This window comes from Arachis hypogaea, chromosome 3 (genome assembly GCF_003086295.3).
Source record: "Arachis hypogaea cultivar Tifrunner chromosome 3, arahy.Tifrunner.gnm2.J5K5, whole genome shotgun sequence".
NCBI lineage: Eukaryota > Viridiplantae > Streptophyta > Magnoliopsida > Fabales > Fabaceae > Arachis > Arachis hypogaea.
The window spans coordinates 38,896,462-38,968,550 of NC_092038.1; the positions used below are offsets into that span (position 1 = coordinate 38,896,462).

At 35.5% G+C, this 72,089-nt stretch overlaps 2 protein-coding genes across 3 annotated transcripts; one reads left to right on the top strand and one right to left on the bottom strand.

Annotated features, from left to right (window-relative positions):
• Positions 1-2,797: 2,797 nt before the first annotated feature.
• Positions 2,798-7,888, top strand: LOC112790326 (nucleotide-sugar uncharacterized transporter 1). Its single transcript, XM_025832660.3, has 7 exons — positions 2,798-3,183; positions 4,243-4,394; positions 4,518-4,726; positions 4,815-4,908; positions 5,484-5,650; positions 5,767-5,937; positions 7,293-7,888. Exons 1-7 carry the CDS (start codon positions 3,111-3,113, stop codon positions 7,564-7,566), a joined length of 1,140 nt encoding a protein of 379 aa, XP_025688445.1. The 5' UTR covers positions 2,798-3,110; the 3' UTR covers positions 7,567-7,888.
• A 14,164-nt stretch (positions 7,889-22,052) lies between these two features.
• Positions 22,053-46,684, bottom strand: LOC112790327 (DNA-directed RNA polymerase III subunit 2). 2 transcript variants are annotated; one of them, XR_011879829.1, is made up of 39 exons: positions 46,170-46,681; positions 43,148-43,339; positions 42,843-42,969; positions 42,553-42,674; positions 42,245-42,337; positions 41,975-42,044; positions 41,813-41,903; positions 41,638-41,690; positions 41,196-41,260; positions 40,499-40,604; positions 40,290-40,400; positions 40,074-40,133; positions 39,833-39,871; positions 39,644-39,694; positions 39,375-39,473; positions 38,299-38,358; positions 38,115-38,207; positions 37,329-37,433; positions 37,066-37,176; positions 36,821-36,937; positions 34,106-34,222; positions 33,923-34,003; positions 33,145-33,249; positions 32,984-33,064; positions 32,757-32,888; positions 32,568-32,612; positions 31,511-31,588; positions 31,303-31,442; positions 31,114-31,201; positions 29,909-30,036; positions 29,683-29,812; positions 29,467-29,597; positions 27,347-27,472; positions 27,210-27,265; positions 25,862-26,638; positions 25,589-25,673; positions 24,911-25,014; positions 23,305-23,433; positions 22,053-22,487 (listed from the first exon to the last, which is right to left on the bottom strand). XR_011879829.1 is itself a non-coding variant. In XM_025832663.3 (39 exons), exons 2-39 carry the CDS (start codon positions 43,198-43,200, stop codon positions 22,437-22,439), a joined length of 3,504 nt encoding a protein of 1,167 aa, XP_025688448.1. In that variant the 5' UTR covers positions 43,201-43,339; positions 46,170-46,684; the 3' UTR covers positions 22,053-22,436. The 2 variants fall into 2 exon arrangements, 1 of the variants encoding a protein (XP_025688448.1); XM_025832663.3 differs by having other exon boundaries at positions 26,568-26,638; positions 46,170-46,684.
• Between the last annotated feature and the right edge of the window lie 25,405 nt (positions 46,685-72,089).

Consider the following 72,089-nt stretch of genomic DNA (forward strand, 5'->3'; position numbering starts at 1 on the left):
GTTGAAAAAAGTTGGAGAAGGAGTGAAGAAAATAAATTACATCCAAATGAAAATAAATCACCCTTAACTTCTGACTTAGCTAAACTTTCTTTGATTTGGACGATTAGACGTTAGCTTTTGGTGATTTACCTTTCTCTCTCTTTCTTTTCTGGTGATTAAAGCAAGCGGAACAAAGCTCTCTCTCACTGTCTGATTTTGACCGAAGCTAACTTGAACATTTGCTTTGGAATGCTTCAGTTAGGTGGAATCAACTTGGACTTGGGTTGTATAGAGTTTCCATCCAGCCCATTTGATTTCTTTTGATTTCTTTGCTTTATTATTTTGGGCTTGTTGGTTAGAGAATTCACCAATAATCTTGTTTTTGTTTCATTCCAATTGGGCTGCTGCTTCTTTGATTTTGGCCTGCATCACTTAATTCAAATATAATCAGAACTAATTGGATGATTAACCCAATAAAATAATGTTTGTCATCATCAATTAAAATTAGTTAATTTCTTAACTCACAAGGTTTAATTATTCATCAGATCCCTATAGTTTTACCGAATTTTTAATTAGGTCTTTATAATTTTTTTCTTTTCAATTGGTCTTTATACCATATTTTTTTTTTCAATTTAGTCTCTATTGTCACAAAAACGTTTGAGATAATAGAATATTCTGTAAAAAAAACAAATATTCTCGCTGTTATGGTTAAAAATCTAATTAAGGACACCTCTATATTTTTAAAATTTCAAAATAATCCTTGGGGAGAAATAAAACGAAGATTGTGAAATCTGGTGTAGTTGCCAAACAAATCAAACTCTGTCAATAAACCAATCGAGAAAAACCTAACAGAGCTTATATTCAAGCTCTTGGCTCAACTGTGTTCATGTGCAGAAGGGAGAGAACAGTTCGTGAACCACCCGACCGGAATCACAATTTTTTCAAAGAGGATTCTGAGGGTATCGACTGCAACTGATTATCGAGTCCTTCATGTGTTGTGGCTAATTTCAAAATTTTCAGCTACGAATGAGGTGGCTCAAGAGATGTTGAAGGAGGTAATGCGGTCGGAGGGAAAGGTGGTGATGACGAGGGACTGGCTGGGGAGCATGGTAGGGATCCTGGTGCTGGCTAGGGGGAGGCGGAGGCTCTGCGATAATAAGGGAAAAGGAGCAAGGTGGAAGCAGAGGAGGTCGAGAGAGGGCTAACCGGACTTCTTAAAGATAGAATCGGTGGGGGCGAGGATGGTGACAGAAGAGGACTGTTCCAAAAGGGATTATGCCACAACTTGAAGGGTAAAAGCCATGGAGACGAAGTTTGAGTCGGCGATGATGACAAATGTTACTTCAAAGACCACAAGGCGTCGCCCTTGTTGGAGTTAGAGATCCCGGACACGAGGAACCTTGTGAGTCGTGCATCGGATAGGATAGCGGATTCAAGAAGGGAAGTGGGGAGTGGTAGTGTAATAGGGTGGCTGCCGGAGCAGTTGGACATGGCGAAGAAATCTCTGAGGATGACCCCTAAGATATGGCGGCAGAATGCTATGCGTGGTGACCATAATTTCTCTCATTCCAAGATTCTTAGACAGTTTTGTTGGAAAGATTTTTGAATCCCTGTGTAATACCTAATCAATCAAAGTAATTTCTTTAATGATAAAAAACTAAGAGGGATTTCGTTGCCATAAGAGTCATGGAGATGAAGTTTGAACTGGCGAAAATGTTGGCAACGTCAGAGATAGCTTCATTTAAAAAGATGGTGGAGGGAGAGAAGATGAAAAGACTGAAAATTGGAAAAAAGAAAAATGAGAAAGCCACTCATGAATTTAAGAATTTTTAAAAATAAAAATATGAATATATAAGTAAATTTGTAATGTACTAATATTTTTTAGATATATAATATTAATAAGAATTAAATTAAAAAATAAATATAATAATTTAATTAAAAATTTCATAAAATTATAAAACATAAAATAATTAACCTCTTATTAATTTACCTTTCGCGAAACATGCAGGTTTCACTTTAGTTAAAAATAAATAACGTACCGGCCCTAAATTTGTTTGGCTCCATTCAATTAATCCAACAGTATCTGTCGGTGACACCGTGACTTTGATTTTCTTTTTTTTTTTTTTTTTTGGGTAGCTTCCGTGATTTTGATTAATCATTAATTCATTATTTCTATAGATATTAATTTTCTTTTTTGTTTAGATTCTCATAGCGTATTCCAGTTAGGTAAATCAAAGATTAATACATCGGTGACTAAGGTTTTATTTAAAAATTTATTATTAATTAATAAACTATTATATCCACAAAATAAGATTTAAATATTTATTTAAATATATTAATAAACTAACTATTGGATGAATTTAAATTGATTTTATTATAGATATTAATGTTAGTTTATATTTATATATAGTATATTTTTTCTTCAATAAACTACTGAATCTGCATTTTGGTGATCAATGTTTTTTGTCTGTGTTCTCGCCAGCTGCCATTTTCCGCTATCATCGGTGTCTAAATGCCACGTGTTCATTTCTTTTTCTCTTTCTATTTTTGTTCTTATTTTTATTATTAAGATTTATTTAAAAAATTATAAAATTTAAATGTTTAGTATATTTATTAAAATAAAATATTTAAAATTTTTACTAGTACTAATTTAAATATATTCACATAAAACATGTATTAATAAAATTTTTATTATTACCTTAATATTATTTATTAATTCATGTTAAGTATATATTAAAATTAATTATTAATATAAAATATATATTAAAATATAAAAATAAATTAAATTATATATATAAAGACTAATTCTGTAACATTTTTGTTCTCATTTCCTCTGTGTTTCTCATCACTTGTTTTGTTTTTGTGTGAGTGACACTGCAATTTTTGAACTGAAGCAAAGAAGTGACAGAAGAGCAAGTGGTTCTGTTTTTGTCTTTTCAATAACAGTTTTACTTTACCAGTACTTGCTTTGCTTGAAACACACCACACCCCTCACTCACTCACTCACTCACTCACTCCAAGGAACCTGTTTTCTTCTCTCATTCTACCTTCAAATTCTCTCTCTTTCTCTCTCTAGGGTTTGCTTGCAACTTTCAAGTACCGCACTCAGCTTCCCTCTCTGCTAAAGGACAATGTTTAACTTTTTAACAAGGAAAGATGTGAGAAAGATTCTCAAGCGTAAAGACAGTGATGCTGGTGAAAAAGGTACTCCTTCCCTCCTTAAGAAATTTGGGAGTTGAGTTTCAAGTGGTTCACGTTTGTTCTCTTTTTCAGCTGGGATTGCTTTTCAAGTTGTTTTTATTTTCTTGCATGCAATTTGAATCATTTTGTCATTTGGGGTTAAATGGTGTCTTGTGGTCTTTGATTAGTGATTGATGAAGGTTGCATTACACAACAGAGCTTCTGGTTGTTCCTGCTCATTGATTCTTGGTTGTTTAGGCATGTCATTGTACTTCTGTGCCGGTTTTGTTTTCAAATAATTGATTTGGTGGGTTGCAATTTTTTTTTTCTGTGCAGATAGTTTGAGATTTAATGCATGCTTTGGTTTTTGAGACTTAATGCATGCTTTTGTTTTAATTAATTCTGGAAGAGAAATTAGGAACCCGATTAGTTTGTAATCTCTTTTTTCAATGTTTATTTCCTTATGATTTTATGAAAATGTGAAAGAAAAATAAGAAAAGGTTTTCTTAAACCAATTCGACCCTAGTGTTCTTGCTCTGTGAAAAGCTCTTAGTCAAATTTTGCTTAGAGTCTGTTTTCAATTAATCCAAAGTTCCAAAGACATATTTTCAAATTCTCTCTCTTTGTGCATATACTTTTTTAAAGATCTAGTATATGTTTGGTCGAGAGGTTACAATGTGATAGAATTTTGTTGGATGAGTTTGATGAGTAAAATTGTACATAGAGCTGATCCAAGAAAAAATTTCCACCTAATTTTACAGTTTTATCCTCCAACCAAACATATCCTTAGTCTTTATGTGTCGTTTTATTCTAATATCACAGCAAGGATTACCAGTGGGGATTGTGGCATTTCAATTCGTAGGGACTTAGTCTCAAAGCAATGCCTATAGAACTTCATTGGTTAAAAGTCACAAAAATGCTTCTATAGAAGTTTTCACATCCCAAGATAGAATTTGAAGCCTGTACTGGCCAGTGGATGTGTTTTATACTTCTATCATGTTATTGCTTGTACGAAACAAAAATGTCCAAGTGATGAATGGAACCTCATTGATGAACCCCGTTACCTTTCTCTGGTTGTTGCAGGAAGAGCTCTGGAAGAATTGAGAGCCTCTCTATTTAACGAATTTCGTTCCTCCGAAGGTGCAAAACGTCAGCAGCAACGTATTTGTGGTCCAATTAGTGCACTTTCCTTCAACTTTCTGGTTGCAGTTGGTATTATTTTCATGAACAAAATGGTTTGTTTACCCCTCATTTCTTTTGATCTGCTTAAGCTGTGTTCCACGTTGGAAGTTTCGTTGTACCATGATTTTTATTTGCTCATTTTCTTTGGTTCTTTTTCTATGTCCTTTTTGTTTCAGGTACTTCAAACTGTTAAATTCAAATTCCCCATACTTCTTACACTAATCCATTATTTAGTAAGCTGGTTCTTGATGGCTGTTCTTAAAGCATTTTCTATCCTTCCTTCATCTCCTTCATCAAAATCAACTCGGATGTCTACTTTATTTACTCTTGGATTTGTTATGTCACTCTCAACTGGCTTTGCTAATGTCAGCTTGAAGTATAACAGGTAACCAATTACTCCCAATTTCTTGTTCTCTTTCTTTTAAATTTAAATTATTTGTTTAACACTCCAAATTTAATTTCTTTATCTTCAGCATTGGTTTCTATCAGATGGCAAAGATTGCAGTGACACCGTCAATAGTTTTGGCAGAATTTGTATTGTACAGAAAAAAAGTTTCTTTGCCCAAGGTCTGCCCTCTCTCTTTGGTCTGTTGATTGTGCATTTGTATCCGGTAACAATAAATAGAAATGTTTCGTTCTTGTAGGAATGAAAGCTTTTATAGTTAATGCAATAACACAGCAATTTTATGAACAACTGGACTGTGCACTCCTCTATGCATCTGAGTTTTTAACTGAAAACAATATGGATCAAAGTGCTGATGCTATCCTTCATTATAATGCATAGTGCAGAAGCGCATCTATATTTTTGAAGATGCCTGAATATATATAAAGTGGATCGCGTGGCATGAAATTACATGCCCTTCTGGGTCCTTGGAATGTAGCTTAAAATTGTATTTGGAGAAGTGTACTATCCATCGGGACCATAATTAATTGCATTTGTGATTTACCACTTATAATATTTTTTTCAGAGGTAATTATGTGCCAAAGCTAAATCAACTCTTTTGAAACCAGTAATCAAATAAATGAAATATTCAGATTTTAAGAGTATTATGGTTCTTTCTAATTGTCTTTGAACTTTTCAAGTCACTGTGCTTATCTCATTTTAGATTGAAATGCCTAGTATATTATTTGTCATTTTACAGGCTATAGCATTAACGGTGGTATCTATTGGTGTTGCTGTGGCTACGGTGACTGATCTGCAGTTCCATTTTTTTGGTGCATGTGTGGCATTGGCATGGATTGTACCGAGTGCTGTAAATAAAATCCTCTGGTCTCGGCTGCAGCAACAAGAGAACTGGACAGCTTTGTCGTGAGTAATTTTTATCATTGTTACTTTTAATGCCAATTTCTCTGTGCTTCCTATCTATTTCTTTGCATTAAATGATTTCTTTCTTTGTTTTGTCTAATTTATGCATTCATTAACAGTCTGATGTGGAAAACAACACCTATAACATTGATTTTCCTGGCTGCTATGATGCCTTGCTTAGACCCTCCTGGTGTCCTTTCCTTTGATTGGAACTTCGGAAACACACTCGTGATTTTTGGCTCGGCAATTCTTGGATTCTTGCTTCAGTGGTCTGGTGCTTTAGCATTAGGGTAAGTGAATGTTCTAATTACTAAATTTTTTTTCGAAATAGAATTGGGATTTCAATTTTTTGTTTCCATACACCTTTGCTTCCCTTTTAATGGTACTTAGGTATTGTTTGTTTCGAGAGACTAGAACTGAGAATGGGGACTGGAACTTAGTATTGTGTTTGGTGGTTAGTGACTGGAACTAAAATTTCTATCGCTTCAGTACCTCTAGAAAGTGTAGACAGATGGGATTGAAATTTTTGGGACTGGAAACTGAAACTTAACATTTCTTTCCAAAAATACTTTCATTCAACTTTATAAATTCTAAATCTACCCTGCAATTTTCATATTTATCTTATACCAAACATGATATTTAAACATAATTCAGTATAATACATTTTACACCAAACACAATACAGACTAAATTTAGTTCTCTCCTAAGTCTCAATCTTCTTTCTAAACACAGCCTTAGTGTTCGGTGAGAAGCATACAATTCCCACGATTATTTCACAAACATCTAGTAATTAGAAAAAAGGCGGGCCAGGCTGGATGGGACCGCCAAATAGTAAAAGTACGCTTAACCCGCACCGCTTAAACCGCGGGTTTTGGCGGGGCGGGGCGGACTTTCCGGTCGGACTTAGTATTTTTTTTGTAAGGGTGTATTTTTGCAATTTTTGGGCCAAAACCCAACTTCTCCCAACCTAACTTACAAGAGAATGAAAATGAAAATTGAATGTTTTGAATTATGTTTATTTTGCTTTGGAGACAATATTTATAATTATGTTTTGGATTATGTTTATTTTGCTTTATAGACAATATTTATAATTATGTTTATTAGATATTTATAATTACAAAGACTTTAATGTTTATGAATATAAAAATTATAATTTTTTATGCTTTTAGAAATTATAAATTTATTAAAATGATTGTAAAATTATATATATTATTTAATAGTTAATAATAAAAAAAAGAGGAGATTTGGCAGGCTTAACCCGCCAGCCCAAGCCCGCCAGCCCGCAGTTAGGCGGGGCGGGGTGGGATTTTAAGACCGCCTAACTAGGCGGAGCGGGGCTGGCCAGCCCGCCAAAAGGTGGGCTTTCGGTGCGGCGGGGCGGGGGGCATCCCGGCTTGCCACCGCTAATTTCATTCATACCTTATTTTTAATGTTGAAAAATTTAAGTTAAGAGGCCTTAGCATGCATTCAATATTCTATTTGTTGCCTGGTGAATTTGGTGGCAAACTTACTCATATTTTGCTTGGTACTTCTGTATTCTATCCAGAACATGAGCACAAATCATTCTTATTTGGTTGAACACTCCGATTCAATTATACTTCCTGGGTTAGTTTCTTCATACGTTTTCTTTTACCGTCTTTTTCAGTGCTACATCTGCCATCTCCCATGTTGTACTTGGGCAGTTCAAGACATGTGTAATCCTTCTAGGAAACTATTATCTTTTTGGATCGAATCCCGGCGCAATCAGCATCTTCGGTGCATTCACAGCTATTGCCGGCATGTCTGTCTACACTTACCTTAATATGAGACCACAACCAAACAAGGTAACCCCTTGGCAGGCTTCCACTTTTCCGAAATCCAAACTCGGCAAAGAAAATGGCGGCACTCACGATGAACATTACGGGGCGGAGTCCGTCTAACTAGATGCCTAAGTAAGATATGATACACATTAACCAAAACATTCTGGTCATTCTTTTCTTTCTTGTTCCTTGATTTTGATCTAACCATTTTGTCGACTATGATATATGATCAGAGAGATAGGTAGTGTAACACCATATGTATATTAGGGTTTTGGTGTAATCCTAGCTAGAACAACAATGTTATTACTTATTAGGCGGTTAATGTTATAATATGAGCTATAGTTGCATTTTTTTTTGTAACTGACAAACAAAAATTGCTGCAATTCATCATGACTCATAGAAGGAGGGATATAAAAATCTCTTCCTCTCGGTTTTTCACCTAGTTCGGACGGTATAATTATGTTGAGTTATATTTCTCTTCCTCTTATAACAAGACCTATCCCACTTTCTCCTACGTTTGCAGGTTGCAATATTCTTCTTTGAATAAAGTGACCTGCAACATTCTTCTTTGAATAAAGTGACAATTAGGTTCTTGAAGCTTTCGATTTCGGACTAATTAGTTCCTGAATAAAAAAAAATATTAATTTAGTCTTCTATGATAATTAGGTTCTTGAATCTTTCGATTGAATAAAAAAAAAAGTATTAATTTAGTCTTTTATGATAACATATGTTCTTTTATTAATTTATCATGTAAAATTTAATAGTGATTTTTATATGTATTGTTAATTATTGTGATGTGTCTATTTATGAAAGATTATTAAGTAGATAATAATTTTTGAAATAAAATTTTACTTGTTTTGATAAGATTTATAGTACATAAAAAACAGTTGATAAATGGTATATGAAGACTCAAAACTAAATATTTTACTGTGTAAAATTACATCATGGATGATACACATGCTACTGTTGATAACGATATATATTAACAAATATAAATTTTTAAATGCACGTATGTTATAAAGTGGGCCGTTAAAATGGGCTGTTGGACCTGTTTTTGAAGATTTTTTATTTTTATTATCAGTTAGTTGCTAAATGTTTTTTATTACTAGAAATATAATATTGCAATGAAAAAAAAGAGAATTGATGTTAGGCAAATAAATTAAAGATTGGTTTTTTTGCAAAAAATGTACTAAAAAATGAACAATAAATAAAAAATTACAATAATCTATTACTTCCAATATGTATACTTTTAATTCACATTGAGAACATCATTTTATAGTTGATTTGCAATTAATTTCTTAAAATTTTCTATGAATTTATTTCTGTTATTTTGCAATTGATTTTCTAAAAATTTGCCATTAATTTTGTCATTTAATTTATTTTTCAAATTTTAAATATATATAACTAATTTTTATTTATTATGTAATATATAACTAATAATATATGTCTAGTTATATATGTTAAGTCATATATTATTGTTGATTTGAAAATTTATTTAAAAATAATTATACAAATAGTAAATTTATAAATTAAAGGTGTTATTTTTACAACAATAAACACTAGGGTCCGTTTGGGAAGCTTAAAAAGTAACTTTTTTGAGTTTTTAACTTATGAAAAGTAATAGTATTAATGTGGCTAAAATTTTTATATATGATTAATTTTAATGTGAAATACAAAAGTATTTGATTATTTTAATGTTTTACACAATTGTGATAATAGTACAAAACGTCATTGACGTTTTGTAATAAAAAATATTATTTTAATTATTAAAACACAAAACGTCATCAACGATTTGATAAAAAATATTATTTTAGTTGTAAAAAAACAAAACATCATTGATGTTTTGTAAATAACCATAGCAATGTTTAACACATAATTTAGTCCATCATGGAGGATTTCACACTTAGTAATACAATATAAAAAAGAAAAAGTTCTATTAATATCTGGTGCAATTTTCAAAATCAAATTGCACCTTTCTAAGAAGCTATTTAGGAGCTTATAGAGAAATTAAAAAAAATGACTTCTCTCATAATACTACTATTTTTATCACATTTTTATAAAATAAACACTTTTAGAGCTAAAAATCCAAACATAAAATAACTTATTTATAAGCTACTTTTAATATAGCCATTTATTATTTAAGCTATTTTGTCAAAACGAGATTAATTAAGCTGTTTATCCAAACTGGGCCTTAAGTCTTTTTATGAACCAAGTCCAATCAAGTTAAATAATAAGATTTGGAATAATGTTAGTCATAATTAATTTTTGTTAAGTTACACGAATTTGATTGGATTTGAATAACAAAAAAATTTGGATATATAACTGTTCATACCCTGACCCAATAAATAAAAGCCAAGCCCAATAAGACAAAAAGGCCCATTAATGGTGTAGGCCTTTCACGATAAGCCTGACCTCTCAAGGAAGTCGGACATCAACAAAGAGATACAGCTCTACTTGATCTAAATGAGTAACTGCCTTCGGATATTTCTCCCCTACATCTAAAAAGGAGATCTTAACAGACTCCCAAGATAAAAGGAATAGTTATCTATCAGAAAAGATAGAACTACTCTAAAAAATGTTGTTAGTAGCTCTACTATAAACACACTGGAACTCCCAAGTATAATTCACGTTCTATCTACTAAAAACCTGCTTAAAACCCTTGCTAACTTAAGTATCGGAGTCTCTTGTAGGTACCACCCCCAACCTCCTCACGAGGAACTTGGACAAGCGGCACCTCTGCACAGAAGAGGCAGGACGCTACCACATTAAGGGATCTGGACCTAACGTTCAGGCCCAAATCACTTTTCAGGTAACTCCCGGAACATTGGTGCCGTTGTCGGGGACGTGAAATTCCCTCTTTGACAAATGGGGGACTACGAGCTTAAAGACAACCACACGGTATCTGAATCTGAACAAGAAGCTCAGCCAGAAGGCCGGGCCCTTGTGCTTCCTCCTCCACCACCACACCAAGGCCCTCACGGGGAAGGGACATCAGGAAATCCACATACAAGGAGAATCCATTCCGAGGTCAACCATCCCGAGGATGAGGACCGTCCTCATACAACCAAGATCCTGGACTGGTTCATGGCCAGGGGGATCGACTGCAATAGTTCGAACACGAGGCTGAACGACAACGGAAAGTAGAACGGGAATTATGAAGAGAGGTGAGCTGACGAAAGGAGCTAGAAGACAAACTTCGGAAGCTGGAAGCTGACTTACAAAGGAGGAATAATTGGGTGGAGCGTGATGAGAGTCCCCTAGGAGGAGAAGATCCTTCACGGAAGAGATCATGAAGGCTAAAGTTCTTAGGAATTTCAAATCACCCGACATGGATCTCTTTGACAGAACGTCTGACCTGAGTCAACACCTCAGTAACTTTAGAAGCAGAATGTACCTGGTCAACGCCTCTGGCGTCACCCGATGCAAAGCCTTCCCAACTACTTTAACAAAAGCGGCCATGAAGTGATTTGATAACTTGCCATCTAGGTCAATTACCAGCTTCAACGACCTTGCTAGAAAGTTTTTAACTAGATTTTCCATCCAAAAGGATAAAACCAAACATGCCTCGAGTTTGTTGGGAGTTAAGCAAGAAGCCGGTGAGACTCTTCGCGACTTTATGGAAAGGTTTAACAAGGCCTGCTTAGAAATTCAAAATCTGCCCACTGAAGCCGTGATTAAGGGCTTAGTTAATGGTCTCAAAGAGGGACCGTTCTCTCAGTCGATATCCAAACGACACCCGACTTCTCTAAACGAAGTTCAAGAAAGGGCAGAGAAATACATCAACATGGAGGAAAATTTTTGACTTAGGGAACCTTTCCCATGAAAGAAACCTGCCCTATCATCCTCGAGAAAAAGAAAGGGATCCTAAGAAGAAGGAAGAACATAGTATAGAAAAACCCCAAAAATACCACAGCTTTACTCCTCTAAGGGTTTTCCTGGTGGATGTTTACCGCGAAATATGCCACACGGAGAAACTTCCACCTCCTCGTCCGATTAAGCACAAAAAATATGGAATTCGGCCTGAGTGTTGCGAGTATCATAAGCTGTATGGATATTCCACTAATGATTGTTACGACTTAAAGAATGTCATAGAAAAGTTGGTCAAAGAATGTTGACTTGACAGATACCTAGTCGACAGGTCGGACGACCGAGAAAAAGAAGACGAGACAAAGAAGGAGGATGTCCAGAACACTCTCCTCACCCCCAGAGCGACACATACACATGATCAATGGTGGATTTGCAGGAGGAAGAATATCAAAATCCTCACGGAAAAAACACCTCAAGGAGGAATATCAAGTCGAGGAAGGCAGTCAATTAACCCATCTACCCACCATCTCATTCACTAAAGAGGATGCTCAAGGGATATTACTAGGACATGACGACCCAATGGTAATAACTATGATCCTGAAAAATGCTAAAATCCACATAACTCTGATAGACCAAGGTAACTCGGCTGATATTCTGTTTAAACCCGCTTTTGACAAGCTCTGGTTAGAAGAAAAGGATATAAAGGCATACCCCGACAGCCTCTTCGGACTGGGAGATACCCCAATCTGACCCCTTGGTTATATCTCATTGTACACCACTTTTGGAAAAGGTATACGATCAAAGGCACTAAGCATCGACTACATAGTAGTAGATGTAACCTCGACCTATAATGCCCTAATAGGTCAGATTACCTTAAACTGACTTGTAGCTGTCGTCTCTACTCCTCACCTCTGTATGAAATTCCCAATTGCAGAAGGGATTGCTATTGTAAAGGGGACCAAAAATTGGCATGAAAATGTTACAATGAGAGCCTCAATTTGAAAGGCAATCCAACGGAAAAAGAGGTCAATACCATTGAGTTAGGAGGGGTTCGAAGTCGTGAAGAATTGCGCCTTCAACCTGAGGGTAAAATAGAAGAAGTGAGAATCGAGAACCATCCTGACAAGACAACGAACATAGAGGCAAACCTAGAAGGAAGCCTAAAGAAACAACTCATTCAACTGTTAAGCTAAAATTCCAATCTCTTCACTTGGAAAGCTTCTGACATGCCTAGCATAAATCCCGACCTGATGTCCCATAAGCTTGCAGTATATCCGGGCTCCCGACCTGTTCAACAGAAACCCATGAAGCTCGAACCAGAACGGACACAGGTCGTAGAAGAACAAGTACAAGCCTTGCTGGAGGCAAGGTTTATAAGGGAGGTAAAATATCCATTATGGTTAGCTAACGTAGAGTTAGTGAAAAAATAAAACGGAAAGTGGAGAATGTGTGTTGATTATACCAACCTTAATAAAGCCTGCCCTAAAGACCCTTATCCACTCCCCAGTATTGATGCTCTGGTCGACTCAACATCAGGCTACAGATACTTGTCCTTTATGGATGCCTACTCGAGGTATAATCAAATTCCGATGTATAAGTCAGATCAAGAGAATACCTCATTTATAACTCCAAAGGCTAACTATTGCTATGTAGTAATGACTTTTAGATTAAAGAACGCGGTGCTACGTACCAGCGATTGATGAATAAGGTATTTCCCGCTCACATAGGAAAACTCATGGAGGTATATGTGGACGACATGCTCGTCAAGACCTAAGAGGACGCGACACTATTGTCCGACCTCTCTGAGGTATTTTTCACTATAAGGAAGCATGAAATAAGGTTAAATCCCTCAAAATGCACCTTTGTAGTAGAAGCTGGGAAGTTCATAGGATTCATGTTAACCCAAAGAGGAATAGAAGCAAATCCAGAAAAATGGCAGGCTATACTTAACATGAAGAGCCCGACTTGTGTCAAAGAGGTCCAACAACTAAACAGAAGGTTGGCCGCTCTATCCAGATTTTTAGCCAGGTCAGCTCTAAAAATTACATCCCCTTTACTCAATCCTAAGGAAAGGGAAGCAATTTGAATGGACCCCAGAATGCGAACAAGCCTGTCAAGACTTTAAAGCATTCTTGGGACAACCACCCATACTTACCCGAGCTAATAAAGGGGAAGAGCTCGTGCTATATCTGTTAGTTAGAAGCTGGGCTATAGCTTCAGCCTTGGTCTGAGAAGACGAAAATAGATAGCAACCTATCTATTTCATCAGTAAAGCCCTACGAGGAGCAGAGTTGAACTATCAAAAGATAGAGAAGTTTGCTTATGCCCTTATCCTCACATCTCGAAGGCTCTAGCCTTACTTCCAGGCTCATACGATTAAAGTCCGCACTAATCAACCAATGAAACACATCCTACAAAAGATAGACTTGACAGATTGGATGCTACAATGGGCGATAGATTTGTCCGAGTTCGACTTAAAGTACGAAGCTTGGACAACCATTAAGTCTCAGTACCTTGCTGACTTTATTACCGAATACGCCAAAAGCCTAGGAAACCCAGTTATATGGAGTTTATATGTAGAAGGATCATCAGATAAGGCTGGAAGTAGAGCTGATGTTATACTAGAAAGTGACCAGAAAACTTGGATAGAGCTATCTTTAAGGTTCGAGTTCCATGTTTCTAACAATCAAGCAGAGTATGAGACCTTACTTGCTGGCTTGAAGTTGGCTAAAGAAGTGGAGGCGGAAAAAGTGGTGGTGTTCAGTGATTTGCAAGTAATAACTTCGCAAATTAATGGTACCTATCAAGCTAAAGACCCCACTATGAAGAAATAGTTGGATGAGACCCGAGAACAACTGACACACTTTTCAAAAAGTGAGGTCCGACATATAGCTCGGGAATCCAATGCCCAAGCTGATGCCCTCAAAAAATTAGCCAGCACCAACTCAGGGGGCAACAATAGAGGTTTTATTTAAGAGACTCTGCAATCACCATCCATATCAAAGGAAGAGGAAGTACTGACCATATCCAATCAACATCTAAGGTGGATGACTCCCATAATCAACTACCTCAAATTCGATGTACTTCCCAAGGACGAAAAGGAAGCTAGAAAGCTCGTAAAGGAGGCACAAAATTATACATTAGTCCATAATATTTTATACAAAAGAAGAATTTCAACACCCCTCTTAAAATGTGTCCCAACCTCTAACACAAGTGAAGTCTTGGAGGACGTACATAGTGGCATATGTGAAAATCATTTGGGAGCTTGGTCACTAGCAAAAAAGGTGATATGAACTGGCTTTTTCTGGCCGACCTTATAGAAGGAGGCATCCGAGTTTCTTAAGGCATGCCCGCCTTGCCTAAAACATGCTAACTTCCAAGTGGCCCCTCCTGAAGAGCTCATCAGTGTTACCTCACCGTGGCCATTCGCGAAATGGGGCCTCGACCTACTCAGACCCTTTCCAAAAGTACCAGACCAAGTCAAATACCTCATAGTAGGGATTGACTATTTCACTAAATAGATTGAGACAAAGCCCTTAGCAACTATTACTGCTCAAAGAAGTCGAAAATTTCTGTATAGGAACATTGTCACAAGGTTTGGAGTTCCCCACTCCATCACCACGGACAATGGGACTCGGTTCACGGATTCAATCATTAGGAACTTAGTGGCCGACCTAAAAATAAAACACCAGTTCACATCCGTGGAGCACCTCTAGGCCAATGGATAGGCTGAAGCAGCCAACAAAGTCATATTGGCCAGGTTAAAGCGCCAATTGCAAGATGCAAAAGGAGCTTGGGCGGACGAGCGTCCTCAAGTCTTATGGGCATATCAGACCACTTCCCATTCCACAACAGGAGAATCACCCTTCCGCCTTGCTTAATAAATGGAAGCAATGATCCCCATAGAAATAGATGAAGACCTAGAGTCATATTTTATAATGAAAGAGTTAACACCCAGGCATAAAAGGAAGAGCTCGACTTCTTCTTTGAAGTCCGAGAAAGAGCTCAGATTAGGGAGGAAGCTCTGAAACAAAGGATGGCTCTAAGATACAACCAGAAGGTAATCAAGAGGAACTTCACTACCAACTACCTCATCTTGATCTGGAATGAAATCGGAGTACAAAAGTCGGGAGAAGGAAAGATGGCTGCAAATTGGAAAGGACCTTACAAGATAGTATAGGTCTTAGGCAAAGGTTACTATAAGGTGTCCGACCTCCAAGGACGGGAGCTGCCGAGGTCCTGGCACGCTTGTAATCTAAAGAAATACTACAGTTATGTAGTCAACCTCGTTTAATGGGTGCACTCTTTTTCCTGATTTTTAAGGGTTTTTTAACGAAGCACCAATACGAGGGCTAGAGATAACCAAATTCCTAGTATGCTTTGTAAAGGAATTTCTGAAATATCAATAAAGATTCCTAAACCATTTCTTTAAAAAAATTTCCTATCTTAAAAGCATTAATTTAAGCTCGGCAAACCGCAAAATCATTGCCCAACCTAAAGTGGTCGACAAGATGAAGTGACGAGGTACAAGTTAATGTAGAAAGTTATGCAAACAACTCGTACAAAGCAACCTCAAGAAGGACGGATAAAAAACAAGTTGTAAAAGTAACTTAACAAAGTATAACTACTCGAAGTTGGATCTATGTAAGGAAACTAAGAAAACCACAAAATTGGCTAAAGACTCAAAAGGTCAAAAGAAAACAGAACCCTTCTACAAAAACACGACTTCGTTCCAAAAGGACGTAAAAGCACCTTGCAATATAAAGTAAAGAGTTTTGAATATCACTTCACAAAAAGTTGTGAAAAACAACTAAATAAAAAGTAAATTTCTCAAAAACTACGAGCTATTACAAGAAAGTCATAAGACCCACAAGTCGGGCCATACCAATTGTATGAAACAAAATATAAAAGGCCTAAAGAAGAGTGAGGTCCTTACCAGTGACATCATCTTTTCCAGGAAAAGCACAAAGCAGAGAGACTGGCTCGGCCAACACGACAACAGAGGCCGTGGGAGAGGTCTCCACAGTAGTAGCTTCAGGTTTGGCTCTCGAGGTGGAAGTCTGCCCGACCTGAGGCCCCGAGGTCTTTGGATCCACTGGAGGCTCCTCCTCATCATCGTCCTCAGGTGCCGAAACTATCTTGCCATCTACTACTATGTTGTCCACGCTAAAGAGGGAAAGGTCAAAGTCGGAAGCCAAAACCTTAGCCTGAGACTCAGCAAGCTACACTTTGATTTTTCCCAACTCCTCCTCCAGTGCCAATCTCTCCCCAAATACATGAATATATCTCTCTTAGAACTTCTTCACCTTCTCCTCAGTCAGAGCGATAGCGGCCTCCAACTTGCTCGCTCTTTCTTGAGCTCTCTCAATGTCGGACCTCAAGGCCTTTCACTCCCACTGCAAGTCCTTCTTTAGCATATTCAGTCTTTCCACATCAGCACGGGCCAACACCAAAGCACTGGTCGTCGCTTGAATGGAAGAGTTCCTCAACTCCCTGGCTAGAGTAGTACACACTCCAACTGTACGTAGCCCACCACGTGCCAAGTGTTGGAGGTGGTTTTGAAAAGCCACATCATCTATGCTTAGGTGGTGGTAAGGGAGGACATTCTTCTCCCCTCAAGCCAGGGTATCGAAGCTCTTTGAGTAAATGCTCTAGTCGTCTTCCACCTTCTGTTTCTTGAAGAAAGGTTAGGTGGAAGAAGGAGACAGAGGGGAAGGCTTAGAAAGGATAAGCCTGGAGAGGGGACTAGGAATGACGTCATTATGCTCAGACGGACCGGATCCCGACTTTCTAGGGAAAGATTGGACAGAAGATTTGGCCCCAACCTCTTTTTGCTACAAGAGATTCTAGCAACGACTATCTTCTTGGTGTTCAACAAATTTCATAGCTAATTTCGGAGCCATACTTTCTGCAAAACAAAACAAACGCACTCAGAAACAACACTTACAAATAATAGAATTCAACAAGTAAAGGAAGAGAGAACTACTGAGATTGGACTTCAGAAGGCTGGAATCTCCCAAATATCTTTTTGTATCCAAATTGGGAGCTTGGCCCCATGTACCCAACGAAAAATTTACAACACCCCTCTCTAGGTCGTCTAACTCGGCTAAATCACACCTAACGATTATAAGGGTATCTTGCCAATATAGGGAAAAAGGAGGTTCTTGGTTCTTAGGCAAAAAGAAAGGACACCCTCAGCACCCCGAACCTTAAAAAAGTGATTTTTGAAATCATGAAAAGAATTATCAAAGATAAAAAAACCTTCCGACCTTGTACAGCTCGGAAGGATATCCATCCCAACTTCTTTGTAGAACTATAGGGTTTTATTGCAACAAAGAGATAGAAGAAGACGTTTAAAGTAGGTCAGACATCCAATTCTCGACACAAGAGCTGATACATTTTCATAAAAGCCCAAGAGTTCGAGTGTAACTAAGAAGGGGCAAGGTTAGAAAACCGCAACACCTCCATCTCAAAGCTTGTAAATGGAAGTCAGACACCTAGCCTAGTGAAGAAACAATCATAGGCATAAAAGAAAGGTTGTTCAAATTCCTCTAAAGAGGAAAAACACACTCTCTCTAGGTCAGACGGTTCTAAAACATAGCTCATCCTCCATATTTTCACATATACTATATAGTGCCTATGGAACTCATCACAATGCTCTTTATCGGTCACGGGGACACAACTAAGAGCATTACTATCTACCTAAACCCGCAGAGCAGGAGGGACCTTAGTCGACATATTCAAGATAACATGGAGTGACATAAATGCTATACCTACAAACGGAAAAGTAAAGCATACCGTTACTAAAAGAAGTCAGAACTCGTCCAATATAAGTTGAGCAAAACATCAAAATAAAAAAGAAAGCTAGTATTTTCAAAAATATCCCTACAGCACAACCAAATAGAGCCTTTCTTATACAACATCGTCATATCAAAACAGCACCATTAGGGGCAGTACAGTGCATAAACACAAAAGGTAATAGCTACGGTAATACACAAAAATAAAAATGAAGATTCTTTCAAGAAAGAAGAGAGTCTTTCAAAAAATCTTTTGGTGACAAACGTTTTTTACTTCCCAAAACGCTCCACATCAAACTCGTAAGGAAATCAAAACAGATTTTTTCAAAGGAAAGTGCAAGGACAGTAAAAGCAAACTCAATAAAAAGCAAGTCTCAGACAATCAGAAAGGAGAGTTTGAAGGAAAGAGAAAATGAAAACCAACGTTGAAGAAGATCGTGAAAAAAGGGGGAGAGCATGTCTAACAATAGCAAAATACGAACGATCCCCTCCACGCCATCGAAAGTAAAAAAAATCTTTAAAGATCAAGATAGAGAAATCTTGAAGTAACACAGAGGAGTTCTTTTGTGAAAAAGAAAGTAAAACAATCTTTTCAGAAACAACAAAAAGGAGAAGGAGAGCCGAAAAGTCCCCTTATAAGAGACAGCAAACCAAAAATGGCCCCTTTACTCCTCTTTAAACGTGCGTGGATTCCAAGGAACAATTGCCGCACAACGTTCGCCCATCATTAAAACACCATCAATGTTCAAAATTTTAAACCCATCGGGTAAACCGAAGTGCTAGAACTCGACGTCCACAACAGAAGCCGCGAAATGCTTGACCTCGACCCATAAAAGGATCTGGACTCAAGTAGGGGCATTGTTCATACCCTGACCCAATAAATAAAAACTAGGCCAAATAAGACAAAAAGGCCCATTAATGGTGTAGGCCTTTCACGGTAAGCCCGACCTCTCAAGGAGGTCGGACATCAACAAAGAGGTCTAGCTCTACTTGATCTAAACGAGTAACTGCCTCCGAATGTTTCTGTGCTACGTCTAGAAGGGATATCTTAACAAACTTCCAAAATAAAAGGAATAGTTATCTATCAGAAAGATAGAACTACTCTAACAAAGGTGGTTAGCAGCTCTACTATAAATATACTAGAACTTCCATATATAATTCATGTTCTATCTACTAAAAACCTGCCTAAAGCCCTTGCTAACTTAAATATCGGAGTCTCTTGCAGGTACCACCCCCAACCTCCTCACAAGGAACTCGAACAAGTAACACCTCGAATTGTATCGGATCGGATTTCGGATGTACTTTTTAAAATCAATCTAATTCAATCCAAACAGTATAATGTGCTATAATATTATTATTTTATTATTATATTTACAATTTTACTTATAATATGTTCAATTTTGTTATATATTTTTATATTATTCATGTATTATTATTTAATATTAATGTTTAAAATGAGATTTATTTATTTATTTTAACTAACCTATAATTTTATTTCTATTGTTATGTTACTGTTAGTTTTTTAAAATATTATTGAGACTTGTTATGCTATTGTTAGTTATCTAAATTTAATGTTAAAACTTGTTAGATATAATTAATTTTTTAATTTATAAAACTGTAAATCCAATCCAATTCAAATCACTTGAAATTAGATCGGATGGATTCTGATTGTTTGAAAACATTCATCCAATCTAAATCACACCATAAGAGTTTTGATTCAAAATTAATTTAAATCGCACTACAAATACCTATTATTGAAGGGGAAGAGAAAAGAAAAAAAAAAGTTTCTGTCAGAAAAAGGAGGGAAAGTATTATTTTTCCATCTAACGGACTATTATCTTACAAACCCTTAATCTTTTTTTGTTTTAAATTTTCACCAATTTTTCCTCTATCATGGGTTTTGGTCGACAATGAAAAGGGGTTTAACAAACGCTTTTGTTAATTACGAATTGGACTCTTTTAAATAGTGAACATTTAAATTCACCTCAGTTTTACATTTTGGATCGCAATTTTTGAAGGATAAGCCCAATAATTTATTACAGTTTATGTCACTTTTCAAAATGCCATAAATTTTCTTTTTGAAAATGTAAAACTTTTATGACTCTAAGGCAATTCCATGATACACCAGTATACCGACGTCAGATTGTGTCCGTATGAAGCATCCCACAAGCCCCTTTCGAATGGGCGTAGGCTAAAATTCACCATTAAACATTATTAGGTGGAGCACTGTCTGCAACCACTACAAAGCGTTATATTCGATCAACGCGTGTAGTGCCAACACCAACACACGTCCACTAACTATAATCGCCAGCGCATTTCTTTACCTGTTGAAAGATTCCTTCTTTGACACAGTAGCATTGCCCATAAAGTAAACAATAAGACTAGATTTGAATCTATGACTAATCAATAAGATTAGATTACGTATTCAAAATATGAAATACGCAGCTAAAACCCATTATTTGTTACACAGCATAGTTAGTTTGGACTTTGGATGGATTTCATCTTATTCAAATATGCCACGTCTATTTTAGGTTAGAATTTGGATTCTTTTAATTTTAAATTTTTATTTTAAAAAATAAAATATGATTTTTTATTATTTATTTTATAAATAAGATAAAAAAATATGAAAAAAAACTATTTAAGAGTGAGACATTATATTTTATCCTCTTAAATAAAAATTTAAAATTTAGAAAATTTAAATTCTTTAGACTAAGAATTATTGTCTAGAAAATTACGGTATTATATGTAAAAGAAAAAGTTTAGATAACCAACACCAATAAAATTTATTATTTTTTACTAACATTTTTAGTTATTAGCCTAATTCTTTTAGTCTAATAACTTCAGAAACATACTTTTAACTTTAACCTACAATTTTAAACATTACTAGTAAAAAATGAGTAAACCACCAAAAAATGCACCCAAATAATTTTGTCGCTGATAAAAATGTACTCAAATTTTGTTATCGACAAAAATGTCCTGAAATAATTTAAAAACACGATAAAAATATCCAATATTAGAAATGTATTATCAAAAAATGATTTAGAGATTAAATTTTGATGCGATTTTTTGCAAGTATGATTAGAAAAATGAAATATTTTTATCCTCAAAATTTAGTTATTTTTCACTAAGTATATATTTTTTTTTGTAATTTTTGTCAACAACCAATAATATTTTTAAAAAATCACAAAAATATATATATACTTAACAAAAAAATTACTAAATTTTAAGAATAATAATATCTCATTTTTCTAATCATACTTGTAATAAATCGCATCAAAATTCAATTTCTAAATTATTTTTTGAGAAATACATATTTAATATTAAAAATTTGACACGTTTTTAAATTATTTGAAAATATTCGTCAATAGAAAAATTTTGGTGCATTTTCATCAGCGATAAAATTATGAGTTTATTTTTGGTAGTTCATCCTAAAAAAAATAAGAAATTCTGCTAGTCCTCTAGCATTCTTCTTTCAAAAAAGGTAATTTAGTGAACAAAATACTAACTTACCATAATACACTGATTTAAATTAACAAAACGCTGATTTATCATAATACACTATAATTAACGTAATCAGAGCATAATTATGGTAAAGCATTTTGTTAATTAAATCATCTTTTTTGGAGTGAAGATAGTTAGCAGGAAAAAATGCTAGTTACCTATATTTTTTCCCAATAGAAAAAAGTGTTTATAATGCTCAAACGAAAAAAGAATGTTGGCCGAACTTAGAACAAGAGAATTAATGTACTATGAATCACTCGAGTATTTTTATCACGTGTTCACGTTAAACCAGCCAGTTTTCAACGAATTTAAAATTGCAAAAACGATAGGTTCACTCATTTTCTTGTTCGTTACGATTCTGATAACACTGATGAGTAGGATTTCTTTCATTGTCAAATTTACTTTTCCTTTGTTTCTGTTAGTTTTATTGCAATTCTATTTTATTTTCGACGTCTCATTATATACCAAGTTCATGCAAATTACAACCTGGAGTCTTCGAAATTCTGTGAAGATCAATACTAACTTGTAACACTTTCGTTATTCTATGAAGTGTTAACATCACTCTATTTCTAATAACATAAGTTTATGTACATTCAGATGCTCATTGGTTGATGTGCTGCTCTGATTGGTATGTTAAAGAGTTTGTTCTACTCTCAGAAACCACATCATGAACAAGGAGTTTCCTTAACCGTCGATAACTACCTTTGACAAAGAAACAGAAAACACCTAGAAATATAAAAAGAAAAACTAATTTTCAGCTTTGCAAATCACTTGTGCCTAACGCCTATACAAAGAAGGAATAGTTGGTAGTCAATGGCAACGTTTTGCCTTTGATTTGTCCCAAGCAGCAAACCCGTTTTCCTCTCAACTTTATCTGAAAAGACTTTACGCTTCTGCCAATTTCAAGCGAGGAACAATATTCATTGATTGGAGTTCCTGAAAATTTTGAGAACCAAATCAAATCAATCAACAAACAGCTATTTTAAAAGCTGATGGCATGATCTTTTCAATTCAAATCATAGGCCAATTTAAAATTTTATATACACTTGACTATTCTAGTTTAATACTTTGATTCGCATAACAGCCCCACAGTGTGGTAAAAGCTTGGTTATTTTATTTTTATTTGCTTGAGTTCTGAGGAAGCAGACTAATATAGCTAAATATAGCCATTTCCAAATTCCAACGCTTCCACTTCGCAGTTTTCTCCTCCTATTCCTTCTAGATTCTCAAAATAAGTATAAGAGAAGCAACTAAAGTGCTTATTTGCACCACATTAGATCAATGCAATGTGCCTCTTTCACTGATTGCTAAAAGCTGAAACCATCTCAAATTAATTCGTTATTATGGAGATCTCGGTTTGTGCTATTTTCAGTGTAATGTGTAATAGAGAAAATGAGAAATTTCATTTCCCAGATTAAAATGCACATAGATATGAAACTATTTTGGAACTAAATGCATCTATCCTTGTTCTAATAACTCCATACAGTAATAAAATTGATTCTTTTCAAAGCATTTTTCTATTATTGGAATGGTTCGTAAGATCTATCATTTTCTAACTTAACAGTGAAATAAGATTAATTCTTGCTCAAAATAAATAATTGATAGATTAATCAACTTCATATAAATGGAGACAAAGGAGTTGATTACTTATCAGTTGGTACAATAATTTTTCATATAAATGAATAGGATCTCAATCAGATAACTGAACTTCCAGAATATATAAATTGAAGTTATCGAGAAGAGCATATCATACCTGAATCAAGAGCTTGCATGCATATGGTAGCTTCATGGTAGAAATCTTATCTCCATTTTTACAAGATGAACAAATGCCAGTTTTCAGCTTATGGTTGTAATATCCTAACAAACCGCATTCTCTGCAGACCTGTGTAGAAATGAAAGTATCATGAGTCAACTTGATTGTAAAGAATATAACGGTTTTAACTTTTAATGTACCATGCGAACAAAAAATAAAAATAGTGTCTTTGGTTTCATGTTTGAGCACTTTATTCCAGACAATAACTATTTCGTCAAAATTGATTTTGCTTAATATTGCAGAGATGATGAATTGTTACAGTAGTGGGCAAGCTAGATATGTAGGAAACATGGAAACAACATGCGAACAGATATGATACAACACCGATAAGGGGACTCGGCAATTTTGTAAAAGTATAGGACACGACACAATCAATACAAGAATTAAAATCAAATATAAAAATAATATATTTATTACACACAAAAGAAGAGACTACGCATATAAAAGATACTTCCTTGCTTCAAATACCTATCACTTCAAAATTCCGGTGCATTAAAAACTCTATCTAAATACAAATTATTTCCAAATAGACTGAGTTGCCATTATACAGAATTTCAAATAATAGATATTCTGGAATAAAGGAAGTATGTAATTGCATTAAACATAGGGCACTGGTGTGGCGAGGCCAGCTAAAAGTCCATGCTTTGTGGAGTCAGACTATATAATAGTATGTGAAAAGTACTATAAAATTAAGAAAAAAACATAAAGCTTAAGTTAAAAGAAAGCAGTTATGAATTTATATTAGCATAGATATACACAAACTAAAAGTTAGTCATTCTATTTAATGTTATGAAATTTCTAATTTTATTATTTTATATATATGAAAAGTTTAAAAACTTAAAGAAAGATTTTCTAAAATATAATTAAAAGTAGATGAAAGTATGTGTATAGCATCTGACATGATGCATAATGGATATAGATCACTTAAACAAGACTTTTAAAAAATTGGGCACACATTGTGTAATCCTCCAAATACCTGAATTTTAATTATAAGTGATCTTGAAATTTGAAGTAAAGTGATTTTTCACCTTACGGCTGGCTAACTTTTTTTTCTCAAATTTTAACCTAGAAATGTCTTGACAGTTACTTCCAATATTTCCACTTTTCTCTTTACCCCATTCCAAAGAGCATTTCTCCATCATTGTAAAGTATAATACATAACCAAACCAGTATGATATGAGGCTTTGAAGGTTGAGGAAAGATTTGGATGAGAGAATTTTTAGATTTATTATGCAAATATCAATAGATTTCATGGAAGAGCTTCAATCTAATCCATGCAGGAAATCCTTGTTTGCCAGAATTAAAACAGAATTCAGCAACTTCAATATAAAGTCTTGCACATGAATTCTTTAACCTGGAAAGGGGGTTTACTTTATCCAAAATGAAAAAATAGTATGCGTATTGGGACTTGGTTATCTGCACTCTGCAGAAAACCCTCATTTGACCTTTTAATATTATTATAAATTATTCTGTACTTGATTCCCCCTTTTGAAATGCATACAATACTGCAATGAATGCAATCAACATAAAAGTCTAAATTATTTACCTGAACTTCGAAAGGATCACTAGATAACATGAGTCGCTCATAAATCAACATACTAGCACCATATGCAATTAAGCAATCACGCTCCATTTCTCCAACACGTAGACCTGAACAAAGGGAGTTGTTATCAATTAACCACTCTGTAACATATATCTATAAATTAGCTACCAGGAAAAAGGTTAGGTTCTGCCAATCCAAATCTAGAATAAATACCGTGATGAAATATATTGCAACTAGGTATTTGGAGTGAATGGACATTCATTTTAATCCCTAGGGTTTGTTATCTCTGAAATTGGAAACAGACTCGGTTTATCCCTTAAGGTGATGTTTCGTAGCGACTAACTTTAATCACCAAAAAGAACTGGTTGGAATCACTTTCTCCAATATAATAAGACTAAAGCAAGGCATTCATATAACTTCAGGAACCAAAATGAATATACATTTTAGGGTAATTTGTTGGCCTGGTAGGCTAATTTGAAAAATACTTTAATAATTAAATAATGCTTAGGCTATAAATTGAATGCTGCTGAACAGAACATACATGACCACCAAAAAAAAAAATGACAAATAAAAGTTGTAAACTATTGCCCCCAAGAGGAGCGGGAAAACAGCAGTGTTCCATATTAACTTTTACTATTCTATAATAAATTCAACAACAAATGAAGAAAGTCAAATGAAAACCTCCATTTCTAGCTTTCCCTTCTGTAGGCTGTCTAGTAAGCATAACGCGAGGGCCATTGCCTCGAGCATGCATCTTGTCGAGCACCTGGTCATGGACAAAGCATTTGCTTATGAACTTATGACATGAATATACGAGCAAGTTAAATCTAATAGAAAAATATCATTCAACCATGCACATTACAAAATATGCATGATAAAATTTGAGACTGACACTGTAACAAGTTAATTCATAACAGGTATATAAAGATCCTAATTATTGTAATATAATGATACCTGAATATAATTTTTTGACAGGGAAAATTATTGAGATGAAGAGGAAGAATTACAGAAAGTGAATAGGATAAAGAACCCTCTCCTGTGCCAAGAAGAAAAAAAAGCAGCAGGAAAAATGGGGGATAATATTACCATTGTAGATGCAGGCTTATGTAGTATCACAATAAAGGAATACCATTTTATCCTTACAGTGAATGGTTAGGAATTCAATCGTTGCCACCCCGTTCTAAATGAAAGTTGAATATTTTTTCTGGGTACAATGAAAGTTGAATTTGAACTTTTAAGTAGGCCAGGCCTGGGTTTTGTGAATGTCCCAAGCCGCAGGGTTCATACATAAGCTTTTGGAACAGTAGCTAATTGATGTATAGAATATCATGTAGCATCCTAAAGCACTAAAATGAAGCCAAAGTTTGACAAATTGTACTACTTGACTGGAATAGAGACTCGAGGGTAATTATAAACAAGATGAGATGACATATGTTTCAAATATTGGGGGGAGCGGGGGAAGGAATAGATATAAATTCTTTAAGCCATAAAGCATGAGCAGTTAAGGGCATTTCTGCTCCGTCATCTAAAAAAATAGAACCTGGAACATTTCCATTTTATGGTTGGTGCTTCATATAGGAAGACTATAAAAGCCAAAATTATGGTACCCCTTCTAGTAATTAACACAAATAGAAAATCATATTAAAAAGACTTCACTCACCATATGTTTTAACTTCTGATAGTAAATTGGACCCATAAATATATATGCTTGCAATGGGCAGCCTGTGATACCTGAAATAGAAAAGGAGAATGTGGATGCCACTTGTATACATGAACAAGGGAATGTTGAACTATATTGCTGGAATAACAACCCAAAAAGAGGAGCACAAAATAATTCACCAGTGCAATATGCAAATGCAAAGAGGTTCCATTAAAAGCATGCACTTTGCTAACACCAAGCAACAGCAAAAACTACATCATAGAACAAAACTTTCCCACCTGGGTATGGTAACAACCTTTAGGACATTGTCAACCAAATGCCCAACAATTCTATAAATAACCAAAAACCCATGCCGATAACTGATAAGGGAAGATGGTTGCTTTTATTCAATTGATTGCCCATGAAAAATGTTTCTGAATCTTTATTAGCCGACTCTACAACATGGGATATAGACACAGTTTAGTTCTGTTGACTGTCGTACTTATATTTCATATACCCACATGAACTGACTAGAGACCTGACCATGTCATCACATATACATGCATGCATAGTGGTTAGATGTGATCATTTCATTCCCAAAATATTTTAGAAAACATTTCCATAAATAAATCTGAATTAATAACTGTAAGAGGAAAAGAGAACCTGAATAAATGAAGTCCTTTCCACTGTAATTGAAGCCATGCTTCACTAGAGTTGCACTGCCAGATGAATAAAACCATAAGAACATAAACACAGGTAAGTCAATATAAAGAATGTCACACCGGAGACAAATAAGATACCTTATAGTTTCAACCTTATCTGCATGACCACTTCTTTCTCCAAAAGCACTTCCATAATGAAACTTGCCACATGAAACCCCTGCCTTGCCTCCAAGAAGCTCAATCATCTTTCCAACTGTCATACGACTGATAATATGAAAAATTATTAGTTCGCGTCAGGTAAAATGCATTGTTGTTTATCCATTTAATTACATCCCAGAAAAATGGGAAAAAGATCCTCTAAAGTGAGGCGAATTGTAAAGTAATAACATAAGGGATTAATCACCATTAAATTTGTAACTTCTATTATATGCGAGTCCGACTACCTTGATTCAAAGGTGATTAGACTCTCACTTTACCAACTCCCTCACTTTAGAAGAGCTTACTTTAGAAGAGCTTGATCCAAAAAAAAACATTTTAATGCTAAACATTCAAAACGAACATGCCTTTTTACCAATGAAACTCAATAATGAATGTTACCACTCGACAGTTAAGGTACAATAATTTTGGGCACAGAAACATGCAAAGCAGCATATATATTTGCATCCACATCATATTTCAGTGACTTCTCAAATCTCATCGACTTTCCACAACCCCAATAACAAAATATGTGATTTGGCCCTAATAAAAAAAAAATCTTACCCAACCACTCGAAGATGAATCCTTTTTCCCTGTTGACTATGTAGTGCATCATAAACCACGCCAATAGGCTAGTTATTTAAATCTAACTCCTCTATGCTATCATCTAAAGTTTTCGCTATATCCTTCTACCTATACCCGTTAGATTTTCCTCTATCTAGTCCATTCTTCTCATTGGAACTTCAATACATCAATATATATTTAGAACAGAGATACGAAAAGCACTAATTGGAGCATTACTCAGGCATTAGCTTGTAATCCCTTTCTATTCTAAAGCTATATCATCCCTAACCGTTCTCACAATTTTCATTCTCCTGCCTAGCTCTCCCACATTACATGTCACAGTTTAGTTAAAATATTTTCTCTCAAAAGAAACTTTTCTCTCATCACAATTTCTTTGAACACTTTATCTTTTCTTTCCCTCATTTTTCTACATGTAGGTTTTGTGTATAACCATTGGATAAAAGTTCTTAGATAGTAAAATATTGTTAGGAAAAAAGTATTTTTATTTATTTTATTAATTTAAACAAAACAATAAAAATTAGTTAAGAAAATAATTTTGATAATGAACGTCCAATGGGTACTATACAAGTTGTTAACAAAGCCTTTTCCTTGGGGTCGGCTACAGGGATTAAAGATGTCATTGCATCATGTCCAAGCATTGGGATGCGACAAAGTTTTACAGTTGTTGTCGCAGGCCTAACATAACCCTTCATAGAATCTAAACAAAACACATTATTTTAAAATTACTTTTCAAGAAAAGCCTCAAACAAATTGATTATGGAATAATCATTTATTAGCTTCCCCAAATACATTCTCTTGTTAGGTTTTTACCACCCAAGATTCAATCCATCCAACACTGCAAATCAAATAGTTGTTCACTAAAACTTTCACTCAAGCTTGGTAGCACTTTTCTATCACAAATTTTCTTGACAAGCAAGTTTTACAAGACACGATTAGACGTATGGCATTTATTTGGTGTAAGGATTGGAAAACTATACTTTATAATTGAGCTAAAAGAATTCAACATATCCTTATATTCTCTGCATTTGTTGTAATAGTGTTGACACAGAATGTGTATGATAGTACACATTAATGAGTAATACTAACAGATGTTAACCTTTTTCTTTTTTTTACAGGACTCATTCATAACTATATTTGATTAATAGCTCAACATGCGAATGAATTCAGATACGTATTAAAAAAATAGCCATGCCCATGCACTACATAAATGTCAAAACATTATTAGCATGGTGAAGATGACAAAGTTTTAGTCTAGAATCCAACATCTATTTTGTTATTCAGAGACCCCGCTTCATGTTTCGAGTTTAAGAATCCTTCATATGTTTCCTAATAAAAATTTTACGAGTAGGAAAGACAGAAAATGTTGAACACAAAGTAAACCATGAATAACATAACTCATTTAAAAATTATAATAATGCAAATAAGAGAACAACGAAACATATTGAAAAATAGTTCGACATACAAATAATTTGTGTTACCTTGGGAAACCATGAGGATTCATTATCAGATCAGGACAAATGCCTTTTTCAGAAAATGGAAAATCTTCCTGCTGGACAATTGTTCCACAAACACCCTTTTGACCATGTCTGCTACTAAATTTATCACCAAGCTAAGGCAACATATTCCAACAAAGAGTTAGCTACATTACCTCAAACCATGCAAGATACTTAACATTGAACCAACCAAGACTTTACCTCAGGCCTACGATTGTGACGGATTATATATTTGATACACATGTTGTTATTCTTGTCCGAGCAAAGAACAACCCTGTCAACCACTTCCCCTCCATGACCCTTAAACGATTGCGCAGAAGATCGATATTTACTGGATATAAGAATAACATATAAGAAAAAGGTTGAACCACATATTTCTAGAGAAACCCACTCAACTAAATCAAAATATGAAAAGTAAAAAACAAACCTATCAGGCAAATTTGCTGCAGACCCAATAATGTTACTTCTAGTATCAATTGGTGATTGCCTATTGACATAGATGTCATTTGGCTTAATAATTTCCCCTGGTGCAGCAAGTCCATCATCATCAAGTATCTGAAGGAAGCTTGAAAACATCAAATGACATTTGAAAAACATATTTTCAGGAACTAAAAAAATCAAACTAGGACAAGACAAATAGAAGAATAAAATTTCCTGACCATTAAATAACTCCGATTTTATACAACAATCACAAAAGGAGTAAAAACATTTCACTACATTTTTTCCCTTTTGATTAAAACAAAATTCAAAGAGAAGAATGACAAACAAGCCAGTTAGCTTTTCATGGATGGGGTGAAGATAAAAAAACAAACAAAATAAACAAATAGAGAAATCATAAGAGCTTTTTCAGAAAGAAAAGAATCCAATTAAGACAAACTGATGGTTAATACAAGATGAGAAGAAAAGAAATCCTCTTTACAGGAGCAAAAGCAAGAAAAACAGAGCATTATCTATAAAACATAGCTTTCCAATCCCTGAAAGATCCACTTTACTCCAAATAGAAGTCAAACTTCTAATCCTACACTATAAAACTTGCTTTTGTGAAAAACCATCATTGAAGGTGAGAGTTGCACTACCACCAAAACCAGCAAACAAGAGAAACTGGTTTATGATTGCAAGGCACACTCAATAGTAGCCAAACATACAAAGTATTCCATAAAATGTCAGCAAGGTAGGTGATAGGATGGCGTCTAACAGGTTTGGTTTAGTTTACAAAAGGAGAGGTAAGTAGCCTGAGTTGCTGTTCACTTGTTGATTGCTGGGCTGCATTTTGAGCTTGGCTTAGCCTACAGGAGAGTTACTAGAGCTGACAATTAGTTATTAGTGGGATTTCTACCTACCTATAAATAGTGTGTTGTGTCTAGAAGGGATTAGGCTTTTCTTTTCTGGTTATTTTGTTAGAACTATGGAGAGGTATTCTCTCTAGAGGAGGTAATTCCTCCCGTGTATTGATTCCTAGGGGATTCTGATTTTCAACCCCTGTTCATCAATAAAGATCCCTAATTCTGCTAGCTAGGGGTCGTATCACAAGGCAATGCAAATAAGCAACAACACTTCTTGATTATATGTAGTGACTACTAAGAAAATAAAAACTGTAAAATCAATTGATCAATTAATAAGAAAACATATAACCTGCTGACGTGATGAACTATCAGCTCTATTGGGCCTAAGTATTCGATCAGATGTGCCATTCGCATACTTCTGGCAGATGACAGTATACCTATCCATCAAGAAACATTAAAGCACAACACTGCTACCTTAAAAATCCTGACCATGAAATATAAAGCAACCAGAAGCAAAACCCCAAATAAAATTGCATACTTTTTCATAACAATACAACGACCAAAGCCACGATCAAGAGATGACTTGTTCATCACAATGGCATCCTCTATATCATAACCGCTGTAACTCATCACAGCTACCGTAGCGTTTTGACCTGCTCCGAGCTTGTCATATCCAACCTAAGAACAAATATTATTAACAACCTCAACTCATAAGCAATCAAATAATGAAAAAATGTAATACTAACCAGCTCAATTGACTTTGTTGTCAGCAAAGGCCGCTGAGGATAAACCAGTAAATAAAGCAAGGTGTCCATCCGGCATAGCTACAAAAATAAAGATTTAAACTGCATTATTATGCACCCAGTATACAAGCTCCTATACCTTGGTCAACCCTGCTCTATCTATGATAGTAATAAAAACTGCTGATTGCAGCAGTAAAACTACACAATGCGCAATAAAAACATAGGAAATAGTATCAAGCCCTCAGTCTTCATGCCAAATATTTTTCAAGATGAAACACATTCCTAAAACCAACTACCAACATGGCCGCATGTAACCAAAAAGGCTTTTAGCTTGATTTACAACTAAACAAGCACTCGGCCTCTACAACCACAAAGCGTAAAATCATTCTAACCAAACCCAGTCTCACTATAATCAAATTAGTAAACATAAAGTATACTGGTAAAGTATAAATGGACTTGCATATCAGCTAGTCTTCAATTGCAAGCAGCTTCCTGTGGAGGCAAGCCAAAGAAACATCTCTGTGCATTTGATTTACAGGGTAAGATTTAAGACTACATGATCATAACTCTTTCCATACACTCCTGGAGAATATTTCCTTCACATTGGTGCATGTTGTAAACTACTCCTAGGCACTGCTAATATTTAAAATTTTGGAGCACGATCCACATGGCATGTACTAATTTGCATGTGTCTACTCTATACTATATATAATAGGGATATGGAAAGGGTTTGTGCATAACTTTCTTTGCTGAAATGCCCTTCATTATATACAATCCATAAAAAAAATTCTTTGCTATTTCTAAGACCTAAACCCAAGACCTCTTAGTTAAATTATAACCAACTTGTCATCTCAACTAATTCCATTTTATTACTTTTATACACATTTAATAAATGAAAGAGTGAATATTGACACACTAGTTAAGGAATAAAGCTATTAAAAATTAGATTTGTTCAATTAAAGAATAAAAGAATTCCATTACAATTAGTACTCAACAAACTTTGAAATATAATCCATGCATTGCTGAGCTCATGTCAATTAACCTTCAAAAAGTTGCGTACCTGGTTGTATGCTATATTTCCCATGGCTTGCTTCCCCATAGCACACTACACTCAGTGACCACAAAAATAAAAGCAGCATATACAGATATCAGAACATGAGAAGAATAATTTTTATTTATATATTTGTCACCTTCTCTGACACCTACAAAGATTCGAAGAGAGAAGACAAGGTGAGATTAGGGAACCAACCTGATATGTGTTCCTTGGTGACTGATTATGATGAGGATATGGAATTAGTCCCGCACAAACTCCCAAAATGGTGAAAGGTTCAATCTCAATATGAGTAGTATCTGGTGTGGCATCTCCTTCATATAAAGCAATCTTAAAAGAAAAGGAAATAAGGCAATTGGCATATTTACTTATCAGGAATGACTTTGAAGAAAATCCTAGCTAGAAATAATTAGAGCAGAACAAACCAAAGCATTGTTTTCCTCGTTGACATCAAGATATTCAATCAATCCATCTCTTAAGAAATCATCAAATGTGCGCATTCCATCCTGAACAAGCATGATAATTGAATTTTCATAAGCAACTTTTCTCCTTTCATTTCCACAATAAAAGCAAATGATATGCTTACCTTCAACTCTTCCATATGATCATCTTTGACTCTTGATATTCCCTTGTCAGCAATAACAAGGGGACGACAAACTCTACCACCATCAGAAGCTATGTACACACAATGCTGGAGACATGTCTTTTTACCATTAATTTAACTCAGAACCAAAACACTTGTTTAGATAGAATAATTAAATCGAATCATAAAATGCAGACATAAGGAAAAACATGCAACTCCGACCAGATTGGAACCGTAAGTATGTTCATGCATCAACTCTGATTTGATGCAAAAGGCTAAAAGCCAAATTCTGAAAACCAGTCATTGAACTGGTGAAATTAGAAGTTTAACCAGAAATAATAATAAACTAAAACAATAAATCCATGCATAAAACATATTTTCTTGGAAGACGGATTTGTGTTTTATCAATTTTTTTAACCGGTTAAACGTGTTTAACTGGTTCAACCAGTTCACCGGTTGTTGACCTGTTTTATCAGTTTTTGACTGATTTCTTGCAGCCTATTTTTAAGCTACAACCAATTCTCAGAAATATGCTGAGAACCAATTCAAAACCACAATCATGGACATAATATGTATACTTATAAGGACTACTAAACTTGTAACCATAAAACTAAAGTTATATCTTAAAACAAAGGCAGTACACCATGTCATGAGGACATAAATTAAAATACTGGTTTCTATAGTTTGCACGAGGTCATGAATTCAAAAATTAAATTTTTTTTTAAAAAAGGGCAAGAAGATGAAAGGTGGAGGGGGCATCCATTATAAGAGGACAACTCACCTGCTTTTCATTGACATAGATGCTCACAAACTCACCCATTTTACCAGCTCTCCTCAACTTTCGCATTGCAGTAGCAAAATGCTTTAACAATGAGGGAGGAAAAGTCAAGCTATAGAGTTTTAAAAATGAGTGCATGTTTACAAGGTATTGCATAATTAACGAACGACACGGACAAACCAATACCTGTGGCCTCCTATGCTTCCCAAGAATCAAACCATTAAAAATAACTAGAAAGGAATCTGGTGTATGAAGCTCCTCGCCAGAGAGCTGCTCCATGTCTTCAACACCCAAAGAGTAGCACTGTCATGGAAATAATGAACACTACATTATATATACGTGATGCAACATACAGTAAACAGGCCAAACATTCAATAAGACAAATATCAATGCGCCAACCATGACCATTTCCAGATTTTCCTAAATGTACAGAAGAGAAAACAAACCAACACATGAGACCACATAGTACAGGTAAAAAACTGGAGGGAACCACTCATAATAAGTGTAGTTCTAACTTCTATTAACATTGAGCGATGGCCATATTGTTTCACTTGAATCTACAAGAAAGCACATTGCTGTTATAGGCTTTGAAGTTTTGATGCCCCAATGAGATTGCTGGTGAACAGGACTCAAATATTGGTTGCAGAAGTGTAAACAATATTGAAATAGCTTCGGATATCTTAAAATATAAAACACATGCAGTCCAGTGGACGAGGTCCACTGTGATCCCACCCAAACAATGTCACTGCAGCACCTACTCACTGAGTGACACATGTCTTCTCCTATTCTGGCTTCAAACTTCAAACATAAAACACAAACCGCAGTAGACAAAGGCATAAACCAAAGCAAGGCAGTGGCTTCAACAGCAACTTTCTGCACAAATTTGTTTCTAATTTTTTCTAAATAAATCAAAAATCAATTTCCAATCTTCCTCCATAAGCCCCAACTCCATTTCTTGCTCTCATTCTTCTCTCTCATCTCATCTCTCTCTCTTCATACTTCTCGACTTCTCCAATGAAAACAACTACACCGAGCTCTCCTTCCAAAACACGTACATCACCCCGCCTGTGCTCCCAGCAAGTTTTCTACAAGGCTATCACCAAACTCTGGCTTATTGGGGTTGTTAGCGCCAAGAAGAAGCTCTTCGTCTTTGTGAACCACTTCCCATATCTTCAAGTCCACCATTACCACGGCAGCCAGATCTGAGATAGACCTCTCCTCCCAACAGCGACTACAAAACCTCCTCTTTGCAACGACAACGCATTTTTTTGTTGGGTGAGCTGCAAAGACCCACCTCTTCAAACTTATTATTGTGAATTTCTCAATTCTCTCTGTCTCAATCTTGATCAACATAAATGATGAAAATTTTTAACATTTAAGAATTTTAAATATTTTTTTCCTAATAGGATGAATGAAGGAAGTGTCTAGAAGCTAGATAGATAGATACGTGTATTTTTCAAATGCAAATATTATGCCCATGTAATTGAGTTCCACTATTAAGATAGATACGTTCCTCTTGGATAGCTCATTTGGAATTTGAATCTCCATCTAAGATCGCGCTACTGTTTTGATTGCTGATTAACACTAGTGGTATGCTCCAAAGTCCAGAAGTTCATGGCTCTCTTTCCTTGGTCCACTGATATGAGTATAAAGAGCAGTTTAGATTCCAAATCAGGGGCTCAAGTCCTAGAGCAAGATCTTTTTGAAGCAGGATTTTTGGTATCTTTCAAGAATCATGGGTTTTCCCAAGGACTTGCATCAGTTCTACCTACTAAACAAAAGGTTTAGAACACACAAAGAAGCAAAGACTATGGAAAACTGCAATCCTTGCAGTGCTTATTTGGTTTGTAAGGAATTCTAGTTTATGACAGTTCATGTTTGACTATTAATTATCTTTGGTATGGGATTAGCTTTTCACCCACTCTTTGGTGCTCAGAACATGGAATCTTTAAGGGTGTTGGCAAGCTTTATTACATGGTCATATCATCAGGTCTTAGATTTTGTAAATGTGAGGATGTGTCTTCCTCTTCTGCACAATCTTCCCTATCTGCACAGAGTTTCTTTTTCTACCAACAAAAAGATACAAAAAAAAATGTAATTCAGAGGAAGGAGGATGCCACAAGATTCAGAGAGTGAATGATGAATATAGTAGGGGTGAGAGAGTGTAGAGAGTTAATAATAGTGACAACGAACTTGGGGATTTAGGGAGTCCCTGAAATTCTCTTAGGAGTTTTCTTTCTATTTTCTATCTTATAAAACCAAGCCAGATCCAAATTTTTCCTCCAGGAGTCAACCTTCGACCAGTGAATACAGTTGTTAGGATTAGAGACAAAGTTCCCAATGGACTTCAAGTTTATAAGCATAGAACTTCAGGGGCAGTTTGGGGATTTCCAAATCAGACTATAGGAGGGTTGGGTGGGACCTTAGGGCCTAACTAACTTGGGCAAGTGAGGAATGAGACTACTAGTCTGGCAATAGAATATGCAGGTGCGTGTTTTTTTCTATTCTGGGGAAAATGTATACATAGGCAGAGGAGGGTGTGGAAGCAAGGCAGGAAATTGGTAGGAATTGGCTGGGAGAGTGAGGCTGCTACAGTGTCTCGTTTCTCCCTTTGCTAATTCTGATTTGTTTTTTCTTTTCAAGCAGTAGAGCTGAGACCCAGCTTTATAGTGAGTGAATAATACACTACATATTCTCTCCCTTTTATTGTGTGGTTACTTACAATAGTGCAATATAATTAAAATAGTTTTCAGCCACACTTAGAAATTTGATGGCTTCAATCATCCCATAGTCCTAATAAAACATCTATTTGTAATTTACAAAACAGTCATACTTGTTAAACAATAAATCAGTAATAAGGAAACGTCCATCAGTCTATACTCTATAATATAACACACATACCAAAGAGATTAAGGGGGCCTCCTTTTCATCAGTAGTAACATGAGTCATCAAAGCCAAGTTCTTCACCAACCCGCAAGCTTCTCCTTCAGGAGTATCACAAGGACAAAGCATACCCCACTATATCAAATAGAAAAGATAAGAAGATATGAGTTTTTCAGTAAATAAAATTTCAACATTTAGAATAAAATGTCTGAGAATCATAAAAATAGTATGTCATGAAAGTTTGCAATCAGAATGCAGCTCACCTGGCTAGGCTGCAAAGCTCTTGGTCCGCTTACTTTCCTGGACTTCTCAAATTGTGGTGAGACTCGTGTCATTTGCCCCAAAGCACTTATAAATGATAATCTTTGCAACACCTGTAAATAGAGAAATTTCATCAATAGAAATACACACAATTCCAAGCACCCTGATAATGAGGCACCTCCTAAACTAACTACACTACACCAAGTCATTTTGGATACTAAATATCAAGTAATTGGAAGGACGAAGAGGGAAAAGAATATACAACCTGTGTCATTCCTTTCCTCTTCATTTTGAACCTCTTAATATCAAAATTACCAGTGGAGAGAGTCCTTTCCAATCCATTAGTGATTGTAGGTTTTCCTTGTAAGCACTATCAAAGTTTGGAGAGGAAAAAAAATAAAAAAGAAAAAGAAAATTATTCAAATAGCAGACATTTTAAAATCAGGTTGGCTAAACAACGCAAAACAAGACAATATTAAACAAATAAAGAAGTAAAAGCAGTCAAGTATCTCTCTTTATTTTAGTACAAACAAACCACAGTAAAAGATAATAGATTCATGACATTAATGAGTAAACTTCTGATGATTTATGCATGCATTGATTACATTTGCAAGATACATCCACTATATCCCCACTATATATGAAAAGGGTATTTCATAAAAGAATTTGTGCACTAACTCCCTCCCTATCCCCACTATATAGTGGGGATATAGTGGATGTATCTTAAGAGTTGAACCTAAGACTTAAGACTTGAACCTAGGAGTCTAGGATTTTTTAATTGAACAGTAAAGTATTTGTCATCTTGACTATCCTATCATCACCATCATCATTATTATATTATTATTATATATAATATATATAATAATATAAAAAAAACAGAAAACAAAAAGTTTTGTTACTCTTAAGGCTTGAACCCAAGACTTTTCAATTGAACAGTAAAGTATTTGTCATCTTGATTATCCCACATTCACTATTATTGCACACATTGAATTTTAGAAAAGGGGGGTGTGCCTATTAATCCACTAGTGAGTATAAATATAAAGAGGCTTACATTAGTAATGTCAAAATGCTTAGCCTTGTCTGCCTTTTCCAACAGTTTGTCTATATGTGTCCTAACTTCAAGTATCATGGTCTTGAAAAGATCCTACAAAAGAAGGAATAACATAGATGCAATAATAAACATGCAAAGAATCTCCACAAAAGTTGATTGTTTATTAGACTAAATGAGAGAGTACCTCAAAAAGCAAAGATATTATCTGGCCAGATAACTCCAACCGCTTGTTTCCCACATAGTCCTACATATGGAAATTTATGTAGTCAACCAGCTAGCCAAAGGAACACACTGTGAATGCAGACCGAACCCATAGGATCAGGCATATTTAATTGTATTCCTTAGTGTTCTGCTTTAGATTTTCAAGTATGTATAGCCCACTCATTGATTTGTGGTCCGGTATGATTGAAATCTCTCAATTTTTCTTTTTATCAAAAAAAAATCCCTACTTTCTAAAATCTGAGATGCTATCAAAACAATTCTATGTAGGGACCACCTCAGTTTCTCAATCAGTCAGAAAACTCCGCTTTCCTATCACAAACTTGCTTGCATTTCTCCCGTGATTTTGTGACATAGTTGGAGCTAATTTCTAAGGCTGCGTTTGTTTACAGAGACAGGACACTGAGACAGGGACTCAGTGATACAAAATCGTATTTGACAGAAGAGACATGGACGAGACAATGTGTCCAGAGACACTGAATTAGTGTATTTTGTGTCCATCCTGATAGGAAGGACATGGAGACACTAACAAGGGACGCAACTTATTTTTTATTTTTTCTTTCATTATTCTTGTTAATTTTTCATAATTATATTTTTTATTATTATATTTTTCATCTCAAATTTTTTGAATGAAAAAAAATGAGAATAAATTGGATTTTCATAATTTATTCTAGTTTATCACCAAACAGAATACAAGAACACAATTTTATGTCTCTGTCCCATCAGTGTCTTGTCCTGTCCTGTTCTCAGTGTCTTGTCATGTCCTATTCTCGGAAACAAACGCAGCCTAATTGCTAGAGACAGCACAATCTCTCAGAAGTGCTTGAGATTACTTCATTTCTAAGACATTTGAAGCACCTTCCATCAGTAGTGGATGGGGATAGGCTACTACTAAGAAAATTATGGCTACTAAGTAAAATGAAATACAGAATCTTCCCATCGCATAGGAAAATCTTGTTCACAATAGTTTTCACTACGTAACCCAGTCTTTTTCTCAAGATACATCAGCTGGCACAGTCATGTATTAGAAAAAGAGATTACCTTGTCATCCATTGCATCCTTATTCAGAATTGCATCCATCATGCGTCTCATCATAACAGCAGTATATATACATTTTGCCCTAAAATTATTTTGGTGCACCTAATGACAGTAAAAGAAAATAGTGAGTGATAACGAAACACAATTAAGGTTTTCAACACTCAACAGGTATACTGATTACAAAAAATGGAGTTCTTATACCAAGATGAAAATAAATGACCATAAACAAACATACTTTTTCAAGAGATAATTAAAATTCAAATAGAACTTACTGGCACATGCGCCAGAAATACATCTGTCAGGATACGAAATGCCCTTCCTTCCTATATAGAAAAGGTTGAAATGACAAAGTTAGAAAAATAAAGAGGGAAAATTCAAATATTACTGCGTAACCAATAGCATATAAACAAACTACAGTGTGTGTGTGTGTGTGTGTAATGTAGAGAGAGAGAGCTAAGAACCTTTTCAGATGGATTGTTCGAATATGTGGAACTTTTGGCCTAAACAGACAATAGAAATTAGCAGAATCAGCAATAAACAATAGTGTGCATATCAAGGTTCTCTCTCTTTTCATTTTTGGATAAAAGAGGAATATCATCAAAGTCTATGTACTAAAAGGATGTCCAAATTATATATGTTGAGGGGGGAAAAAGAATAAAAAAAATAAAAAAAAAAAACATACGCAGAGTCTCACACACATACCTTTGAGTCAAGGTACTCCAGTGCTTGTTGCTGTGTATATACACCATTTTTTGAGCATTCCTGATTTGGGAGGGGGGAACATAGTAATATAAGCAACAAAATAAGATAATGCATTTAAGTAAGCAATAAGCAGAAAACTGTTATAAAAGACATTGCTTCTCTAATCTCCATAAGTATTTCTATATTCTGACATAGCCAAATAGATATGTCACTTGCCTCAATTGATGGCATAAGCAACAAACTATATCGAGGATCTCTTCCAATCATTTGTATAACTTCTTGATCACTCTCCATCCCCATACCTTTCATTACCACCATAAGAGGAACCTGTAGAGAATTAAGAGATTCCAAAATGTGATAAACCTAATTTCAATGGAATAGGAGGGTAGAAGGTATAAGCTAATTGAAATGAGAAAAGTGCACACCTTTTTAGGAAACACATTCAATTGTACCCACATCTTCTCATTTTCCATCACGATAACTGTTTTAGTTTTTATTTTGTCTGTGCTGGCTGTAACAGATGCATTAATACTGAAAGCAAGCGAAGAAAAAATTATACTTTAAGAAACAACACAAAACAAAATAATTAGTAATCTAATGAAGTGAATATAAGGTATTAACAGATTATTAATGGGTTCATCTAAATGTCACAAATATTTACAAACTTCGAGATTTTGTCTTCTTATTGTCAATATGACCTTCCAGAACTAAAATGATACGGAACATTCTGAATGTAATCTGTCATGGCTCTGTTCATTTGGCTTCTAACCCAAATAAAGGATTGGGTCCCGTGGCCTGTCTAAGGATTTTTTGTGCAAATCCATTTTTCAATTCTTCATTCATTTTTTAAATTGGGCTACTTTTCCACCAGAACCAGTACTCTAGAGCAACCCATAGTTGCAAGAAAGAGAATACCATATGAATGAATCTCATCATTAGTACCTAATGTTAGGAAAAGCATATCACTCAAAAGCGATCATACTAGCCTACCAAGTAGACGGGGAGAGGGGGAAGGGAGGGACATCAGGAAGCTCCCAAAACCATACATGTTTGGAAGTGCATTTATTGAATGCGCATATATAAGGAGAAATGATGAGCGACAAACTAAGAAGAATTACTTACTTTCCTTTCTTGTCAGTGTCTAAAATTATTCTATTCTTTGAAAGCTGCTCTTGTATTAAAATCACCTGAAATAAATTGGTGGCAGCATAATTCATAAATTAAGAGGGAAAAAATATAAATAATACCGAGATAACAAAGATCGGAAGAAATGCAATTAGAAGAGGTTAAAGAAAATAATAAGTAAAAGTTATGACAACAGTTAATAACAAAAAGAAACCTTAACAACTTATCTCCAACTATTTAAAATGTTTTTCCAGTTATTCTCGAACAAATATTCAGTTATTTACCAATGTCCATTTCAACGTTTATACAATCATTTTCGATTATTAACCCTTTTTAATTGTATCATTCGAAAACATCAGTTTCAACTAATCTTGATAAGAAACTTCCAAAATGTGTCTCTAACTATGAAAAGCATTGAAGAAAAGAGTCAGAATGGCACCTTCTCAGTTCCTTTGATTACAAAATATCCACCAGGATCAAGAGGGCATTCACCTGATCAGAGAAAATTTAAATAAGTAAGATTTAACAAGGAACGGACAACATATAGGCTTAGGATTCAACGGGGAAAATGCATAAAAAATAAATAAATATATGTGTTTGTAACTCAGACGAACCAAGCCTTGCAAGTTCAGCTTCGTCTTTCCCATGCAGGACACAAGAATGACTCTTCAACATAATAGGCATTCTTCCAATACAAAAATTATTCTGAAAAACAAAGCTAAATTCATAATGCAGTTTCGCTTTGTAAAATTCACATCACAGTATAGTTCAAATACCTTTCTTCGTTTGTCTGCTGCATCATGACTTGTCACATACTCAATATCAACATTTATTGGAGCCGCATACCTTTAATTTGGACATTGTAAATTGAATCATGTTTTGAAAAAAAAGGAGTGCTATTTGGTCAAACTATAGTCTCTGCCATTATATACACACACAAAAATGAAGCACCAAAGCGAACAACTCTACAGTGAATATAAAACAATCTATTGCTACACAATATAACATTAAGACTCTGACATGTTTTTGAGGGAAAAGAATCTTACGTTTGGTCAGTCAAGCGGCATGTCTGTGGAGTAATATTCTCGACAGCAGTATCCACTGATACTGAAGGTTTACCAACTCTAATTTTCAAAAACCTGCAAGGAAAGCTTATTGTAAATTAACTATAAATCCCATCAAAACAACTTGGCATGGCTTGAGCACACAAAGACTAAAGAACAATAGATCCAGTGATCCACAAATGATATTCCTTGCCTTAATGTTCGCTCTAACTATAGGAACATATATGACAATTCACAAAACATAAATTATGCAAATTGGTCAGGGTACAGGTCAAGACAATTGGTTTTACCTGATGTAGATATGTGGGAACTTAGTCATCCGAATGATATTGTTAGCATCGAGAATTTTCTGCATCTCGGTTTCTATGAAATAATTGTAGGAATCCAAATGTTGCTTCACCAATCCGCGAATCTAATAGATTTCGAAAATAAATTTAAAAGAACTTAAGAGAATCAGAGGCATCCATTTAAGCTATGGCAACAAATTACTAATGCGTATTCATTTTGACTAATTATTACATCAAAATTCATAAATCATAAACCATCATTATAATCCACATACAATTACATAATGAGATACCTTGAGGAACTCAGGAAGAAGCTGAAACTTATCGGTAGCGGATTTGATTGGAGCAGTTAGTAATTGCTTGTTCATGATTCCAGAATAGTTGATAGGGCAATTTGGCAATTGGTTCCCCATGGCAGAACTTAATTTACAGATCAAAAATTAGAACATATAAAAATTGTTTTAAAAAAAAAAAGAAAGTAGAGAGAACAGAGAAGAGAAAAAAGAAAAAAATATCAGAGAAATTTAAACCATAATAACAAAACATACACCAAAGAGAAAAAGTGGTAAGCGTTTTCATCTAAAGAACAAAGACTCACTTTTGAGAATTGTCATCTGGCAGTTGTTGCAGTTCTTCCTGATTGAGAACCATTATGATGATGATGGAGTCAATTTCCTTTGTGTGCGCGCCCGGGAAAGTGGAGTTTCAAGAACGCTATTGTGAGGTTTATGATCACTTGATCAAGCTGGTTGAACCCCAACTTTGTGAATGTCTTTGGGAAGAGATGGGACTGCATAGTGTGCATGTGTGTGTGTGTATACGAAAGGAAAGAAACAGCAATAAGACAAACTATTTTAGAAAAAAGAAAAAATGAAAAAAGGAAAAACATTAAGAAGAAATTCAAAATGAATCTACTCCATATCTGTTTAATGGCTACATACAAAAATAAAATAAAATTATATAAAGCCCATAAACCATGGCAAGAACCCAAAAACACAGCAACGGAGCAACACACAAGCGGCAAGAACAACACACCATCAGCAAGAACAACAGCAAAACAGAGCAAGGATCAAAGAGGGGAGGCACACCTACCAGCATACTTATCAGAACCGGACCGGTAATCGAACCAGTCGGACTATTGGGTCACTGGGTTGAACCGGTTGACTCGATCTCTTAAATAATTAATTGTCCAGAGATTAACCAAGAAAAAGAAAACATCCAGAAAATTAAAGTTATAATGCAGAGGCTGAAATTATGACTTTTTTGTTTTTCAATGAAATATATTCCATTGGAAAATAAACTAATATAGCAGAATTCCAATATTTTTTCGTGAAGATGAACATTCATCTAAAAAAGCCTAAGTCACATACATAGTAAGAAAAATACTCATTGATTTTAAGCATATTCTATAAGTCAAACTAAAAAATTAAGAACATAGAATAAGAATACAAAATGCAGTCAACCAACCAAAACAACATAACTAATAATCGCTTCTAACACAAAAAAATCCACTAGCTACTGGCATGAAACAAAACAGCTTCAATGAACAATTATCATGTCTTCCCTGCCTCGTCTCCAAGACTCCTTATCAACGCAAATGAAAATTCCATGTTGAAACTTAAAACTGCTAGAACTTTCCATTTCCCCTCCTTTAGAAACAAACTCTTATTATTAACACTGACCTTCAAATCAAACTATTGCAAAGTGATTAGTCCACTAAGGAAATTAAAGAGTGCTACACAACACCAGAAGAAAGACCCTGTTATGGAATCTTCATCTTTTGATTAGCTAGGAAACAAATTTTCTAGTGTTAATGGAAATGTCTTCTGCTCTATTATCTCCCTCAATTTCTCCAAACTTTAGTATACAAGCCTCAAGAGAGGAAAAGGAAAAAAGAGAACAATAAATTAAATCAATTAGTTTAAAATACAAATACGATTCATCTAAACCTTCTACAAATTAAATCAATCAGTTCTACATTAGAATACAATTAGCATCAATAAATTAAAACAGCAAAAATCCAGTATAAAAAATTAGTAAGAATAACTTCAAAAAAAAAACCCCCAAGCAGAAAGTCAGAAAAGGAGTCAGGGACGGTTTTCCAAGTTGGGGCCGTTGCAGTGTTGCACCATTGCAGAGCAGGCCAGCGGCGAGAGGGCAGAGCTTCGAAGAGGAGCAGAGCAGAGCCTGCAGAGGAGCCAACACGATGACAACGGAGGAAGCAGAGGCAGAACAGGCACGACGCGGAGGCAGAGAAAGGCGTGTCACGGCAGAGCCAAGGCGGCCGGGACGACACAGAGAAGACAGAGGCGAACAGACAATGACCACGCGGCGACGAGGCAGAGGAGCCGGCGAGGGGGAGTGACAAATGCGTCCTCCGTCGTTGGCTGCCGTTGTGTTCGGCGGTGAACCTGCGGAACTGCGGGGAGTGAGGTAGAGAGTCGAGTGAGTGAATCTATGATTCTTGGGAGGAGAGTGGGCTGAGACTTGAGGTTGGGGTTTGGCCTCGGGAGAGAGGGAAACGGTTTTAGGGTTTTTTGTTTTGAAGTTAAAATATTACGTGTATTTTAGACTTCCTAAAAGTTTTAAAAAAATTCTTCATTTGAGGGCTCATTTTTTTCAATATTGGAGTGCTTTTGGTGTTATTCCCAAGGTTGCGAGAACCGCACCAGTCAATGAACCGGTCAAGTAACTGGTTTAATAATTCAACGGTTCAACCGAGGTCGAATCATGGTTGAACCGGTTTAATTAAATATAACCTAAAATTATTAAAAATTCAAAGTGGCATATATTGTGAGATAGGGTGCAGAATAATTAAAGCATTGTATGAATTAAACAATATCAGTTTCTTAATCTTCATGTATATATAACACATTAGCAATAGGACTTCTAAACTTGGTCAAACAATATCATTTTCAGATATAACAGAAGATAGGCAAGCAAAATTTGAGGCCACAAATTTTAGTATGGTGCAAGGTGGAAAAGAAATCAGTATAGTCTACAATTTGAGCTGGAAGAAGCAATTCCACAGCACAGTAAGAAGCCCAGAACACAAAAAAACTGAACAACTAAATTAACTAAACAAGACAAAAACACAATAAAGAAGCATAAATAACCTTTACAAATTAGGTTTCCATTCCTGAATTTTCCATTTTCAAAAATTAGGTAATCTTTTTGTTCTTTGCATCTTAACTTCATTCTCTTTTCCTATGAGTAAACCATCTCCTTGTCTGAACTTCACCCAACCCTTATTTTGAACGCATATAGTAAATCCAATGCAGAATTGTAGCCATGTTTCTCTTTTGAATCAATGACAGCAAAATAACAAGTAAAACAGATTGGATTTATAACTCATTCTCAGCAGAATTAATTCATATCAATCTCAGCAAAAATCATTCTCAGCATAATTAATAAATTAAACTTAAAACAAATTTAATTTATAACTCCATCTCAGCAGAATTAATTAACATCAACAACTTAAGAAAATTAATATCTCAAAACTCAGCAGAAACATCAATAATACATCATATGTATATTCAGAACAAAACGAAGAAGAAAACAATATAATACAATTACAACAAATTGAACATTATTGAAGAGGATAAAGGGGAGGTTTTTACGTTATCTGGATTGGCAGCAAAGGGGAGGAAAAGACAGCATAGAGCCAGAGAGCAGAGAGACAGAGAAATTCAATTTCGGAACTTCAGTAACGTGAAATAGGGAAGCAATGACGGTGAGACACGGTGTGGAGCAGAGAAGCAGCGACGACAAGATTGGCAGGGAGTAGAGAAGGGGCCACAGCCAAAAGCGGCGAGGATGGGAGAAGCAGAAACGACGCACGGCAAGGAGGGGAGAAGCCGCGACGACTCACGGCGAGGAGCAGAGAAGCGGTGACGACCAACGGTGAAGGAGCAGAAAAGCAGCGACAGAGAGAGTTCGGACAGGGAAACGGCGACGCCAACAAAAGCCGCGAACCGACCTTAGCTTCTGGCGACGCGAGGAGAAGAGCAGAATGCAAGAAAGGGGAGATGGTGATGGTGGCTCTGATAGGGTTTAGGAGAATCTAGGGTTGGTGAGGCTGTGTTTGTGAGAGAGAAAGGGGAGGGGGTGTCATTCAGCACTGTACTCGTGTTTCTCTGGAATCAAAACGGCGCTGTTTTGATTCCGGGGCTTGAAAAAACCCGGCCGGTTCGCCGGTTAACCACCGGTTTAGCCGTTTTTAAACTGGTTTTTTGTAGAACGATTTGGAGGTCAACCGGATTGGACAAATGACCGGTTTCTGATTAACCCAGTTGAACCAGTTGGTCCGGTCCGGTTTTTAGAATCTTGCAATTCTAGAGATCAACCGGACCATACAAATCACTAGTTTTCTGTTAATCCGGTCGAACCAGTTGATCCGGTCTGATTTTCAGAACCTTGGTTATTCCTGATGTGAATTCATGTTTTACTTGAATATTAGACAGAGACAGAAATCGCCACCAACGATTTGTGGAGTAACAGAAAATGGTAAAAAAAAGGCTAGAAAATGGTGTAGAGAGTTTTATTTTTTTTAATAAAACAAAATGGAGAGGGCGAATTGATAGATGGTGGGGGCGAGTTGATGTATGCTGGATTGAAGGGGGCGATTTGTACAGAAAATACAAAAAATAAATTACAACGGCTACAAATAAGGTTTTAGCCAAGTTTTGCATTCATCTTCCTAGTTTTATTGTTCTTTTTTCCACTCTACGTCTCTTTTTTTTCATTCTGGTAAATTTGTTGTTGTTGTATCTAATTTTTTTTAAAAATATTGAAAAAAATGGGTGATAGAGTTCATTTGAGAGTGTATTATAATGGCCAAATTTTATTTCAAATAGCGGAAGGTGTAAAATTTATGTGTGAGAATTCATGCGATATTGTTGTTCCTTTCACCATATTATTTGAAGAACTAAAAGGTATAATTTGTGAAAGGATATATCCTCAGATATTGAAAAGAGTAATTAGTATTGTATACAAATATCCTGTAATAGTATTTGGAGGATTCATACAATTCGAGATAAAATATGTAACTAATGAAGCAACGATGTAAGAAATGTTTTCAATATATCACGAAAGTCGACCACAAGACTTTGTCATCGAGCTATATGTTGAGTTCAAACACTTGACTTATGGTGTTGAAGAAGTCGATGGAGACATGGATTGGGAAGGCTACAATAGTGAAAGCGAAGATGAATTTGAAGGCAACTATGAAATAGATGATCCAAACGTAGATGGAGACGATGTTGATTGCATTAATGAGCCAGATGTAGAATAAGTAGCAAATGTCCTAGCAAGTCAACATCCATTTGGGGAGCCGTCTTTTATGCGCGTTTTGGACCTTGCGGCGTTGAATGCACCAGAGTTTCTTGAGTATGTAACTGCTGGTATGTGAATATGATATTAAGAGAGTAGATATATTTCATGTACTATGAGATGATGATTCTACCGAGGTTGGTAAATCATATTGTATAATTGCTTTTTGTGGTATTGTTGCAGATCCACCTATTGTTGCAGACGGTGAATTTGTTATTGGGATGGAATTCAGTTCCAGAGAAGTTGTAGTTGCAGCCATCAAAGACTATACAATTCATAGAGGAGTTGACTACCGGGTATACGAGTCTGAACCAACGACGTTTTATGCCAAATGTGTACAATATAGCAACAATTGTAATTGGCTTATCAGGGTAAGTTTTATCCGAAAGAAATATTGTTGGGAAATAAGACATTATAACGGTAGCGACACTCGCACCAGATCTACCATTTCTTAAGACCACTGCAAGCTAGACTCAGACACAATCGCAAAAGCGGTAAAGCCATTAGTTGAACCTAACCCATCTTTGAAAGTGTGATTTGTGATTGCAGATGTGCAAACAAAGTTCAATTACACCGTGAGCTATCGCAAAGCATGGTTGGCAAAACAAAAAGTATTGGAGAAGATTTTTGGTGGTTGGGAGGCCTCATATGAGGCTCTACCAACATGGTTTGAAGCTATGTGTAACAAAAAACCATCAGCAGCTATGCAGTTTGAAACGTTGCCTGTATATCGAGGAGATGAGTTGGCTCAGGATACCCGGTTGTTATAGTGTGTGTTCTGGGGTTTTTACCCTTGTATTACAGCATTTAGACATCGCAAACCAATTGTGTAGGTAGATGGCGCACACTTATATGAAAAATATAAGGGAGTTCTGATGGTTGCAGTATCACAGGATGGCAACGGAAATATTGTGCCTATTGCCTTTACCATTGTTGAAGGGGAGACTGTTGATGCATGGTACTTTTTCCTTTCTAATTTGAGAAGACATGTCGTGACTCGTGATGGTGTCGGTCTTATTTCTAATTGTCATGAGTCCATTACTTCAGCCATAGCCCGTAGCAATGGAGCATAGGATCCTCCGAGAGCTATCCACATGCATTGTATTAGGCATATAGTAGCGAACTTTTTGAGAAAGTTTAAGACACTGTACTTGCAAAAGCTTATTGTCAACATAGGTAAATAAAATTTAGCAATATAGAATTTCGAATTTTTTTGTTGTGTGTAAATGCCTAACGGTCGTTTTTTGAAACAGGCTATTCCAGGACAGTGCATGAATTTAATATGCAATACCAACGACTACGTGACCGCGGCGAGGTTTATACTCGGTAGTTAGATAAGACCCCTCGGCATCAGTATGCTTTGGCATTTGATAGTGGACATAGATGGGGATATATGACCACGAATCTAGTTGAATGTATTAATGGCGTCTTAAAAGGGGCACACAATCTTCCAGTGACAGCACTTGTTAGAGCCACTTTTTACAGACTGAATGAGTTGTTTGCCCCCTTCATTTGGGCTTGATGTATGGAATTGGCGATTTCGGCCCTCTTATAATATTTCCCATAAATTTAGATTACACACAAAATGGGTCATATCTAACAAAAACACCAAAGCTAGGTCAATATAACGTCATTTGAGTGAATACTCATTTTAATCCCTAATCATTTGTCTATAGAACATGACACACTCTAATCATTCGAAAATCCTCAAATAGCTCTCATCCTAGAGACGAATTGAAAAAATCAACTCTTGTAATCGGTTAACAAAAAGCTATCCATATGATGTGTCAATTTATGAGTGAGATGGCAAATATTAGTGTCACGTAATATTGGAAAATTATTCAAAGGGTTAATTAATCTCTTTCCCAAATATAAAATGTCGTTGCAAAAATAAAATTGTATAAGAGATCCTGAATTTTTTGCTTTTTTATTAATCTCTTTCATTTACTCATATATCATAGAAAAATTCGAAAACATTGTCTTCCTTTTTTGTTTTCTTCCAAAATACAGTGACAACATTGCAAGTATTAGTTCTTGAAATGACTCGTTGACAGAAGTTGATAAGAATCAACAAGGTTAGTTATTAGTTTTTGGCATTCATATATATTCTCCTATTTTGGCTTTTATTACATTATAATGAACTTGTTTAATCAACTAGAGAGTGTTGTTGCATTGTTTTAATGACTTTTTTGTTGAAAACTGAGTAAACTATATGATTATGATGTCTTCGTAAATTTCTATGTTGAGTTAGGATTTTGTTTATTGTTATGTGTAAAAACTACAATAAAATATACGATTTGATTAGTTTGCTCTGTTTCTCGTACTAGGTGTTTTATGTTTGTTCATTGTTGAAATTTTTTTGACAATTTAAATGAAATTTTGTACTATGTTTATAGATGTCCATTTTTGTTGTTTCTATGTCTAATCATGGTGGAAGGTTCAAAAGATATTTGAAAGGTGAGTTATACTATAAAGATAAAAAAGTAGAAAAATTTCTCCCGATAAATGTGAACTTCGTGAATAAGAAGGATGTGGAGGAGTTGTTCAGAGATTGGAATATTTGGAGTATAAGGCTATGTACTAACATGATCTAACTGCGTTGGTGATAAGAAAATAAACGATATGTGTGACTTTATTTTGAGACATAACCTGAAAGAATTCTACTTGTATTTTGAGCATACGGTGGATCAGCCTTATAATCCTAAAGGTAATGTAATGGAGGAAGATATTTCTGAAGAAGATTTTGTGAGTGAGAAAGTTTGTTTTTTATAATGATCCTTTGGTGGAGACTTAATCATCATCTTCATATGATTCCTACAAGAGTGCTGAGTATGAAGCTTATAAGCCTCCTCCTCCTAAGTATGAGAGTGATAGCAGTGAGAAATTTTCAAGATCTCAAAAGAGCAAGAAAAAATAGACATCTAAGTCATCAATCACCATGAAAAAGGAGATACACTAAAACCAGGAGAAAGAAGCATGTTTTAAATGGTGAGAATAAAAGTGGAGTTGACACTAGAAATGACAATGGAGCTGATAACGGAATCAATATTAATGTTAGTAAAGGGAATGGATTAGACTAAGTCCAAGGCAATGTAGACGAAAATAGGTCTCAAGGGGCTATTATAAGAGGTCTAATGGCTGATGCTATGGACTCTGACAGTGATGAAGTGTATGACTACAAATTTGAGGACTTTGACACTTCTGTATCTTCAAATAAAGAAAAAGGTCCACTTGGTCTAGATTTTAATGAGGATATTGCTTATGGAAATGTTAAATTTGAGCTTAGGATGCAGTTTGTTACTTTGGAACTGTTTAAGAATGATCTGAAGGAATAGTTTGTTTTGAATGAAAAGAATTGCATGTATATCAAGAATGAACTCGAAAGAGTTAGAAGCCATGTGCAAAGGAGAATTGTCTTTGGCTAATTTATGTTTCTAAAAATTTTGTGAGCAAAGCCTTTTAAATCAAGACATTCCACAATGGATTTTTTTTATGACTGAAAATATCAAAAAATAAAGAAACAAAATACAAGCCAAGCTAAACTAGCTAGAACCAATAGCCTCCTACACTAGGATTTGCTCCAAAGCTATACTAGGCTTATCCAAAAAACATGAGCTGAATAACTTCTTACTCCAGATTTAGCCAACCAATCAGCAACACTATTAGCTTCTCTTTGAATCAGATGGAACTGGACCTCCCAGTCTTTGGATAAAAGATCTTGGAATTTTAACACAATATCTTTCACCTCATGTCTTGTGTGGCTGGTGATGTTAATCAATACAAGATAAGCATCGAGCGAGTCTGTCTCACAAATAACACTCGTGCAACCAGCTTTCCAAGCTAACATCAGCCCCTGCCAAGTAGCCAACAACTCACAATGATAAACAAACTAGAAAGAAAGAGTACCTAAACGGTCCAGCACCCATCTCCCTCTATCATCTCTCAGAACACAATCAAAACCTGCTTGTTGGACTCTCTAAAGAGCACCAGCATCGTAGTTGACCTTGAGAATGGCATTGGGTGGAGGCTCCCACCAGCACAATAAATGAGACTAGACAGATACAACAAGCTAAAAAGTCATAAATGAAATGCACAGTAATGTGGTGACAATAACAAAGTCAAGTTTAAGGTAACTAGGAACTCACACAAACTTGGGATGAACTTGTAGCATCATGCATGCACTTGTAACTTATAGCAATTGATATGTGAGTAAATGGATCCAGTTGATATTTATTGTCATGACTTGGATTTGATTGTAATCACTATTGTTGATATTTTAATTTTGTTAGAAATTCCTTGTATTCATGTTGTTATAACTATCTTAAGGTTCAGGATTAAGACTATGAGGATTTTGTTTCACCATTTCTCATTATAGATGCCATAAAAAAGATTTATGATATTTGCATCAATCTTATGTCTAATAAAAAAATTTTGGAACCTACAGATACTCTTAAAAACTTTAAAATATTTTTAAATTTGAAAATAATCTTAACATTAATGATAAGATTAAAGAATGGGAGAAAATTATGCCTCCCATATTTTATGGGGAGAATGAATTCAAATAAGGATAAGATTAGAGTGAGAAGTAGATTTAAGTGATGCGTAAAAAAGAAAGAATCTTTTTTTTTTTGGTCAAGAAAGAAAGAATCTTAAAGGACTCAAGACTAAAGAGGTGGGAATATTTGGGCTAAAATTCTCAAAGCCCAATTTGAAGAGTGCAATATTCTAATCTTTTATAAAATAATTTATAAAGTTTTCTATGATGAGAAGTTGCAAAAATCATGAATCATAGTCTAGCTTTGTTTAACAAAATAGACGCATATCTAAAATAAAAACCCAAGGTTATTATTCATAAAAATAATATTTTATTATAAACAGTAAAAGAGTTTTTCTAAATTATATAATTACCAGATCTAAATTCAATTGGTATGGGATTTTACCTAGTATTCTTTACTTTAATAAACTATATCAAAATATTTTAAAGATACTTTGGAACTAAGATAACTTATCATACAAGTGTCATTTGCATTGATAAAAGGACTATTTGATCAAATAAAATAAAAAACATGTGATTAAATAATTACCATAATTGGTAATTATCTCTTAAGAGTAATTTATGACCATGAAATCCTCCCTTTTTATCCCTTTTTATCCCTTAATATCCCTCTCTCTCTCAATTATTATCTTCTTATCTTAAGAAATAAAGGAGGAAAGAAAGAATAGAGAAAACACTTTATTCATAAAACTTTGATTCTATTTTATGAGAGATTCATGACTCAAACTCAAATTTCATTCTAATTAATCACTTTCTCCTATCCTCCTCTTCATTATCATACCAATTTTTTGAAGGTTTGCTAACTAAAGCTTCTCTTTTTCTCTCATGACGAGTTCGACCATCATACTTTCTCAAGGATGATCCATTTTTTTTCTTTCTCTTGTTTGAAAAATCATATCTAGAAACCTCAATAAGTAAGAAAATACAACTTTTAAGTTCAAAAGGTGAGAATATTTCTCTTCCTCCTCTCTTCTCAAATTTGGCCATGATGGTCATAAGAGGACAATCCGTTATAATTTCTCTATGTTCATGAATTATGTTCTAGGAGTTTTAAGGAGTTTATAGCAACAAATTTTAAGTTATAAGGGTGAGAAAATATCTCCTTTTTTCTTTCTTTGAGTTTCGGTTATAAAGCTTTACATGTCTCAAAAATTATGTTTGATTGTAATATAAGAGAAAATAATGTTAGAGAGCTTCCAACAGGTGTTTTAAAAGTTTAGAATTGACGTAAGGGTTAGGTTAATGGTGCACGAAATTGTGATCTCAGTGGCACTAACAACTTGGTACGCACAATTGTAATCTCAACTCTTTTTCACAACTTCGCACAACTAACCAGCAAGTGCACTGGGTCGTCCGAATAATAAACCTTACGTGAGTAAGGGTCGATCCCACGGAGATTGTCGGCTTGAAGCAAGCTATGATCATCTTGTAAATCTCAGTCAGGCAGATTCAAATGGTTATGGAGTTTTGATAATTAAAATATAAATAAAACATAAAATAAAGATAGAGATACTTATGTAATTCATTGGTAGAAATTTCAGATAAGCGTATGGAGATGCGTTGTTCCTTCTGAATCTCTGCTTTCCTACTACCTTCATCCAATCCTTCAGACTCCTTTCTATGGTAAGCTGTATGTTGGGTGTCACCGTTGTCAATGGCTACTTCCCGTCCTCTCAGTGAAAATGGTCCTCTACGATTTCTGTACGGCTAATCAACTGTCGGATTGCTCGTTTCGGATGAAAAATACCATGCACAGATATCGTATAGCTAATCAGCTGCTCGTTCTCGATCGTGTAGGAATAGAATTTACTATCCTTTTATGTCTGTCACCACGCCCTACAGTCGTGAGTTTGAAGCTTGTCACAGTCATCCCATCCCAGATCCTACTCGGAATACCACAGACAAGATTTAGACTTTCCAGATCTCAAGAATGCTGCCAATAGATTCTAGCCTTAATCTATAGTGTGTAGAAACTCCACACCTTAATCTATAGTGTGTAGAAACTCCACCGTTGAAAATACATAAGTGAAAATAGGGTAGGCATGGCCAAATGGCCAGCCTCCCAAAATGTGAATAATGGTCCAAAGATGTTCCAAAAGATCTCTAGTACAATAGTAAAAAGTTCTATTTATACTAAACTAGTTACTAGGGTTACAGAAACAAGTAAATGATGCAGAAATCTACTTCCGGGCCCACTTAGTGTGTGCTTGGGCTGAGCATTGAAGCTTTCACGTGTAGAGGTCTTCCTTGGAGTTAAACGCCAGTTTGTAACTTGTTTCTAGTATTTGACTCTAGCTTGCAACTTGTTTCTGGCGTTTAACGCCAGAATAGGGCAGAAAGCTGGCGTTGAACGCCAGTTTGCGTTGTCTAAACTCAGGCAAAGTATGGACTATTATGTATTGCTGGAAAGCCCTGGATGTCTACTTTTCAACGCATTGAGAACGCGCCATTTGGGTTTCTGTATCTCCAAAAATTCCATTTCGAGTGCAGGGAGGTCAGAATCCAACAGCATTAGCAATCCTTTTTCAGCCTCTGAATCAGATTTTTGCTCAGGTCCCTCAATTTTAGCCAGAAAATACTTGAAATTACAAAAAATACACAAACTCATAGTAAAGTCCAGAAATGTAAATTTTGCTTAAAAACTAATAAAAATATACTAAAAACTAATTAAAACATACTAAAAACTATATAAAAACAATGCCACAAAGTGTATAAATTATCCACTCATCACAACACCAAACTTAAATTGTTGCTTGTCCCCAATCAACTGAAAACAAAATAGGATAAAAAGAAGAGAATATACAATGAATCCCACAATATCAATGAAACTTAGTCCTAATTAGATGAGCGGGGCTAGTAGCTTTTTGCTTCTGAACAGTTTTGGCATCTCACTTTATCCTTTGAAATTCAGAATGATTGGCATCTATAGGAACTTAGAATTTCAGATAGTGTTATTGATTCTCCTAGTTTAGTATGTTGATTCTTGAACACAGCTTCTTTATGAGTCTTAGTCGTGGCCCTAATTACTTTGTTTTCCAGTATTACTACCGGATACATAAATGCCACAGACACATAACTGGGTGAACCTTTTCAGATTGTGACTCAGCTTTGCTAAAGTCCCCAGTTAGAGGAGTTCTTAAGCACACTCTTTTTGCTTTGGATCACGACTTTAACCACTCAGTCTCAAGCTTTTCACTTGGACCTTCATGACACAAGCACATGGTTACGGACAGCTTGATTTAGCCGCTTAGGCCTGGATTTTATTTCCTTTCAATTTTTACCCTTGCCTTTTGGTTTAAAGGGCTATTGGCTTTTACTGTTTGCTTTTTCCTTTTTTTTCTCTTTTTTTTCGCCACTTTTTTTCACTGCTTTTTCTTGCTTCAAGAATCAATTTCATGATTTTTCAGATTATCAATAACATTTCTCTTTGTTCATCATTCTTTCAAGAGCCAACAATTTTAACATTCATAAACTTCACTATAAAAAATATACACTGTTCAAGCATTCATTCAGAAAACAAAAAGTATTGCCACCACATCAAAATAATTAAACTAATTTCAAGATAAAATTTGAAATCCAAGTACTTCTTGTTCTTTTGTAATTAAGCACATTTTTCATTTAAGAGAGGTGAAGGATTCATGGAATTATTCATAGCCTTAAGACATAGATACTAGACACTAATGATCATGTAGTAAAGACACAAAACATAGCCAAACATAAAGCTCAAAACCGAAAACAGAAAAATAAATAGACAAGGAGATTAAGGAATGAGTCCACCTTAGTGAGGGTGGCGTCTTCCTTTTGAAGAACCAATGGTGCTCTTGAGCTCCTCTATGTCTCTTCCTTGCCTTTGTTGCTCCTCCCTCATAGCTCTTTGATCTTCTCTAATTTCATGGAGAATGATTGAGTGCTCTGATCTTGGTGCTCCACCCTTAGTTGGTCCATGTTGTAACTCAAGCCTTCCAAAGAGGTGTTGAGTTGCTCCCAATAGTTGTGTGGAAGAAAATACATCCCTTGAGGCATCTCAGGGATTTCTTGATGAGGAAATTCCTCATGCTCTTGTTGAGGTCCATGAGTGGGTTCCCTTATTTGCTTCATCCTTTTCTTAGTAATGGACTTGTCCTCTTCAATGAGGATGTCTCCTTCTATGTCAATCCCAGCCAAATTGCATAGGTGACAAATGAGATGAGGAAAGGCTAACCTTGCCAAAGTGGAGGACTTGTCAGCCACCTTGTAGAGTTCTAGAGGTATGATCTCATGAACTTCCACTTCCTCCCCAATCATGATACTATGGATCATGATGGCCCGATCCACAGTCACTTCAGATCGGTTGCTAGTAAGAATGATGGAGTGTTGTATGAACTCCAACCATCCTCTAGCCACAGGCTTAAGGTCCGGTCTTCTCAATTGAACCAGATTGTCTCTTGAGTCTCTCTTCCATTGAGCTCCTTCCACACATATGTCCATGAGGACTTGGTCCAACCTTTGATCAAAATTGACCCTTCTAGTGTAGGGGCGTGCATTTTCTTGCATCATTGGCAAGTGGAACGCCAACCTTACATTTTCTGGACTGAAATCTAAGTATTTACCCCGAACCATTGTAAGCCAATTCTTTGGATTCGGGTTCATACTTTGATCATGGTTCCTAGTGATCCATGCATTGACATAGAACTCTTAAACCATTAAGATTCTGACTTGTTGAATGGGATTGGTGAGAACTTCCCAACCTCTTCTTCGGATCTCATATCGGATCTCCGGATACTCATTCTTTTTTAGCATGAAAGGGACCTCAGGGATCACCTTCTTCTTAGCTACAACTTCATAGAAGTGGTCTTGATAGACCTTGGAAATGAATCTTTCCATCTCCCATGACTCGGAAGTGGAAGCTTTTGCCTTCCCTTTCCTCTTTCTAGAGGTTTCTCTGGCCTTAGGTGTCATAAATGGTTATGGAAAAACAAAAAGCAATGCTTTTACCACACCAAACTTAAAATGATTGCTCATCCTCGAGCAAAAGAAGAAAGAGGGGCGGAGAAGAAGAAGAGATGGAGGAGATGGGGGGGTTAAAGGTTCAGGTAAAGGGGTAGGAGAGTGTTTGTGATGTGTGAAAATGAAGGAGTGAAGTGGGGTATTTATAGGGAAAGAGAGGGAGATGTGGGGTAGGTGGGGATCTTGTGGGGTCCACAGATCCTGAGGGATCAAGGATTTCTCATCCCTGCTCCAATTAGGCGTGTAAACGCCCTTAGTGTGCAATCCTGGCATTTAACGCCAGACTGCTGCTTGTTTCTGGCGTTAAACGCCAGCTTTTATTCCTTTCCTGGCATTAAACGCCAGGCTGTAACCTATTTCTGGCGTTTAACACCAGTTTGTTGCTTTTTTCTAGCGTTTAACGCCAGTCTAGTGCTTCTTTCTGGCGTTTAATACCCAGAATGGTACCAGACTGGGCGTTAAACTCCCATGCTACTACCCTTACTAGCGTTTAAACGCCAGTAAGTTTCTCCTCCAGGGTGTGCTATTTTTAAAGCTATTTTTTATTTTTCTTTAATTTTTACAGTTGTTTTTGTGACTCCACATGATCATCAACCTAAAAAAAAGAAAATAACATAGAAAAATAAAATTGGGTTGGCTCCCAATAAGCGCTTCTTTAATGTCAATAGCTTGACAGTGAGCTTTCATGGAGCTTCATAAATGTTTAGAGTATTGTTGGGGCCTCCCAACACCAAACTTAGAGTTTGAATGTGGGGTCTCAACACCAAATTTAGAGTTTAGTTGTGGCCTCCCAACAATAAACTTAGAGTTTGACTGTGGGGGCTTTGTTTGACTCTGCATTGAGAGAAGCTTTCCTTACTTCCTCTCTATGGTTACAGAGGGAGATCCTTGAGTTTTAAACACAAGGTAGTCCTCATTCAATTGAAGGATCAACTCTCCTCTGTCCACAACAATCATAGCTTTTGCTGTGGCCAGGAAGGGTCTTTCAAGGATGATGTATTCATCCTCATCCTTTCCAGTGTCTACAGTTATGAAATCAGCAGGGATGTAAAGGTCTTTAACCTTTACTAGCATGTCCTCTACCTGTCCATAAGCCTTTTTCATGGATTTGTCTACCATCTCTAATGAGAATTTGGCAGCCTGTACCTCAAAGATTCCCAGTTTCTCTATTAGAGAGAGTGGCATTAAGTTTATGCCTGACCCCAGGTCACACAGAGCCTTCTCAAAGGTCATGGTGCCTATGGTATAGGAAATTAAGAATTTACTAGGATCCTGTTTCTTCCGAGGTAATGTTTGCCTAACCAAGTCATTCAGTTCATTGGTGAGCAAGGGGGTTCATCCACCCAAGTCTCATTACCAAATAACTTGACATTCAGATTCATGATTGCTCCAAGATGCTTAGCAACTTTCTCTTCAGTAATATCTTCATCCTCTTCAGAGGAAGAGTACTCATCAGAGCTCATGAATGGCAGGAAGAAATTCAATGAAATCTCTATGGTCTCTGTATGAGCCTTAGATTCCTTTGGTTCCTCAAAGAAGAACTCCTTATTGGTCAGTGAACGTCCCAGGAGGTCTTCCTCACTAGGAATCACTGCCTTTTCACTCTCTCCAGGTTCGGCCATGTTACTCACAGTTATGGCCTTGCACTCTCTTTTAGGATTCTCTTCTGTATTGCTTGAGAGAGTACTAGGAGGAGTTTCAGTGACTCTTTTACTCAGCTGGCCCACTTGTGCCTCCAAATTTCTAATGGAGGACCTTGTTTCATTCATAAAACTTAGAGTGGCATTAGATAGATCAGAGACTATGTTTGCTAAGCTAGAGGGGCTTTGCTCAGAATTCTCTGTCTATTGTTGAGAGGATGATGGAAAAGGCTTGCTATTGCTAAACCTGTTTCTTCCACCATTATTAAAGCCTTGTTGAGGCTTTTGTTGATCCTTCCATGAGAAATTTGGATGATTTCTCCATGAGGGATTATAGGTATTTCCATAGGCTTCACCCATGTAATTCACCTCTTGCTATTGCAGGATTCTCAAGATCATAAGCTTCTTCTTCAGAAGATGCCTCTTTAGTACTGTTCGATGCATTTTGCAATCCATTCAGACTCTGAGAAATCAAATTGACTTGTTGAGTCAATATTTTGTTTTGAGCCAATATGGCATTCAGAGCATCAATTTCAAGAACTCCCTTCCTCTGAGGCGTCCCATTACTCACAGGATTCCTATAAGAAGTGTACATAAACTGGTTATTTGCAACCATGTCAATGAGTTCCTGAGCTTCTGCAGGCATTTTCTTCAGGTGAATAGATCCTCCTGTAGAATGGTCCAATGACATCTTAGACAATTCAGACAGACCATCATGAAAATATCCAGGATGGTCTATTCTGAAAGCATGTTAGAATGACACTTTTTGGTCAGTTGCTTGTATCTTTCCCAAGCTTCATAGAGGGATTCACCTTCTTTCTGCTTGAAGGTTTGAAGATCCACTCTAAGTTTACTCAGCTTTTAAGGAGGAAAGAACTTGGCTAAGAAAGCCATGACCAGCTTATCCCAAGAGTTCAGGCTATCTCTAGGCTGAGAGTCGAACCATATTCTAGCTCTGTCTCTTATAGCAAAAGGGAAAAGCATAAGCTTATAGACCCTGGGATCAACTCTATTAGTCTTAACAGTATCACAGATCTGCAAGAATTTAGTTAAGAACTGAAAAAGATCTTTTTATGAAAGTCCATGAAACTTGCAATTCTGTTGCATTAGAAAAACTAATTGAGGCTTTAGCTCAAAGTTCTTTGCTCCAATGGCAGGGATTGAGATGCTTCTTCCATGGAAGTTGGAATTTGGTGCAGTAAAGTCACCAAGCATCTTCCTTGCATTGTTATTGGGTTCGGCCATGAATCCTTTTTTTTCGAGATTCTCTGTAAGGTTTTCTCTGTATTGTTGTGCTTTAGCTTCTCTTAGCTTCTTATTCAGAGTCCTTTCAGGTTCAGGATCTGCTTCAACAAGAATGTCCTTGTCCTTGCTCCTGCTCATATGAAAAAGAAGAGAACAGAAAAGAAGAAGAATCCTCTATGTCACAGTATAGAGATTCCTTTATGTGAGTAGAAGAGAAGAAGAATAGAAGAGGAAAAATTCAAACACAGAGAGAGAAGAGAAGAGGGTTCGAATTATGAGTAAAAGAGAAGTTTTAGTAAATAAATAAATAAATAGAAGGAGATGAGAAAGAGAGGGGAGTTTTTGAAAATAATTCAGAAGAAAAGAAATATATTTTTGTTTTTATTTTAAAATAAAGTTAGAATTCGAAAATTAGGAGAAGAAATAAAATAAAAATTACAATTTAAAATAATTAGTTAATTAAAAAGAATTTTGAAAAAGAGTGAGGAATTTTCAAAGATTAGAGAGAGAAAAGTAGTTAGGTGGTTTTGAAAAAGATAAGAAATAGTAAAACAAACAAAAAAGTCAATTAGTTAGTTGAAAAAGATTTGAAAATCAATTTTGAAAAGATAAGAAGTTAGAAAAGATTTTTGAAATCAAATTTTTGAAAAAGATATGATTGAAAAAGATTTGATTGAAAAAGATATGATTGAAAAGATATGATTGAAATTTATTTTGGAAAAGATTTTATTTTTAAAATTAAAATTAATTACTTGGCTAACAAGAAACTAAAAGATATGATTTTAGAATTTAAAGATTGAACCTTTCTTAACAAAAAAGTAACAAACTTCAAATTTTTGAATCAATCACATTAGTTGTTAGTAAAATTTTCGAAAATTATGAAACAAAGATAAGAAAAAGATTTTGAAAATCAATTTTAAAATTTTTTTGAAAATATACAAGAAAAATGAAAAAGATTTAATTTTTGAAAAAGTTTTGAAAAGATAAGATTTTTAAAATTGAAATCTTGACTTGACTTACAAGAAACAACTTATTTTAAAAATTTTTGACTAAATCAACCCAAAGATTTCGAAAATTATGAGTAAAATAAGGAAAATATATTTTTTTGATTTTTTTTAATTTAATGAGGAAAGAGAAAAACCACAAAATGACTCAACACATAAAAATTTTGGATTAAAACAAATGATGCATGCAAGAACAATATGAATGTCAAGATGAACACCAATAACACTTTGAAGATCATGATGAACATCAAGAACTTATTTTTTGAAAAATTTCTAAGAAAAGAAAAACATGCAAGACACCAAACTTAGAAATTTTTAATGGTTAGACACTAACAAAACAAGAATGCATATGAAAAACATGAAAAGACACAAAACAAAAAAATTTAAAGATCAAACAAGGAGACTTATCAAGAACAACTTGAAGATCATGAAGAACACCTTGCATGAATTTTTCGAAAATTTTAGGAAAATAAAAGCATGCAATTGACACCAAACTTAAAATTTGACACTAGACTCAAACAAGAAACACAAAATATTTTTGGTTTTTTATGATTTTATAAAATTTTTTGAATTTTTCGAAAATTAATTCTGGAAAAATGAAAAAAGAAGAAAAAATTTTGAAAACTTTTTGAAAATAAAATAAGGATTGAAAAAAGAGGAAAATTACCTAATCTGAGCAACAAGATGAACCGTTAGTTGTCCAAACTCGAACAATCTCCGGCAATGACGCCAAAAACTTAGTGCACAAAATTGTGATCATAATGGCACCAACAACTTGGTACGCACAATTGTAATCTTAACTCTTTTTCACAACTTCGCACAACTAACCAGCAAGTGCACTGGGTCGTCCAAGTAATAAACCTTACGTGAGTAAGGGTCGATCCCACGGAGATTGTCGGCTTGAAGCAAGCTATGGTCATCTTGTAAATCTCAGTCAGGCGAATTCAAATGGTTATGGAGTTTTGATAATTAAAATATAAATAAAACATAAAATAAAGATAGAGATACTTATGTAATTCATTGGTAAGAATTTCAGATAAGCGTATGGAGATGCGTTGTTTCTTCTGAATCTCTACTTTCCTACTGCCTTCATCCAATCCTTTAGACTCCTTTCTATGACAAGCTGTATGTTGGGTGTCACTGTTGTCAATGGCTACTTTCCGTCCTCTCAGTGAAAATGGTCCTCTACGATTTCTGTACGGCTAATCAACTGTCGGATTGCTCGTCTCGGATGAAAAATACCATGCATAGATATCGTATGGCTAATCAGCTGTTGGTTCTAGATCGTGTAGGAATAGGATTTACTAACCTTTTGCGTCTGTCACCACGCCCTACAGTCACGAGTTTGAAGCTCGTCATAGTCATTCCATCCCAGATCCTACTCGGAATACCACAGACAAGGTTTAGACTTTCCAGATCTCAAGAATACTGCCAATGGATTCTAGCCTATACCACGAAGATTCTAATCTCGGATTCAGATGCCCCATTGTCAGAGGGGAGTCGATGTGAATCGTTGATTAGAAACCCAAGAGATATACATTCAAGCTTGTCTTCATGTAGAACGGAAGTGGTTGTCAATCACGCGTTCATAAGTGAGAATGGTGATGAGTGTCACATAATCATCACATTCATCATGTTTTTGTGTGCGAATGAATATCTTAGAATAAGAATAAGCATGAATTGAATAGAAAATAGTAGTACTTTGCATTAATACTCGAGGAACAGTAGAGCTCCACACCTTAATCTATGGTGTGTAGAAAGTTCACCATTGAAAATACATAAGTGAAAATAGGGTAGGCATGGCCGAATGGCCAGCCTACCAAAATGTGAACAATGGTCCAAAGATGTTCCAAAAGCTCTCTAGTACAATAGTAAAAAGTTCTATTTATAGTAAACTAGTTACTAGGGTTACAGAAACAAGTAAATGATGCTGAAATCCACTTCCGGGCCCACTTGGTGTGTGCTTAGGCTGAGCATTGAAGCTTTCACGTGTAGAGGTCTTCCTTGGAGTTAAACACCAGTTTGTAACTTGTTTCTGACGTTTGATTCTAGCTTGCAACTTGTTTCTGGCGTTTAAGGCCAAAATAGGGCAGAAAGCTGGCGTTGAACGCCAGTTTGCGTCGTCTAAACTTGGGCAAAGTATGGACTATTATATATTGCTGGAAAGCCCTGGATGTATACTTTTCAACACAATTAAGAGCACACCATTTGGGTTTCTGTAGCTCCAAAAATTCCATTTCGAGTGCAGGAAGGTCACAATCCAACAGCATCAGCAGTCCTTTTCTAGCCTCTGAATCAGATTTTTGCTCAGGTCGCTCAATTTCGGCCAAAAAATACCTGAAATCACAGAAAAATACACAAACTCATAGTAAAGTCTAGAAATGTGAATTTTGCTTAAAAACTAATAAAAATATACTAAAAACTAATTAAAACATACTAAAAACTATATGAAAACAATGCCAAAAAGTGAATAAATTATCCGCTCATCAGTTAGTATATATGCTTCATATGTGACATAAAAAATTCTAATGATACCATTGATTGAGACTTGATGAAATTGACTATTTTGAATGTGTGGAACTTTGAAATGCCATTATAGAACAAACTCTATCAATTGAGGAACTTTAGTCAATACTAGGACCATACATTTCATTGTAGCTGTGACTACACATAACTATTTAATCATATAAATTGTCAAGCAATTAATTTAAAGAATAAAAAGACTCAACTAACACCAACAGGCTTGACCAACTACATGTCAAAATTAAAATTGATTACCTGGCACAATCTCAGCGGTCGAATGCAGTTATGTGAGTGTGATCACAGTTATGGAAACCCCTTTACAGCCAATTATGACAAGGGAGCTATTGGAGTAAATGGTCAAATTAGTCCTTGAAAAATAATTCGTTCTTTAAATTGGTCCTCAAAAGATTTTTTTAATCAAATTTATCCTTTAAAAATTTTAAATTAGTCATATTAGTCTTTCGTCACTTTGTTGATGGAGTCAAAATTTGCTAATGTGACACATTAAGTGACACTCTAACACACACTTAGGAGTCTTAATTGACTATTAACATAATAAGTTTATGAAATTAGATCAAATCAAAACCTAATTGTGGAGAGAACTTGAAGGATTGAAATCCCTCAAATTGAAGTTGATTTTATCTAATTTTGTAAACTAATCATGTTAATAGTCAATTAATATTTCTAGGTGTATATTAGGTGTCACTTAACATGTCACATTAGTAAATTTGGACACCATCAACAAACAAAGTGACGAAAGGACAAACATCACTAATTTAAAATCTTTAAAGGATGAATTTGATAAAAAAAAATTCAGAGACCAATTTGGAGAACGAGTGATTTTTCAGGAACTATTTTGACCATTTACTCGGAACCATTATTGCATGGTCATCACAGGGCAAGTGAATCTCACCCTTTCTACCAAACCCTACCAACCAGATGACTTGTGACCCAAGGAGGTCCACCCCAGATAGCCACAACAACCCTTGGCCTGGCTGGGAAGCCTTAGACATTGATTCCAAAGACTGTCAATTCGAAATCATGGAAGTCGAATACGGTTACATGAGTGTGACTACAGTTATGGAAATCCCTTCACAGTTGGTTATGATAAGGAAACCATTGTTACATGGTCATTCCTGGGCAAATGGATCCCACCCTTCTAACATGATCCAATGCACCAACGACTTAACCAGGTTCATTATTTGGAGCACATGCACCTGCATGTGAAAACAAACAAATATATCAAACTTGTAAATGGAAAGTACCAACAGACATGGGCACAATAGTCATGGTTCCAACACATTAAGCAACTACATTTGGTCACACAAGGCAAATATCTTCAGTAATGTCTTCATTATAAACGGTGATCCCTTCTTCATTGCATCCTTCGTCCGCCTCCGCAGCTTTCTCCTTCCCCTGTCCCAAACCCAGACTCTGATCTAGCTCGGTACATCGTCCATCTATTGGTGACTTCTCTGTTCGAGGCTTCGAGCTGGTCACCATCGTCTCACCGCTCGCCGTCCTACTCTCCATCAAATGTTAATGACACTTACACACTTTTTCACTTTTTCCATTTTTGCTCTGTTGATCTGTTTTGAATGCTCTGTTGATCGTTGATTTTGTGTTGTTAAAATTATTGCTAAAATTGGATTTGTTATGTTAGTTGTTTTAGTGTTTCTTAATTTTTGAATTTGTTATTTTTGAATTTTCTATTTTAGTGTTTTTGAATTTTTTTTATAGATTTATTGAATTTAAGGTTTATGGTGATTATTTGTTACTATTTTTTAATTTTTGTTTACTGATTGTTCTTGATTTCTAGCTCTATTTAATCTGTTGTGCTGTTGGTAATGGTGTTTTTGATTGGGTTTATAGGTATATGAGAGCTGCTATTTTTCTCTGTAAATTTGGATGCTAGTTTTGAGTTTGGGTTTCTGTTACTAAATGTTTGTTTGGGATTAAAGTGATTGACAATGTTGCACATCAATTTGTATTATCTTTACCTTATTCGAATTAATAATTCAGATTTGAATTAATGTTTTGAGTTATGAATTATGAATTTAACTCTGTCTATGTTACACTTGTGGTACATAGCCAGTCCCAAGCTTGGATAAAGGAGGAGGGTTGTGTTAAGTCTTCAACAGCTAACATAAAAACTTAGTCAAATCTTCATGACATGGATTAAAGATGTTATTGCGCTAAAGCTAGGTCGTTGCCCGAAAGTAACGTGTTGTATGGCTCGCATACAGTGTCAAATAAGCAAGAGTCGCTGCATTGATGCCCGGGTGTAGTGTTAAATGAACAAGGGTTCCCGCGTTTTCATGAACAGACAAAGGTAAATAAGCTAGTTAACAAAGAAAAAGGTAAATGTCGGGGCAATAGAAGGTTGAGATTTGGGACATGGAACATAAGCACTCTAACAGGAAAATCCATGGAGGTGGTGGATACCATGACAAGGAGGAAGATTAACATCATGTTCCAACAAGAAACAAAATAGGTTGGTGCGAAGGCTAGGGAGTTGGATACTTCTGGGTTCAAACTTTGGTATACGAGAATGTGAAGAATAGGAATGGGGTAGGTATTATCGTGGATAAGCAGTGGAAGAAGGACGTAGTGGATGTCAAGAGGGTGGGAGATCGGATCATCTCTATCAAACTCGTGGTAGAAGGAGGTACTTTTCATGTGATTAGCGCCTATGCACTGCAAGTGGATTCGGAAGAGTAACACAAGATAAGGTTTTGGGAGGATCTCGAGAGTTTGGTCCAAGACATACCTTTGGGAGATGGGATTTTTTTAGGAGGAGATTCAAATGACCATGTTGGAAGAGAAGTGACCGTGTATGGAAGTATTCGCGGAGGCCATGATTTAAGGGTGGTCAATACCGAGGGTAAAACTATTTTGGACTTTTCCTCAACCTTTGATCTCCTCATCGCAAATACATTCTTTAAAAAGAGAGACGGACATCTTATAACCTATAAGAGTGGTATCACAAGCTCTCAAATCAACTTCTTCTTGTTGAGGAGAGTCTACCAGAAATTTTGTATTAATTATAAAATTATTCTGGGAGAGAGTTTAACAACACAACATAGAATGCTTATCATGGATTTTCGAGTTGAGAAAAAGTTGAGAAAAATACATCCTATGAAGAACCCAAGGACTAGGTTGTGGCGGATGAAAGGTGAGGAACAAAGAAGCTTCCAAAGACAGTTAGAAGAAGAGGCAAAATGGGATGGAAACGGAAGCGCGGAGGAGATGTGGAGAGAGATGGAAGAAGTTATTAGAAGAAGAACAAAAGAAAGTTTTGGTGAATCTAGAGGGATAAGACCAAGAGACAAGGAGTCCTACTGGTGGAATGCAAGTGTACAAGAAAAGATAAAGGCAAAAAGGGTGTGCTTTAAAGAGTGATTTTTGTGCTGTAATGTAGATAATTGGGAAAAATATAAGGTGGTTAGGAAAGAAACAAAAGTGGCTATAATCAAAGCAAGAATAAGAGCATATGAGGGTCTCTACCAGTCATTAGGCATGAAAGAAGGAGAAAAATGTATATAGAAAATTGCAAAGAGCCGTGAAAAAAGAACGAGAGACTTGGATCAGGTTAAGTGTATAAAGGATAAAGACGGGGAGGTGTTGGATCAAGAGAAAATCAATGAAAGGTGGAAGAGCTACTTCTATGTGTTATTTAATGAAGGATAGAAGACTCTTCCGAGCCTTGGTCGGTTATGCACGAGGGAAGAAGATAAAAACTTTGACTACTATCGAAGAATTCGAGACTTCGAAGTAAAAGAGGCTCTAAAGCAGATGAAAAATGGCAGGGCAGTAGGACCCGATAATATCCCAATTGAAGTTTGGAAGGGCCTTGGAGAAAAAGGCGTCAGTTAGTTAACCAAGCTTTTTAATGAGATTTTAAGGTCTAAGAAAATGGAAGATGAGTGGAGAAAGAGTACTTGGTACCTATCTACAAGAATAAAGCGGATATACAAAGTTGCAAAAACTATAGAGGAATCAAACTCATGAGCCATACCATGAAGTTATAGGAAAGGGTGATAGAACAAAGGCTAAGACAAGAGACACAAGTAATAGAGAACCAATTTAGTTTTATGCTAGGTAGATCCACCACTGAAGCGATATACCAGTTAGAAAGGATGATGGGAGGTATCGCAGTAATAAAAAGGATCTACATATGGTGTTTATTAATTTGGAAAAAGCGTACGATAGGGTACCAATGGAGGTCTTATGGAAGATTTTAGAAAAGAAAAGAGCAAGGATAGCATATATTTGTGCAATTAAAGATATATATGATGGGGCTACAACTAGTGTGAAGACTCAAGGTAGTGTGACAGAGAAATTTTTTATTGGTATAGGATTACACCAGGGATCATCCTAAAGTCCATACCTTTTCACATTAGTCTTGGAAGTACTCACAGAGCATATCCAAGAGCCTATACTATGGTGCATGCTTTTTGCCGATGATATCGTTCTTATGAGAGAGTCAAGGGAAGACTTAAATAAGAAGTTGGAGTTATGGAGAGAAGCTCTAGAAGTGTATGGTCTGTGCATAAGCCGTAGCAAGACGGAATATATGGAATATAAGTTCGGCCTGCGAAGGAAAAACCTGAATATAGAGGCGAAGATTGGAGATAGCATTCTATGAAAAGTTAAGAGTTTTAAGTATCTTAGGTGCATCATATGGAATAATGGAGAGATTGAACAAGATGTAAATCATAAGATCCAAGCAGGTTGGTCAAAATGGTGCAGTACATCTGGTTTTATATGTGACAAAAAAGCGCCTTTAAAACTTAAAGGTAAATTCTATCGCACTGCTATCAGATCGACTATGCTTTATGGTACAGAGTGTTGGTCAGCCAAAAGGGAGCATGAACATAAGCTAAGTGTGGTAGAGATGAAGATGTTGATATGGATAAGTGGTCATACGCGATTGGATAGAATAAGGAATGAAGATATAAGAGAGAGAGAGAGTTGGATTAGCATCTATTGTGAAAAAGATGGTAGACTTGCGTCTCAGGTGGTTCGGACATGTGAGAAGAAGACCGACAGAATATTCAATTAGGAGGGTGGATGAGATAGAAGATGGACAAGGGGTGGAAGGCAGAGGAAGACCTAAGAAGACCATTCATGAGGTGGTCAAACGAGATCTACATATAAACGGTCTTTCTATAGACATGATACATGATAGAGCTCAATGACGTCGTTTAATTCATGTAGCCGACCACCTAGTGGGACAAGGCTTGTTGTTGTTGTTGTTGTTGTTGTTGTTGTTGTTGTTGTGAATTATGAATTTATGATTTTTCTACATGTGTTTTCACATTAGTTTATTCACAGACATTATTTTTTGCGTGAGAATGAAGCTTGGAATAATGAAATGTGGTTTGCTGTATCGTTGTTTAGTTAGATTGTGAATATTTGTTGTGTGGATTATGGGAGGGAAGTATTGAGAGGGAGATAGTCAAGCATGAAGTTCACCTCTGGTCAGCAGAGAAACTTCGAGACTTGTGTTTTAAGAGTGGTGGGATTTATATAAAGCTTGGGCAGCATCTTGGACAGTTAGTATACTTCTTTTGCCTCTCCTTTTTGTTCTTTTATATGTTTATGGAGCTTTCTTCGGTGGGAAAAGTATTATCTGGTCCTTGATGGACCAGGTAATGAAGTAAATTAATAAAAAATATTGGGGTCGGTTCACAAATAGGTAAAAGTAGCGGTTGAGAATGAATATTAAGTAATCAGGCTCAGCCTTCTGAGCAAGAACAACTCTACTATCTCCAACATTCATCACATAAACATCTTCACCTTTCATCAACATCACAAGAACACAAGACCCTATTTGAGCAAGCTCAAGATTCTCCATCACCATCTTATCCATCACGTCCAAGAAAACCTCCTCTGTCTTCCTAAGAGCCCAAGACAGAGCTTCCAACACATTCAAATGGTTCACTGTCATGGACCCATCAGATCCGGTTAGCTGCTCCTTTAATCTCCGATCAAGTTCCACTCTTTCCCTATCCCACTTGCACTTCCACCTCATCTGATTCTCCTCCCATTTCTTTGCAGCGCCTCTATACTTGTTCTTAAAACTGATTCCACTTCCACTTACATTTCCACTATGCTTTTTTCTCTTCAAACCATGATAATCAAAATTAGAATCCCTAGCACCACTTGCGGCACAAGATGACCCATCTTCATCATTCATATTATTATTATTATTATTCTGTTGATCAATGTAGCCAGCACAAGCATCGCTATCATCATCCCCAGTTGTCAAGATCAAATCTTTAACCCCCAAATTGGAATTCCCATCATCCTAAAGCAAACCTTTGAGCTCCTTGTGCACTACGTTGTACAGATTCAAAAGCAAGTAATCAGGCGCATCTGGGCCATTGAATCCATCATAGATCCCCACGAACACCCAACCGTATTCCTCCAACACCACCACGTGGACACGGTCCTCCCCTACTTTCCCTTGACACCACTGAAGGTTCTAGTGACCTTCCATTGCCACCACCATTGAATCATCATCTTCCAAGAAGCTCCCTTCGCTATTAAAATTCACACTATTTTTTTTGTCATGATTAGGACCAAAAGAGGCCCAAACCAAAGAACAGCACACCATGACCAATCCAATCCATCTCCCTGCAACTCAGCATCTGCTACCTTGTGACACACCAAGTTTGCACTTTTCATCCATGGTGGACCTTAAAAAAAAAAGTAATAGTGTTGAACCAGAACAGAAAAAGTAACCCACTTTGTCCAAAAAACAAATAAACCGAATCTTATAACTCAAATCGAACCAAACCACATTAACCGGTCTGTAAATTCATTAAACTTTAGGTGAAATATAGAATTTTCAACAATTGTTGTACGGGAGCCATCCTGGCCATTGAAATGGTATCTTTCTATTTGGTCCATCAAGGTCCAAAAAATATTTTTCCTACCAAAGACATGAACAAGAGTACTTAGTTACTCAAGAGTATGTTATAACATTGAGGGAATCTATGCTAAATAGATGTCCTGTTTCTTCATATGAGCAAATATGTGAAGTATTCAAGAGGGAGCTTGGAAACACACCGGAAAATGCATAAACATTTTTATTTGTCCTTTATGTGTGTTATTTTTCTCCAGTTATGGTTGTAACTTTTCTTTTGAAATATTATTATGATGCTGTCTTATTGATTTCAATTATGGATGATTATTTTATTTCTGACCGTGTTGTTGCTATTTTTAACTTTGTGGATGATTTATTGATTTCAGATATGGATAATAGTATTAATCAAGAAAGAATTGTTGATAATAATGTATCTGTGAATAATAATTTGTCTGCCAATCCTCCTAATTAGAATTCTATTTTGAATGATGCTGCTAATCCTGATCCTCATGTAGTGTCTTAAATTTGAAAAATATTTTAAGATTTATATTAGACTCTGATTATATTTTAGGATGTTTATTTATATTTATTTATTATTTTATTCTAAAATGATTTTTTCGGTTGAACTACGATTGAACCAGTGAATCAGTAAATCAGTGACTAAAACAGTTCAATGACTGGTCCGATTATCAGAACCTTGGTATTTGTCATTTATGTTTCTTTTAATTTTTTTAGTTATAAACTTTGGTGTTTGAAATTGTTTGTAAACTTTTAATGATAAATTATGGACAATATATTATGTGAAATTTTAAAATTTGAGTTTTATTAGTTTGAAAATAATTGAATTTAAATATTTGAAATTATATATTAAATTTTTAATAATTTTATTTTATATTTAATTAAATCAGTTGAACTTCAATTAAATTTTAGTTGGACTATTGAACCATTCAACCAATCACTCCATTAATTTATTGACCGATTCCGTTCTCGCCACTTTAATTCTTATTCAATAAGATATTATTATTATTATTATTATTATTATTATTATTATTATTATTATTATTATTATTATTATTATTATTATTATTATTATTAAATTGTTAGTGTTATATAAAAAATATGCACTTACTTCATGTTAAGGATCTTGTGCATCAAAATGTATATTATCTATTCTATTATATAAAAATTGGATTTTTGCACTTAATGATAAAGCTGACATGACATGCTTCTGAGAGTGTTTTTTGATTTATTTATTTTTAACTCATTAAATACAATTCATTATGATGGCTTAATTATATTAACAAATTGATTTGATTAGATATTTAAATATCACACAATTTAATATTATGTATATCAATTAATTGAATATAATTATTAAAGTA

Coding starts and splice junctions, on each gene's coding strand:
- LOC112790326 (XM_025832660.3), top strand. CDS start 3,111: ATGTTTAACTTTTTAACAAGGAAAGATGTGAGAAAGATTCTCAAGCGT. Junction 4,727..4,814: donor GTCAGCTTGAAGTATAACAG/GTAACCAATTAC, acceptor CTTTATCTTCAG/CATTGGTTTCTATCAGATGG. Junction 5,651..5,766: donor GAGAACTGGACAGCTTTGTC/GTGAGTAATTTT, acceptor ATTCATTAACAG/TCTGATGTGGAAAACAACAC.
- LOC112790327 (XM_025832663.3), bottom strand. CDS start 43,200: ATGGTTCTCAATCAGGAAGAACTGCAACAACTGCCAGATGACAATTCT. Junction 41,904..41,974: donor CAGCAGACAAACGAAGAAAG/GTATTTGAACTA, acceptor TTTGTTTTTCAG/AATAATTTTTGTATTGGAAG. Junction 40,134..40,289: donor TGCTTATGCCATCAATTGAG/GCAAGTGACATA, acceptor CTCCCAAATCAG/GAATGCTCAAAAAATGGTGT.